The following is a 72,089-nucleotide window of genomic DNA, read 5'->3' as shown; positions in this document are numbered from 1 at the left end:
GAAATTTCAGAAAAATACCTTATACCTCAGTTAATAATGAGACAACTACAAAAGAAAGGCATTTACTAGCATAGTAGAAAACTTGAGGACATTCTAATTTTTTTTTATAAAATAAAAAAAATTAGTACTACAATATTCAATGTGCATATTTGTTGATACTGCTGTTTCTTCTTTGCAGAAAAAAACAAACTAGAACTAAACATAAAACCCAGTAGTAGATCACAGAGAACTAGCTTACAAGTCACTTGTATTTGTTCTTGCACAAAAATTATCATAGTTGACCATCATAATTTAGGCAAGTATGTTTTATAAGATTATCCTTTTGACTTCTATTGTCCTAGTTTGACCATTTTTTGAATGTGGAATGTGAATAATGGGATGTGAATAATTCATAGAATCACAGAACCATAGATTGTCTTGTTTTGGAAGGGACCTTAAAAATCATTTAGTGCAAACCCCTCTTCTATGGGCAGGGATATCTTCCACTAGATCAAGTAAGTGGTGCAGGGCCCCATCCAGCCTGGCCGTAAAGACTTCCAGGAATGGGCCACTCACAGTTTCTCTGAGTAACCTGTTCCAGTGCCTTTCCACACTCACTGTAAAAAATTTCCTCCTTATATCTAACATAAACCTACCCCATTTCAGTACAAAGCCTTCATCACTTCCTCTCACTACATAACCTTGTAAAATGTCCCTCTCCACTTTTTTTATACCTCTTCATTAGGTACTGGAAGGAACTCTAAGGTCTCCCCAGAACCTTCTCTTCTTCAGGCCAAACAGCCCCAATAGTCACAGTTGTCTTTATAGGTGAGGCAACAGCACGAAGTATTTTGACAGGAGTAAGTTGAAAGGAAAAAAAACAATTTCTGAGTAACAATCTCTGATTTCTACACAATTATTCTCTACTGAATTAATAAAAGAACTTTCCTGTGCATAATTGAATTTATTTGTTTGAGGAAGAAGCAATAAGAAATAGTAAGAATTACAGGTTCTGAATATGGTTTTAAGAGAAAATACAGAGATTAAAAAACCCTAATGAATTCTCTGAAGATTCCAGTGTGCACTTTTTTCTTTATTTAATCTTAGCCAAGAAAATTGACAGAAAAAGCAACTTTTGTATAAAATAGACCTCCTTAATAACATTTCAATTATAAATTTTCACTTACAGCACCACAAATAAAATGAATGCACACTGTACATTACACAGAATTGGTTTGCAATTTCTTATTCTCCTTACTACATCATATAAAGAAAAAATCCTCACCATGGGCAAATGATGTAAAGCTTTTAGCACTCAAAAATCAGTGATTTCTTACTGTCGTGGTTTTAAACCAGTAATTAACAAAAAGGGGAAAAAAGGAATTATTTATTTCTTGCTGTGAGATATGGATTAAAATAAGAGCAAACCAGGCATAAAACTTAAAAGGAATAAAGAAGAGTTTATTGACAAACTACAAGAATAAGAACACCAGAATAAACTTTTAGAAAAACCTTTTCATTTCTCACTGCTCACTATTCTTTTGTTTACATGACAACAGAGACAAAAACTGTATAATTTTGATGGTTTAAACAGTTCTAATTCTTTCCATAGTCTTTTCCTCAGTTTCTGTAGAGAAACAGAAGTTCCTTTCTGTTAATTTATGGAGTTTGTCACAAGAAAACTATTTTTGTTATAGTTTCTCGTTTCTCTGATATCAGCTGCTCAGAGCTACTGTTATTAAAGCCCACCCCTCCCATTCTACATCACTGAAAATGTGTTATGGGTCATGAGTTTGAAGATAGCATTTTTAAGGATAAGTTAGTCAAAGGCAAAAAAAGTATTTTTCATCTGCTTCTGTGAGCTTCACTAAGAAACAGTTTTTCTCATTGCCTCTCAAGGCTTCAAATTTCTCAGCACTTCACTATACCACAATTACTTCACTTATTACTTAAATTTACACTTTGAACACCTTATTCCTCTCCATACTCTATTATGAATTAAAGGGGTTTTTCTCAAGACTTCATTGTCCATTTCCATAGTTTTAACAGAAAGATATTTCAGCTTAATTAAAGCATCTCCTTAATTCTCTACCTTTTTTGAAGTCTCTTTTCTTTCTTGCCACTAGTAGTTTATAAAGTCTCTTTTCATGTTGATCACTCTCCTTTTCTCTCTCTGGATGAAAAGATTAATCCGCAAGTCTCATCTGGATAAGAAAGAGTTAAAATTTTGCCCAAGCTTTTGTAGATGGTTCGGTGATCTCTGCTGAACAGGAGCTAGAGCCGTCTGCGCTGGAAAGTTCTTCATAGCTGCTTTTAGAGAGCGTGGTCTCTGTCTTTGCTTGCTGCAGGCTCAGAGTTCCTTTCCTCTTTCACTCAGCAGTTTTCTAGTGAATGTAGTTACAGCAAAACCTCCAGCTGAACCAGAGATCGGGCCGAGCCCGGCCCAGCCCGACCTAGCTCGGGGCAAGCCTCATCTCCCGGCCGGGAGACGAGAGACGCGGCGGGCCCGGCTCGGCCCCCGCCCGGCCCCTGCCCGGCCACATGGCTTGGGCAGGGAACCGGAGGCCAGCCGGAGCTCCGCCACACTTCACAGTCAGGAAAACAAAAGAGCACCACAGACTTCTGGGTGTACACTTTAAGGTGGGGTTCACGAGTTGATTCTACTTTTCAATGGCTAAAACTGCTGTCAATTCTCAGCAATGACCGATAATTGGTCAAGAGAAAAGACTCCCAGGAGACCCCAGCAACTTTAACTTTCTTAAAGGTAAAGGAACTTTATGACACTTACTTCTGGGAGAAAAAATAATTCTGAATTGTTTAATACTCTAGAAAGAATTTGGTTTTACTTTATTATGATAGTACTTTAAAACAAGAAAGGGGGATTGGGAGAGGCATGAACTTGATTCCTTACATGTTTGTCATAATTTAGAAGAGTTGCATGTAAATCCAAAGACTGCATGTAAATCAAAAAATCATGAAGGATTTGGGGTTTTTCTTTCCCTGAGTCCATGGTCTTGGAGGACAAAAAAACAAGTCTGTATTTGTTTGTCCTGTTGTTCATAGACAGGAAGGCAAAGAGCTAAATGGTCAAGACACTTTTATTCAGTCTGCGGCATATGTAGCAAGTAGTTCCTGTCTGTACAAACAAGGAAGAAAGTTCTATTTAAAGCATTAACAGTTCTCATGATCCCAGTTTTCAATCACTTAATTCACATGAGAGACAGACAAATTTTTGTATCCTAATAATAATAATTCTGCAGAATGTCATAAGGATTTTTTAGTTCAGACCCTGCTAACTTTTACATGCACAAACTCATTCAATCAGAAAAAAATTCTTCCTGTCCTAGTGCACAATATGTTCCTGATCATAAATGAGCAATCACTGAAAGCATCAAACAAAATCTTTTCAGGGGGGGATACTTCAGAGTTGCCAGTGAACCATGCTAGTGAGCCACTTTTATATTTTGAAACCTTTGTGACTGCTGCTAGAAAAATCAGAGCTGTAAGGCATCACTGAGTTAAAACATCCATCCTTATGAAAGGAAAGAATGGAGGGAAAATAGGCCTAGCTAGTGTGTACCACAGAAACAGCTTTGCGTGCTTTGAAGTTGGTACATCTCTGACACTTACTAACCCTGGTTCTCAGTAATAATGAGTACCGCAAACATGCCAAGGTTCAGGGGAACACAGAGAATGGAATATTATTCTATTATTCACAACATTATACTCCTAATTTTTCTGTATGTGGAATGGGGGATTAGCCAGCAAAATAGGCTTTTTCTGTCCTATAGCATAAACACACATCTTTCATCAGTGTGGGCCCCAGGGCACTGCCCAAATGTAACACAGCTGTACGTGCCATCCCCTCCCTTAGCAGGATTAATGGCCAACCCTGAACAACTGAAATGTGCAGGCAGTCTTACTGTAGACTGACTGCATTTGTAAACAGTTTGTACACAAGATAAACTACAGGATTCTCAAATTATTTCTGAGAACTTTGTATTGTGCCTCCAAAAGGCTTGGACTTCTTGAACTATTCTGTCCCCTATGCATGTTCTCCAGGCTTTAATTTATTTTTCTTGTCTTTTCAAAATATTTTCTTCCTATGTTCTTCATACCAGTAGTAAAGAGTGAAAGTAAAGGATGATGTCTGAATTAATGCCACTATTGACCATTCTGTAAAAGAAATGTGAAAGAGACCTGCTCAAAGCATAAAACACAAAACCTAGAAGATAATTTAAGTGACAGGCTCCAACTTTTATGGAGACAAATGGTCTCCCTAGCTTTTCGTACAATGAAATGGTCTTCTATTAAAAACAAAGCTACATAATCTTCAGATATTTTTCTAATTGGGCCATGCAGTCCAGACAGTTGCTTTGATTTCCTCCTTTGAGTGTAGGGAATAGGTTGAAAGAGGTGTCAGATTAATTTATGTCTATTACATAATATGATTCATTTGAGGGAAGTTCTGTTTACAATATTTTTTCTCCTAACAGCCAAATTTTTTCTCCATAACCTTAAATGATCAGTACTGAGACAAGTACAATATAATGTCTTCATCAATGACAAAGATAATGGGATCAAGTGCATACTTAGCAATTCGGAAGATGACTCCAAACTGAACGGGTCAGTTGACAAACCTAGGTGATAGGATGCCATCCAGAGGGATCTGGACAAAATCAGGAAGTGGGCTCAAAGGGAATTTCATGTGGTTTAACAACACCAAGTGTAAGGTGCCACACCTGGGACAAGGCAATCCCCAGTATCCAAATAGATGTGGGGTTGAATGGATCAGAACAGAAAATATTTGAGTATTGTAAATGCTACACTACAAAGTCTCACTTGGTTTTTATTTTGTTCTAGAAGTCCTATTCATGAAAAATAAAACCATGTATAAGACTTGATGTCTTTGTATCCTGACTCTCACATTAAGTTAAATAGGCCTCTATTGGTGTAAAAAACACAGGCTGGTGGTGAGAGACTTCTCCAGGGTCAGACTGTTCAGGTCTAAGCAGTTTATTATTTAGGTAGAGGGTGGAAGAGATCCGTTTATGCTGCCAGCCACAGTGTAAATGTGGTCAGGGAGGGAGAGAGAGAGGGGGGGTAGAGAGAGAGGGTCAAGAGGTGGTAAGAGGAGGTAAGAGCAGGGAATAAGAGAGGAAATTAAGAGAGGGGAAGAGAGCAAGTTAAGAGAGCAGAGGAAGTTAAGAGAGGAGCGGGTAAGAGCAGAGCAGAGAAGTTAAGAGATTAAGAGAGGAGCGGGTAAGAGGGTGAAGTTCTTGTTACAATACATTATGTCTTTTTCTATAGTGAATATTTTAATTCCTCATGACCAACCAGTACACACACATTCTATAGAATTTACATATAGCCTATAAGAATGACTACATTACCATACAGAGTTACATTTTAAACTCTAAAAGCTATCTTTCAAATTCTTCTCTTGCTGCTTGATCTTTGGATTCTCTGTCAGCAAAAGGGTATTGTTTAATCAACAGGGACTCTCCTTCAGCTGGTTAAGCTATTGTTTGGTTACATAGTAACTAACACTCAGTATCCTATAGCTCAAAGCTAGTTTTCAATTCTATTTTGATCCTAGGTTTCATATTTTCAGAATCTTTTGCTAAATAATCATATTCATAAGGTTTCCCTGATTCATCTTCTCCAACAGGCCTCAGACTGTTTTGATTTTTTTTTGTAAAGTAATCCCTTTAGATGAGCATTGTTAGCTTCCCAAGACGGACCCCCTGAACATTCTCAAGCAACCTTGGTGTCTTAGTTTAAGGTAGTTTAAACTACATTGCTTGCACTCAAGATCTGGAACAGATAAAGGGATTTATAATAAAGATATTCCTGATATCCTACTTCTGAATCTTTGTAAGCACAAAAACTTCCTTTTTATTTTAAAAAGAGAAAAGAAAACCTATGTTTGAAGACACAAAATATGTTATACACTTGCAGTGTCCTGTAAGCTGCAGTTTCTTATCACAAAAAGATTTACATCCCATGATGTCAAAGATGCATTGCTTTTTACAGATGCTATTGCAGCCAGGGAGAAGGGAATGGTAAATGGTTTTCCACTTCTATAAAAGATAGATAAGTGATTTGCTAAGTACTTTTGTGCAAAGTAATGGATCATATTAATCACATCCACACTCAAGGTAGAAATTTAAGAGGGCTTTCACCTAATATATATCAACTGTACTTTATCATTTAGTGGTAGGACATAAACTAAGTGTGCGTGTGTGTGTATGAATTGACACAGACATATTCACACATGGATTTGGAAGCAAGAGGGTAAAGGAAAGAGAAAGGTAATTAAGGCCTCCTTCCGAGCTTTTTTATTCTATTTTCTAGGAAAATGTTCACCTGCTCATTTCTCTCTGAAAACACTGAATTGTTTTAACGAGAACAGAGTCTTGCAATATTTTAAATACATGTTCAGCATCAAACCTCATTCAGCCTTGGGAATGATATAGGGTTATTATGAAATCCCTCCTTTCAGCACTGTGAAAACTTTCTGTGATTTTTTTTTCCTGTAAACAGAATTTCCAGATTGAAATTAGTTATATTTTGGCAATAATAATATGAAAATGCCATAATGATTTTAAATGGTTTAACCCTAACTGGTTTGTACAAGAGCTTCCTTTGCAGAGGGAAAGGACTTTCTGCAGAATTTGGGAGAGTGGCATACTGTCATTGAACTCTTAATTCTGATGCTGGCAGTTTTCTCAGCTTTTTGGGGAGTGCAGTACAGTCAGGGAGTGCAGAAATTCATCTTAAAAGCAGTAAATAGCTGAGATCAAGACTGGAAGGCAAGAGGAGGGCATGATGGAGACATGCCAGACTCAATGTAAATGGAAAAGTGATTTTTGGCTAATATCTTTATCCAGATGTCTGTGAGAGAGATGGGTCAGATAAGTGAACTGAGGTTTTAAACTACTTTGACAGCTAAAGTTTCGATGTCCCTGCAAGATAGAAATTCTCTTTCTGCTGAAACCTCAAAGTGTTTTACTAGGCCTCAAAGAAACCTGTCTGACAAATCATTTCAGATACTTCCTTCTTAATTAGCTGCAAAGGTGTTTTCGCTGGGTTTTGTTTGGTTAGTATGGTTTTGTTTTTTTATTTGCAACATTGTAGTAATTAGGGAATAGCCTTCCTTATTTCAGTGTTTAAGATGTGGGGTTTAATCATGGTATCGTTGTGAGCCATTTGTATTATTGCTCTCTACCTGATCATTTCACAAGTGAAAAATATTTCTAGGAGGAGAAATGAGAATGGAAGAGGAAAGGAAGGCAGATGAATACTCAGGGATGTTCACCTGAGTATCTGAAAGTAAAGAAGTGTTGTTCTACAGTCACTATAACTTCCAAGGAGATTTAAGAATAGAAAGAGAATTGGGATCTTTGGAGAAACACATAAATATTTCAGCTATGAGACTTCATTTGTTCCACTTTCCTTCTATGAAAAAATAGGTCTCTTCTGTGGTGTTAGAAAAAATGCAACTATTGCCACCAATCGAGCAATCTTTACAGTCATCCTAGGTTAAGGAATACTGCCTCAAACTACTTTTAGAAAGCAAGTTTTGTAGCACCTTGCTGAAATATTCAAGGGAGACTTGACTAGCATAATGCTTTTTCAGGCAGTACATCACATATTTCACATTTCTCACATATTTTGCATCTTCATATTTCTCACATATAGAGAAATACATTTTATACTGAAATACAAAGGATTACTTTGAAAGTGGCTTGATTTAACTTTTGTAAGAAACTAAGCATGAAGCCTGCTGCTACTAGCTTTTCCTATTTTTTGTCTTCTCATCCTCTCAGACCCACAGTGGAGTTCTGTAAATTTATATGGCTATATATTTGTATTGTGCTTTGATGGGTGATTTTTTTCTCTTCCTCCACATCCAGTCACTAGTTTTTGGATTAAAAAAGCACAAATAGATACATAGCAGCTGTGACTCAGAGCTTTGTCTAAGTACAGCTGAAAACTAATGTTCTCAAAACTGCCCCTAAACAGAAACAGAGAAAATAAGATTATGTTTAAAAATACTTTGTTTTAAAATAGCTCTTTTTTTTTGATTCAGGAGACTGGAGTGGGGGAGTATTTCTTTCTTTTCCTTTCTTTTCCTGCCTTCCTTCCTTCCTGCCTGCCTTCCTGACTGCCTGCCTGCCTTCCAGCCTTCCTGCCAGCCATCCTGCCTTCCTGCCTTCCTCCTTTCCTGCCTCCCTGCCTTCCTTCCTCCCTTCCTCCCTTCCTTCCACAGTTCCTTTCTTCTCTATAGAGACAAGACAGCAAAAACCTGTGGAAGATAAGCGAGTGACATTTAAAAATAAGAAATAAATTTGAATTAAGAGGAAAAAATATAAATAGTAGGGAATTAGCCTTCTTAAACAGTTTGATTTACTAAGAAGAGAATATAAAATACATAGGAGTAAATATCAAAAACTGAGCTGAACAAGAGATATCTCATGTGAGCTTGATAGTATGACCCTCTCAGTTGTTAAAGTTCCTCTTAGGAAAAAATATCTTACCTTATTGTAGGGATATAGCCAAGTGAGAACCAACCAAAAGTACAGTATGTAAAAGGATGGTTAATCTGAGTCACCCAGGTAATGGGCAGGGACTTTCTCCAGAGGTGAGCCTGTGGGCTGAATAAAAGAGGCTCCAGGGAGCACAGCGAACAGGCGCATGCAAACAGAGGTGTGGAATGTCTCTGAGGGCGTGGCACGGCAATTTGTGCGGCAGTTCGCACAGGCAGGGTTGCAGGTTTTTCCTGCTAGTAAGGTTAGTTTGGTGTTCGCTGTGTTTTGGTTGGTTGGTTGGTTGGTTGGTAGGTATTTGGAGTTTTTGTTACTAATGTTTTTTACACAATCAAAAACTGTAGTTAGTACAAGTGTGTGTACCAAATGGAACCCTCCAAAAAGGATGTGTCTGTATAGACCCATTCCTGTGCAGAGTGTTTGAGCTTATCAGTTGTTGATATGAAAAATGGGGATGGGACAGCCATGCTATTTAAGATGATTTATTGCTCAAGTAAACCAGATAATATATCAGTCTCAAAGGTGTGAGATTTGGAAAGGAACAAGTCATCCATTGCTTAAGGTAGACACAGGTTTCTCCTACACACAGCAACATATAACATTTTGGTCCAATAGACAGTTAACACAAAACTTGTTTCTACATAATAACCTATCACCTTCGCTTAATTTTGCTACACTAAGTCTGTCTCTTAGCCAATAAACTGGCAGGTCACATACTCATACACACACCTCTATTATAGCTTCTAGATCCCTAGCCTACTCTATAAGTCACATTATTACAGCTCAAACCTCTCACTATTTTACCTAATATATTAATAATTTCTGATATATACCTAATATATTAGGTGTGAAATATATTTCTAATATATACCTAATTTCTTACTTAGTCAAGACATATTCTTACTTACAATTATAGAAAAATAAGTTTATAATTGCATGGGTTGGACTCGATGATCCTAGAGGTCTCTTCCAACCTAGTCATTCTGTTGTTGAATTCTGCTGTTTAAAGTTTGTGATCTCTTTCTATATGCAGAATTTGAAACCTGTATTCCTAATAGTAGTATTTTTGCTTCAAATTACAGATTTACAAACTGTCTTTGACAAAGTTACATGGTCAAAACCAACAGAATTGTGTTTGAATCCATCATACATCATGTCATGCTACTGAATCATCCCTGTACTATCACAGTATTACAGCTATTGTTTTAATTATTATTTATCATATTAACAGGTTCTGTTTACTGAAATAAATCCCTAATATAGTAAAAGTTTAAAAATTGGTCATCTTGAGAGGTTTCCTTTCCACATTTTGTTGTGTTTACTACCTTTGCCTCTGTCATAGGTCAGACACACTAGTTACACCTTCCACTTTGAATATAAATAGTGTCCAATCATAAAATAAATATTATGGATTTCATTCTATTATGGAGTTCCTTATACAGCTACATCTAAAATTAGTCTTGTTCTAAGGCTGGTGGTTTTGCTGGGATTTTTTTTTCTATGTTTTTGGTTGGTTGGTTATGTTTTGCTTTGTTTTCATTTTGTTTTGTTGTTGTTTTTTGGGGGGGTAATCTTTGTGGGTTTTTTTGGGAGGGTAATGGGGTAGCATAGTTTTTGCATAATTTTATCATTATCACTTACTGAAATGAATTGGACTGTACAGTTATTACATAATTCAACAATAAATTTGCAGGCATATCATCCATACAGTCAAATTCTGCTTTTGCAGATACAAATACTTACAAGTGTATTTTGTTCTAGGCACAGAAGCCATCCAAGGGACCAACCAGAGGTTTGAATTAAGCACATACATTTCCCATTCTGTACACATACATATGGAAGTTACTTAGATACAACTTTAGAAACAGATTCAATTTTATACAAAATGTTTTGATTTCAATAACTGTGACTTTATATTCTTAATACATTGTGTTTATTGAGAAAATGCTACCATATGTCATAAAAAGGTTGCAAAAACATTTTTATGTTAAAATGGGGCTTTTCATGTTCATTACTTACTGAAACATTCCATTTTTTGAGTTAAATTTATGCATTGCTCAAAGGAAATAAAGCAAAGATGGTTGAGACGCTGTATATTTAATAAGGATCAAAAAAACCCCATAGGCATGCTATGAAATAACCATAATTTCAGGAGTGGGGCTTTTAGGACTCTTGACCCCAGGTTACCTGAAGAAACTGATGTTTAAAGATTAGATAGCTTTTGGGCTTTTTAAAAATTTTCTACTGTATCGTGTCCTGAGAGTACCTAGTTGATTATGCATACTGATTAATTGCATTGACTAATTTATTTAAATCAAAATGAAGAATTATGTTTTAATACTTCTTTATTGTAAAGATAGCTTGTGGGACAGGTTATCTGTGGTTCTTAGACAAAATCCAAACAAGTGTTCACATTCCTTCTGAGACAAAATGTACCTTTCTAAAACATTTCCCAATTTTTATATATATTTTTAGAAAGAAATGTCTCCTAGTGTTTATGTCTGCTGAGAATCAAGAATAACTTCAGAGCTTCATACTGAACAGATTTTATTTTGCTGCTGCTTGATATCCAAACTAAATTCAGTATAACAAATTGCAAGCATCTTCTTCTCATTATACCTTAGTTTTTCTCACCTGTGAAGAATAGATATTAAAGCCTTTCTACAAGAGGTGTGAAATTACTAGCTGTGATAATAGTGGAAAATCTTAGATCTGAATGCTGTTTATTCAAATCACACTCCTGCAGGTGAAAATAAATCAATAAATTTAACTATTCTGAAAATCTTTAAACAAAGTAATTAAGTATTCAGATAGATGATTTCATCTATACATAGAGTGCACTAAAAGGCCACAAAATAGGAGAAGTCAAAATACTTCACAAATAAAAGTTCAAAACACTGAGAAGATAATTTTTGTTTAAGGAATGCTTGGAGCAAAACTATCTTCTCCCAAAAAATAAGGGAAACTACAAGGCAAGACAGTAAAAAGGGAAGATGTCCAGATAGCTGGAAATATAATAGTGGACTAAAAGAATGGGCTGAAAGAAAGTTTTTTTGTGAAATCAATCCTAGTACTATCTCTAGTAGGAGAAACACTTGTTGATCAGCAAGAGCTGATTTATCTGGAGAAAAAACAAACCTTCAATTGGATTATGCAGCATAATTTCCATGTCTCTTTTGGATCAGCTGGATAGGTTTAACAGAGACATCTCTATTTCTTTAAGTTTTATAAGATTGTCTGTGTCTGATCTCCTCTGCTCCCCTCTGGTGGCATATTAATGATGTTTTTATGTGTTTGGCCTTTTGTTCTAAAGATCTTTAAGTACGTTGGCAAAGAGAGGATTTCTCTGTAGTTTTAGTGGGTGCAGGGAAGGTTTTCTGATCCTAAGGGTGAGATTTACCTTGCCTAAAATGCCTAAAAACCTCTGAAGCTTAATATTTTATCCAAGTCAGTCATTAAGGCTCCTTTTATCATCAGATGTGAGAGATCTACCTGATTTTAGACAAGGTTCCAAAACTGGATAGGTAACTTAGCTTCTGGAGATCTTACTTGTTCATTGACTGAACAGGATTGTGATTAGACAGCATTTTAGAGTAGATGCTTAACTTTCCAGTATTTTAAGTTATGACATTTTGGATTTGGACTGAAATTATGAAGGTCTTTCTGTGGAGCTGTCTGAATAGCTATTTGGGAGCACAAAGGAGCAGACTGAGTGTCACCATCCATACCAACAAGCTAAATGTGTTATGAAATGACCTCTGTGTCTGAAGTCTTCTGATGCAGAAGAGTCTGTACTCACATAAGGGACTAACAAAGGGACTAACACAGAGATTTTACTCCAGAATTAGTGTTCAAAAACTCACCAGCACACATATCTCTAACTCTTCCTATAATCCTGTCATTTGCTGTACAGGAGACATAATCACACCGCATCACTACCAGCACTCAACACAGACACAGTGTTGCAGAGGAATTACAATCAAGTAATGGTTGAACTTGGAAGGAGCCTTTGGAGGTCACCTGGTTGAAATCCTTGCTCAAGAAGGACCATTTGGAGCAGGACCATGCACAGATGGTTTTTGTATATAACTAAAGATGGAAACTCTACATCCTCTCTGGGCAACTTGTGCTGGTGCTCTGTCACCATCACAGTGAAAAAGTGTTTCCTTGTGCTCAGAGAGATCCTCTTGTTTCTGGTTCAAGACCACTGCAAATGGTTCTATCAATGGGCACCACTGAAAAGAGTCTGGATTAGTCTTCTTTGCAACATCCTCTCAGGTGTTTATGAGCATTCATAGAAATTCTTAAGTTCTTCTCTTTAGGTGTGACAAATAAACTACTCAAATGAAAGAAAGCCCAGAGGAGGTGGGAAATGGGGATGATCCCATGAAGATCAGGAAACGTGTGACTGACCACAGCTAACGCAAAGGAGACAACGTTTTCCCAATACAAAGGGGACCAAATGCAGCCTTTCTCTTAGAAAAATAGCTTAACAGTGGAGTAGATCAACAGGTGGTACAAATATTTCTCCCTGAGTTCATTAAAACAGTGTGAATATCTCCCTGAGTTACCGAGACCAGCATGAGAGGAAGAGTATATTCCTTTCTGGTAAAAGAGGACACCCAGAATTGTGGGGATAAGCATGTTCTATGATACAGTAGTGAGAGTCACATTTGTGCTGCGATTGAACTCTGTACTGCAATTGCTAACATTTTCTATGTGTAATTTAAATTTATATCATATTTTCAGAAGCATTAAAGCAGAAATCCTGGGTGGCATCAACATTCTTCAGATAGGTAAACCTTATATTAGACATCATACTCTGCATTTCTGAAATTACTAAAACAGCCTGGTTGGAGGGCTCTGTTACTAGGCTAAACAGTCTCAGGTCTCTTATCCTTTCCTTATGTGACAGGTTGTCTAGTTCCTTAATCTATAGATGTAGAAAACAGTAGTGCAATAATGGAAGCCAGAAGTTTCTCAATCAGATCTATATTTTGATGGTAGACTGCACTGTTATGAATTGATCAGACAGACTGGATGACACTCAATCTGTGCCTGATGCACAGCCTCAGCTGAGGACATTGGCAAATTTTTCATTAGCACTGATGCAGAAGGCTCTTTTATGTGTACCCTGGCATCACTCCCATTTTGAAATCTGGTAACAGAGAAGGGAGAGACAGGCATACATCCACCTGTGACCACTGGGGTCAGAAATACTTCTGTATTAACACCCATAAACAGTAACTCTGCTCTAAATAACCTGTCATTTTTATGTGATTGTGTAAAAGTCTCTTAGTAGACTTTTGTGTTTGTCTTGATAAAGTGTTGCATGTCCTAGATATGGGCTGTTTAGGAAAGGCTTTGGCCTATGAGTTTACACTCATAGAGGTATTTTGTTGATTGGATTACTTTGAATTAGAATTCATGTAACATACCAAAAATATGCTACATTCTTTTTATTTATCTCATTTGATTTCTACATTGTACTAAGTTCTGTTCTATTTTTATATAGTTATTTTCTGTCATTTCATTTCTAATTATGTAATATTAACTTTGCATATTTCTCTAATTTCTTAAGTAAGAAAAGCAACATAATTAAGTTATAGCTCCCTATTATAAACCAATCAATAGACATATCACAGGAGTATTAATACATTTTAATCAGGTAAAATGCTATGACTCTTGAAAGTGCATGTACAACTTATTCTATTCACAGGTATTATGTGTTGTATACACATATAACAAGAAAGAAATTATCTTGGAGAGAATGAAAACCAGAAATTGCTGTAAAACTTCTTAATGCAATGAGTCAGGAAATCTTAATACTAAAATTATATTATATAATATTAATTAATTTAATATTAATATATAGTATTAATATAATATATAAATATATAATAATATATTGTATATTATATATGTATATATTGTATTGTATTATATTAGTTATATTAATATTAAAAATGGAATCAAGACACTGAAAGGCCCCATTTCCATGAGAATCTGGTCATAAAGAAATAAGCATAACTGTTTTAAATGCAATTACTGCATCATTTTCCCACTGATGTTATGAGTTTATCGTTTATGTAAATTAAATATCAACCATTATATATCAACCTTCAAGAAACTTAAGTTTAGAAAACTTAAGGGAAGGACTCAATGTAATTATTAAGAAAATGAGAATAATGTAGGTTCATTGTATTGAAATGGGAGAGCAAGGAGTCTTACAACATTTACTCCATCACTTTGGTACTGCCCTGTATTAGTGCAACTGGACTGAAGTTTCTTTCTTTCCTGTAGATTTTCTTCTCAGCACAAGAATGAGAGCAGCAGCTACTCCGAACTATAAAAAAGGAAGTAAGATTTTTCTCCCATTTTTATTGCAAATTACTGTTTGTGGCCATGGTAACCATACAAAACTCAGATTTTTGAAAATTAGGAAGAATGTTGACTGCAATATGTGGTAGAATAGAGGACTGATAAGTGGAATGAGTGAAAGGATACTCAGAGAGGCCAACAAAGCCAGTTGTTTGAGGAGCATACAGGGGCCAGAAAATTTACACATTGAAGGCCAGAGAAAAGATGCAAATTGATGTTTGGAACTGATTCCTAACTGATTGTAAACAAATGTTAAATGTGAAGAATGCCTCTGTTTTTTGAAAGAATATCAGGACTGTCCCATGAAATAGGGAGTCTGTAGTTTTTTAACCACCTCTAAGTCAATCCATAGCTTTGGGAAGATAATTTGTCTGTTGCAATAGAGAGGAAACAAAATTTCCGGATACCCATCTTCAGCATCAAAGATAAACAGATATATCTGAAACTACTAAACAAGACTTAAGAAAATAAAAGGATTTTCTTTGTGTCATGGGCATACCTCTTTATGTTCTTGTTTTTTGAAAGAGGAGTCTCATTCTTTACATAAGTCTGATGAACCCCTGAACTATGTCAGGTATTTTATGACAATAAACTTATATTCTAAATTATCTTGTAATTATTTCCAGGAGCTCCACAGCCAAATGGAACATTATTGAATCATTTGACAAGAGTAACCTCTGCAGTCCTCTATCTTTGTTTAGTTCTTCAAAAAGAAAAAACAGACACACAGAATCATCTCTGAATTTCTTAAATTCCACGTGCAGTAAAATGATGAATGCAGTACTAAGATTCAGGTTTTTTAGTACTTTGCTGTCTCAAATGCTGATGCCCTAGATATTACTTCTACTTGCATCACTTTATTACATCACTCTTACTGTATGTGAGTATTGATTATTCATCAGAACTAATTTGGTATAACAAAAAACTCTTCTTTGTGGAAAAAGTGTCAGTGTCTCTGAATACATAGGGAGAAAGATTTTTTTGATTTCAAGCTTAAAACTACTTTTTGGAATACCACTTACATGAGAAGGTTATGGTTTGTGTTTTGTTATCTTGTTTTACTTTCCCCTTCTATATACATATATATTCAAAAGCCAGATGCATATCAACCTGAAGGAAAAGAAAGTAATTGTCTTTTTATGTCAAATGTCAAAAAACACAATATATTGGGGTTTGTTTGAGAAGAAATGTAAACCAGATGCCTGAGATGAGCAGATTTAACTTACTTTCCTGGTGCCTGGAAGCAAGCGAGAAGGTAATCATGGCAAAAAAAAAAAACAACTTCATATTTGCAAGCCATTCTATACCTAAAAATAGATGGGGTGGACACATACTTTTTCTTTCTCAGACAACTTAATTAGAAATGAAAACTTTCTCAGAATTATGATATGAAAGGGAAAAGGCACGTGTATTGCATTCTTGAGCTAAGTGTATTTCTTCTGTACATTCCCCTGAATTTTGCAAAAGGTTTCCACTTTCAGATATTTAGTAGCTCATAAATTTGACAGCTCCATATCCGTAGAGTAACATGATATATTGTGCATGTTCAGTTTGTGGTTGACCATTAAATGTAGTGTCAGCACAGCTTAGGGCCGTTCTTACTTATGTTATTTCTACAACTTACATTACAGCTCCACTGATTAGATATTGCAACCCTGAGTAACTTACTGGTCTCTTCCTGAAATAATTATTTTTCCAGAAGTTTCCAACAGAGAGAAGGAATCCAGTCTTCCTTTATTTCTGTTATGAATAAAACCAGCAAATTCATCAGAAATTTTATGTATGAAGGAACACTACAATATCAGAGACAGTACCCATTACCATACTATAGTGCTTGTAAGTGCTCAAAGTTCATCACAAAATGAATATTAAATACTTTGTAATTAAGTGATATCTTTAAGAAAGGCATATAAACCTAATAGGATCTTTTTGGGATTATTTTAATCATTCTTAAGAAAAAAAAATCATAAGAATAAGAATTGACCACTAACCTTGTCTAAATCTGATAGAAAAATGTCCCAAGAGAAATGCTTGATTAATTAGCTTAAAATGAACTTAGCAGAATGTGGAGGCCTTGGAAAAATTTATTGGAAAGAGAAAAGGAAGACAGAAAAAAAAAATGTTCAGCTTGCACTGCCTGGGGCTTCTGTTGTTTCTCTGAGTAATGATGAACGTCATTTATGGGTAAGACCCAAGCTTTCTCAGCAGCCATAGATGTCTCCATACCACAGGCTAGGGGTGAGGTGGGGAAATACTCATTGCTTTCTGTGACAGATTCCTGCTCCTGTAAGATGCATGATAAATGCAGGCAGCTTCTAAGGATGAGACATTCATTCCCGGGTCTGTCTTTCTTCTCCTTTTTAAATCAGGCATACTGGATCCTCACAAGAAGTTCAAGGGATCACTATACTAGATTTTGGAAGAAAGTTTCTCCAGAAGACCTTATTGCAATATGCTGTGTAGCCTTTTTCTGTCTTGTTCTTGACATGCACAGGGCTTATCTAGAAGAATTATATTGTGATGCTGCGATTCTGGCAGATTATATTAGTGATTTAGGAAGGACCTGTTGGGGACATAAAAGCTCTCCACTCTTAAACTGAAAAATCAATACTGGTGCAACTCTACTGGGGTTTTCTGGATGATTTATTCTTACTAATTATCAATGTTTCAGCCTCTATTTCCAGTTGTTTCCATGGTTGAGATTTCACCTAATGTTTCCACATATAGAAAAACATGACTAGTAGGAAATAGCTAAATGTGATGGTTGTCTACTTAGCATGCAAAGGATCTGAACAGCAAAGGTGGAAGAATGAAACATACACATAGAATAAAGACAAACCAAAAATTAATTTAAAAGACAGAAAATTAATATTTAACATTTCTCTAGTTTTAACCCTGGCTCACTGTGACTATGTTCGTATAGATGAACACCACTCACTACCAATCCATCTAACCTGATTTACAGGATATTAACTGGACATATCTTGTCAAAAGCCATAGACAAAATGAAAACCAAATCAATATTTCTTAAAATTAATGGCAGCAGAATTCAAAATGTTTAAAGAACAGTCATGCAGCTAAGTACTTTCTGATTCAATTTACTGAATATTACATCAAAAATTATGTGCATTTCCAAAATTGTGTTGAAAGGCTACAAAGTAAAATAATGTTTTTGTAGGGGTGTTTCTTTTAGGTGCTTTGGGTTTTGTTTTGGTTTTTTTGTTTGTGTTTTTGTTTGTTTTGTTTTGGTGGTGGTGGTGGGTTTTTTGGGTTTTGGTTTTTTTTTTCCCTTTTCAGTCCAGGGATTGAAATCAAATAATTGGTGGAGGGTTTTTTATTTAATTAATGTTACAATATGCAGTTCCTGGAACAAAAATGTTCACATTGAAATACTTTAATGTAATAATAAAGATAGAAGCCTAGAAGTACCTATAATTTAATATTGTATTACATTTTTAAAAGACATCCATATGTACTTTTCTTTTAAATGTCAGTCTCTTTGACAAATAAACAGATTATTCACAGTCTTCTGGGAAAAAAAACCAACAAAGACAGAGGTGTCTTCCATTCTTTCTTGAAGAGTGGCTCAGTTGCATTTCTGAGTTATGGTTATAATTGCACAAAGAACTGTGTGCTGAAGAGAAAAACTGCTAAGTTCACACAGTCTAAATCCATCAGGCAAATTTGATTTAAGGGTAGTAGTTCATTGGCCCTGATGAGGTGCAACCATGAGTTCTGAGGGAGCTGGCTGAAGTAATTGTGAAGCAACTCTCAATTGTTTTTGAAGGCTCTTGGAGAGGTGCATGAGGACTAGAAAAAAAGGAAATGTCACTTCAAGAAAGGCAAAAAGGAGGTTCCAGGGAACTACAAGCCAATCAGCTTCATCTGTTTCCTGGATAGGTGTTTGAGCAGCTAATCCTGGATTTCATTTCTAGACACATGAAGGACAAGCAGGTAATGAGTAGTCATCAAACCTGGTATGTTTTACCAGGGGGAAGTTATGATTGGCCAGTTTAATCACAGGATCATAGAATTATAGAACTATAGAATCATTTTGATTGGGAAAGGGTCATTGAGTCCAACTGTTAACCTAACACTACCAAGCTAACCACAGAATCATTTCCCTAAGCATCACATCTAGACATCTTTTAAATATCTCCAAGGACACTGGCTCCCCACTTCACTGGGTAGCCTGTTCCAATGCTTGATAACCCTCTCAGTGAGGAAATTTTCCTTCTCTTCAATGCACACCTCCTGGAGTACAGATTGAGTCTGTTTCCTCTTTATCTATACTTTGTTACTTGTGAAAAGAGACCAACCCCCACCTCACTGAAACTTACTTTAAGTAAGTAATTGTAGAGAGTGATAAGACCTCCCTGAGTATACTTTTTTGTGCGCTAAGCAACTTCAGTTCCCACAGGTGCTCCTCATAAAATTTGTGCTCCAGACCCTTTACCAGCTCTGTTGCTCTGGCCATAGTTCAACACCTTAATCTTCTTGTACTGTGTTCAAAGCTGAACACGGGGTTTAAAGTGTGACCTTACCAGTGCTGAGTACAGGGTCACTGTCCTATTCCTGATGGCTGCACTAATTTTAATACAAACCAGGATGTCATTGTCCTTCTTGGCCACCTGAGCACATGCTGGCTCACACTCAGCAAGCACCATTTTCCTCTCAGTAGTATTTCAACCACTTTTCCCCAAACATATATTGTTGCTTGGGGCTGTTGTGACCCAAGTACAGGATACTTGATAACCTTCTATGAAAAAATTACCTGCCTTATAGGTGAGGGCAAAGAAGTGGATACTGTTTACTTGGAATTCAGTCAGGCCTGTGACCCTGTCTAAAATCCACTTTGAGAAGATTACAAAATATGGGCAGGATGAACAGTGAGGTTAATTGAAAACTATCTAAACAGCTAGGGCCTGAGGGTGGTGATCAGTGGCTCAAAGTCTAGTTTGAGACCATTCCTGGGAAACCTCAGTACAAAAGAGTCATGGACATACTGGAAAGAATCCAACAAAGGGCTATCAGGATCATTAGGTGACCTGAAACATCTCACATATGAGGACAAGAAGAGAGAGATGGTACTGTTCACCCTGAAGAAGAGAAGACTTAGTAGGGTGGATCTCATCAATGTATATAAATATCTTAGGTAAATACGTTCGGGAATGGTGCATGGAAGACAGACCTAGACTCTTCTCAGTGGTGCCCAACGGCAACAGGCACAAACTGAAGCACAAAAGTTCCTTCTGAGCATAAAAAGCACTTCTTCACTTTGACAGTGGTAAAACACCAGCACAGGTTGCCCAGAGAATTGGAATCTCAATCTTCAGAGTTATTCAAATGGTATTTGAATATGGATCTGGGCAATCTGCTCTAGATGGCTCTGCTTGAGCAAGGGGTTCAATCCACTGACCTCCAGAGTTTACTTCCAAATTTTGTCATGATGTGGTCCTGTGGTGCTGTGAAAGTAGTTTCTTGCATTATTAGCAGCACATAATTGACCAGCAGTCTGCACACAAGAATTTCAAGATTAGTATCTGCAATATAACAGGTACCAAATGCTACAGAACACTCAAATATCATTGGCAACCCTGTGAAAGTTTCTGAACATTTATTGTAGATAATTCCCAAAAGCTCTAATCCCATAGGCATGCTCAGAGCTCTGTGCACTTACACATAAACACACTCACAGCAGCTGTGGGAGCAGGCTCTTCCACCTTGGTAGTTCCCTTGGAACTGTTTGATCCTGCTGATGGTTGTCTTCCTTTTCAGCATTGTCAGCTTTGAGGCATACACCACCATATATAGACACTTCTGGTCTCCAATTAAATGCAAAGGTAAGATCCTGTTCCTGTCCTACCATCTGCTGGTACTAAGACTATACATGCAAGATTGGAACATGACAATTACTGACAATGTTCATCCCTTATTCCATCAGTGTAGTAGCCTGTCACAGTTTGCACAGCCCCAGTGAAGTAACTCTTCATACATTTGTATATTCCACAAATAAATGACTGCTTTTGTTTTTTTTAATCAAAAATGAGAACTTTAACAGAACATATAAAGTGTCTATACTAAACAGGATGATAGCTGGAATCAGTAGTAGCAGGAGCAGTAGAGACAGCAGCAGTAGTTTTCAGCTGCCTGAGACTTATGTAGGCGAGGTCCAGGGTAATAAGATTCCCCTGTAATTTCTGAAATGCCTGTAAGAAGAAAGAAGACAAATTCTCAAGGCCAAGGCAGAAGCAGCTTTGATCATCTCTCTTCCTAATGAGGTTTTTAATGAAACACCCTATGAAAAAAGTGTGCCCAGAAAAACCCTCACCCCTACTTATACTTCAAGAACAAGCTTGTTCTCTTGTTGCCATTGGCTGATTTGTATAAAGCAATGTAAAGCAATGGTTAAGCCTCACCATGTACCTGTCACAGCTCCAGCTAGCCTGTAGCTGCCAAATAAATTTGGCTATATCAGACTCCCAAACTCAACCAGCTTAGAAGTAAAACAGTCCCTGGATGAGGCAGGGATGGGTTAGAATCAAACCTGAGCAGGGACCTCAGTCAGTTACGTTCAATCCAGAAGGCAGACGTATCACTGGTCAAGGAGCTGGGGTGGTGTTAAGACCAGACCAATCAGTTGTCTGAGCCCAGAAGTTTCCAACCCCCTATATAAGGGGACTTCCATAATAAACCATTGCCGTTGTCACATGGATCTCTGAGAGTTCATTTTGTTCCTGTCTCCAACCAACGACCCCACCTAACCTGTACCTTTGATCAATAAGCTCAAAAAGAATCTGAAAGCAGTCTATAGTGTCAGCATGTAATTTTTAACCCACTGAAAACCCATCAAGGCCAAATTCCTATGGCTTGGGATTCAATCTAGTAGGACTGCTAGAGGTAAAAGTTATTTTTCTGGGCTGAAAGTCTTAACCATAAAGTGCCACAATCTTCAGCTGCAGCTTTACTGACTCCTATCTTGGAAGCCAAGAGCTTTGTGTCCTTTGTCCAAAGGACACTGTGGCCAACAAAATTAGTCATCTCCAAGAGAGATACACAGAGCCAGAGTGTTGGGCAGGGGACTGTGACTTGACACAGGCAGGCAGTTGGAACAACCACAAAACCACAGGTGAAATATAAAGAGAAAATTTGTTTCACTACCTCGCTAACCAGAGGATCCTAGAGGTAACACATAAATGGCAATGCAGGCACCACCCTGCTGTTTGCACAAATTCATCAAAGGCCCACATGTGTAGTTTACCACCATACTGTGATTTCCTCTGAGTCTTTGTATGACCTCTGAGATTTGATCTTCTCTCTCCTAAGACAGGGAGCTCAAGCATGTCCATGAGAATGCCTCTAAGTCTCTCCAAACATCCATGTTATCTCTACACAATGATTTTACTTCTCAAAACAGACAGAGGATAAACAGCAGTAGGCATACTATATGACGTTTTCCACACTGTTATTCTCCAGGCCTTGGCATTCTCAGCTGCAAGGTCACTTGAACAAATCTATCATCATCCTCACAACTCTTCTTTTTTTAACCCTTTCCTGCCAACAGGGACCAAGCAACTATTCAGATGTGAGAACTGCTGAGTGCTTTCAATGTTACTGTTCTTGAATAAGTGAACCTGCCTGGACTGAGAATGCAGGCAAAACTTCCCTAGGAGCCCTTTTTCCCACCCTCACAGAACAGCTCTTATTTCCACAGAAGGGTGAATTATATCTTATATCACAGAAGGGTGGATTATTTTTTAAAGCCATTATTTAAAATATGAAGACAATCTGCCTGGGTATCTACAGAATAGACATGGATAATAAGAGGAGGTTACTTACATAGCTGCTACAAGCTATGACTGCAGGCCTACTCTGAAGGTGAAGAGTCTCTCTGGTCTCTGCTACTGTCAACATAGTGAAAATGAAGTGTTGAATAGAAGCAAACTCTGACTCCCCCCAGGCTCTCCTTTCACCATCTGAGATTTATATAAAATCCCTGGATGAGTAATTCCATGACTGCGCATTTAGGGGGTTTTATGGCACCCCTCACTCCCTAGATCTACTGAAACATCTCTGATTCTTCAAAGGATGTTGCAAAGGAAGGGGAGGCTGAGAAGTTACTCTAAGCTCTGAAAGCATGTGTCTATATGTGGTTTTAAACTGCCAGTTTTTAAAACAAGTTTAGTACTAAATCACTATCCCCTTGACATCAATTTTCTGGGGGCAAAAACAGAATCAGCAGATGTGCCAGTTAGTGACATACTTTTATCCAAAGTCTTCAAGTTCTTGCATTAGAACTATGTACTTCTCACCCATGCATATTCTGGAGAAAACAGATTTGTATGGGAAATATTCTTAAGCGTCTCTAAAACCTGGAGACACAGTAGTAAAGCCTGTATGCCACTCATGCTTTGACTTCCTCCCCAGCAGATATCAGATATACCAAAAAAAGCCTGACAAAATATAGAGAATCAGAGAATCCTAGTGTTGTTTAAGTTGGAAAAGAACTTTGAGTTCACCCAGTCCAACTGTTAACTCAGCACTGCCAAGTTCACCACTAAACAATGTCCCTCAGTGCCCCATGTACACAATACATCCAGGGATGGTGACTCATCAACTTCCTCAGGCTTGACAGCCCTTTTGGTGAGGAAATTTTTTGAAATAGCTAATATAGATGGGTATTAATCTATTTCTTGATCTCTCCCAAAGACACACAGACTTATATTCCAGAGTCTGCATCACTTCCAATACTATTTCATTACACAACCCCCAAATGGAATTATGTAATCACAGATATGAATTTAATTTTAAAAGCTAAATGAAAGGTTGCACTGCAGTAGACTGCAATTAGGAAAAATATACATGCCACTAGTAGAAAGATAATAGTGTTTGGTGAGAAGCATTAGGCTAATCTGACTAAACTTAACTTTATTGGTCTTAGGAAGTAACATAAATAATTTAGTCCTTCTCAGTAAAATAATAGTGATTAACCAAACACTTGATGGCTTTCTGATCTATTGTTCACAGAAGCAAGTAAAAAGAGAAGTAAAATTAATTTCTTTAAGTATCCCTATCCAAAGATATGTTTGAAAAATACCTAAGAAAGTAATCATATAAATTCTGGCAAATATTGGGTAAGACTGATACTTTCCTTGCAGTTTAGATAAATATTTGCCACTTTATTACACTTATGTCTGACAGTGGTACTGCACTGTAACAATGATGGATGATAGCTATCTATTTATATATCCACTGGGAAATATAGACTTACCAAATTGTAGTCCTGGGACAGGGAAAGGAATAAAAATGAAAATTCAAGAACTTTATCAAATGTCAGACTCAAAATTATACATTCCAGAGCCTTTTTTTTTCACAACTCTACATTGACATGGGACAAATAGAAAATGTATGAACAAACTTGAAACACATATAATTTAGCAATATCTGGTTTTGTAATGGATCAAATCAATTGTTCTGAAAGTTTTCCCTTAGAGAAAATAGGCTGAACACAACAGACTGTGAGAAGTGCCATGGCAGTGTGAGAACTTCATGTTCAAAGCATCACTGTAATGTTAAAACTTGGAATACAAAACCAAAACAAAAATAATTCTTCCTCCTCCCCTTTCATGCCCTTTCATGACCCTTTCCGGTCATTCAAAGAGTCATTGAAACATCAACAAGTACAGAAGGCAAGACAAAGCTGCTGGCATGCATATTGCTCAGAAGTGCATGAAACAGGAAGAAAAAGTTGGGAAAACTCTAGACAACATATATGTCCCAGCACATGAAATAGGAAGTCAGGAAAATTCTGATCAACCTATACATCTCATTGGTATGTTGAATTGTTTATATATATAATAAAAAAGAAATCTTGGATATTCTTTGTGGCAAATTACATTCCCAAAATTCTTGTATGCTAATTGGAAATGTTTTTAATTAGTAGAAATTACTTATATTTTTATTAAATTTGCAAGTATCCAGCATCACGACCACAACTGTTAACAGGAAAAGAAAGATAATTGTAAAATGAGACTCCCAGGGAGTCCAGGGGAACAAAGGGTCCAATATGAAGACTGGACACAACTCATCAGGAAGTCTGCTGTCTCCTAGGAGCATGGATAAGGGACACTGGAAAACTCTCAAGTCTGCCAAGGCCTTCTGATTACTATCCTTTATTGTTCCAACTGGCAACGACAAGACAACAAAGACAAGTCCAGGGGCAATCAAAAGAGACTTCAGGGTCATGTAATGATTGGTAGAGGGATCAGGAGCACAAGTAGTGATTTTCTTTATTTTTCTAGGAGCAAGGAATAATATTGATAGGAATAGGCAGTCAGTGCACAGCTCTTAGGTGGATGTTAGTGGAAAAATTTTAGGTTTGTTGACCATGGAAGTATCTATTTAGCACCTGATCGACTGACATCTGAAAGGGTGCACCTGTGTCAAAAGGATAAAAAGAGTTCTAGCACAGAAGCTAGCAGGGCTCATTGACAGAGCTGTAAACTAGCTTGGAAGGGGGGAAGGGACAAAACCAGGCTTTCCCGTGATGAGTGGTGTGCCTAAATTTGAGGAAACAAGAACTGATGGGATCCCTCAATCTGTTTCACAAAGTGTTGGCTATGTTGACTGCAAAGTATCACACCTGAAATGCTTCTACACCAATTTGTGCAGCTTGGGGAGGAGGAGCTCGAGGCTTCCTTCTGGTCCCAGAGATATAACATCATTGGCATAAGTGAAACCTGCTGGGATGAGTCCTGTGGCTGGAGTTCCCTGTTGGATGGTTGCAGGCTCTTCAGGAGGGATAGGCAGGGCAGAACAGGCAGAAGGGCAGCATTGTGTGTAATAGAAGGGGTAGAATGTATGAAGCTCAAAGTTGGCACTGGCACTGTTGAGAGCACCTGGATAAGAATGAAGGGAGAAATAATACAGATGTGATTGTGGGAGTCTAGTATAGACCTCCTGGCCAGAACACTGATGCTAACAAAATATTCTTTAAGGAATCAAAGCACACTTTGAAGACAGTGTTTTTGGGAATCCAGAGAAGACCCAGGAAGTTGGAAAACATTGTCCTGATTTTCAAAAAGGACAAGGAGGAGGACCCCAGAAGGGGTGTTAGGCCTGTTAGTTTCACTACAGCGGCTGGTAAAGTTATGGAGAAGATTATTCTGGGAGGTACTGAAAAATGCCTGAAAGACAATGCAGTAATTGGCCACAGCCAGCACAGCTTCATGAAAGTCCTGCTTATCAAACCTGATTTCCTTTTATGGCAAGGTAACCCACTTCAAGGAAGGCCAGTTGATGTAATAATTTTGGATTTCAATACTGTCTCCCACAGGATGCATCTAGACAAAATGTCCAGCTCACCGCTGGATAAACACATCATGTGATGGGTAGGTGACTGGCTCACAGGTCAGGTGAAAGGATTACAGTGAATGGGGTGACATCAGACTGGTGACCTGTCACTGCTGGGGTTCAGCAGGGCTCCATCTTAGGCCCTGTGCTCTTCAACAGCTTCATAAATTACATGGATGCAGGACTGGAATGGATGCTAAGCAAGTTCCCAGATGATGAAAGCAGAGAGGAGCTGTTGACTCGTTTGAGCGCCCTGGCAGAGAGACCCTGCAGGAAGACCCTGCAGAGAGACCTGAACAAATTAGAAGGCTAGGCAATCTGAAGTTTATGAACCATATGACCATATGAAGCTTAACAAGGAAAAATTGTCGGATTTTGCGCCTGGGATGGAATAACCCTGGATGTATGGACAGAGCACCCTGGATGTATGCTGGAGAGCAGTGTGGCAGAAAGTGACCTAGGCTTCCTGGACCATGAGTCAGCAGTGCACCAGCAGCCAGGAGAGCCAGGAATATCCTGGGGGGCATCAGGCACAGAATCACCAACCAAGGAAGGGGATCGTCCTGATCTGCTCTGCACCAGGGCAGCCTCACCTCCAGTCCTGGTGGCAGTTTTAAGTGCCACAGTATAAAAAAGACATTAAACTATTAGAGAATGTGCAAAGAGGGCAACAAAGATGATGAAAAGTGTCGTGGTTTTAAGGAAGTAACTAAAAAATTACTAGAAAACTTACTTATTTCTTGCTGTGAGATATGGATTAGAACAAGAGCAAAACAGGCTTAAAACTTAAAAGGAATAAAGAAAGTTTATTAACAAAACTACAAGAATAAGAACACTAGAAGAAACTTCCAGAAAACCCTTTTATCCCCCACTACCCACCATTCCCTTGTTCACATGACAACATAGAGACAAAAAACTTTGGAACTTTGGTGTTTAAAACAGTCCCAATTCTTGCTAGAGTCTTTTCATCAGCCTTTGTAGAGAAACAGTAGTCTTCTCCTGTTAATCTATGGAGTTTCTCACAAGAAAACTATTTCTGTTATAGTTTTCTATTTCTCTGATGCCAGCTGCCTGGAAATCTGTCATCAGTTCACTCCTCCCATTTCACATCACTCTGAGGGTCAATGAGTTCAGGGATGTCATTTTAAGGATGAGTTATTCAAAGGCAAAAGTTCTCTTCATCTGTCTCTGTGAGCTTCTCTGGAAAACAGTCTTCTCATTGCCCTCAAGGCCTCAAATCTTCGCTTCACTCTGTTCCAGCACGTCACTGTATCACAATTACTCTACCTTTTGCTCAAAATCCACACTTTGAACATGCCATTCCTCCCCATATACTCTGTCATGAATTAAAGAAGTCTTTTCAAAACACTATTGTTCATCTCCATAGCTTTAACAGAAAAATATTTCAGCTTATAAAGAGCTTATAAAGCATCTCCTTATTCTCTCTTCCCCATCTAAAACTTAACTCTTTTCTTCACTGTCTTTGATGGTTTTATGATGTCTTCTTCATGTTGATTGTCTCTCTCTCTGTCTCTCTGGGAAAAAGGAGTAATCTGTACATTTTATCCAGGTAATAAAAGAATTAAAGTCTTGGAAAGCTGCAGATGTTCATAGTGTCAAGTTTCAGTCCAGCAGCAGTAACTACTAACTAAGCCAGGCCGGCCGGCTCCGTTTCTCTTCCTCCCTGCCTCCCCGCCCCCCCCCCCCCCCCCCCCCCCCCCCCCATCCTCTGCGGCCTTGTCCGGCCTGGAGAGTTGGGGAGGAGGCCGAGACAGAGCCTTGTTACCTTTTCAGAAGCCGGAAACCACAAAAGAGCAAGAGACCCCCGGCTTTACATCTTAAAATGGTGTTCACATGTTGATCTCACTTTTCAATCGTCAAAACTGCTGTCAATTCTAAGAAATGACCGATAATTGGTCAGGAGAAAAGACTCCCATCAGCCACCAGCAGCTTCAACTTCCTTAGCTCCCAAAGCTATCTTAAAGGTAAAGTCACTGCATGACAGGAGCTTTGAGAGGAAGCCCTATGAGGAGCAGCTGAGGAGGTCACTTGGTCTGTTGTGCTTGAAGAAGAGGAGACTGAGGGGAGACCTCATTGCAGTTACAACTTCCTTATGAGGAGAGAGGAGGGGCAGGCCCTGATCTCTGTGGTGACCAGTGACAGGACCTGAGGGAATGGCCTGAAGTTGTGTCAGAGGAGATTTAGCTGGGTATTAGAAAAAGGTTCTTCACCCAGCAGGTGGTTGGGCACTGGAACAGGCTCCCAAGAGGTCACAGTACCAGCCTGAGAGAATTCAAGAAGCATTTGGACAATGTTCACAGTCACATGGTGTGACTCTTGAGGATAGTGCTTTGCATGGCCAAGAGCTGGACTTCAGTGATCCTTGTGAGTCCCTTCCCACTCAGCTTATTCTGTGATTTTACAAGTTTGTTAAGTAAGCAAAATAGAGGGGTTTTTATATTTCCAAATTATGATAATGATGAATAAATGTTATAGCAGTAGAAGGATATAGAAAAACATGGGGTTTGATACAGTGCATAATGTCTCGTTTTCTCTTTTTCCTAACAGCACTGAAATTATGGTACAAATTAATACTAAATGTTCCAAACATCATCTTTTTTGCTTCAGCTTTGAGTCCACAGGTTCTTAGAGAATGTCACTACAAATCATACATGAAGTTTGAGAGTTTTGAACTATTCTAATTCCATTTAAAACTTTTTTTATAGTTTCCTTTCCTAAAACCATTTTTGGTCTTATAAATGACTATTTTTCTTCTAATTATTGCCAGAGAATCTCCTTAAATTCTTTGTTTTAATGTGTAAATTATTCATTAGTGGTTTCTTTTCCACTTATGCAGGATTTAAAAAAAAACACTTTTATGCATATGAACTTTTATAATTGGCTGTCACCTTAAGTGAGAAATTAAAATTTTTAACATTAATGTTCTTTAGGGAAAATTGTTCTGAAGAGAATATGTTTTAGTCCTGTGTCATCTTCTGACTTATAATGGCAATTTTAAGTCTTGTGTAATCGTTTTGACCTAAAATTAGAAAAAATATGTTAATGTTTCCATTGACTAGACAGTATATCAGTTCTTGCAATGTCATTATACATATCTATATATACATAAATCACAGTAATTCTTCTTTCCACTCTCTAATCATGTCTGGCTGGGGGTTTAAGATTAACATTATAATTTATAAAATGTGTGTCTATATACATATATACATACATACATATATATATATATATATATATGTAGCTTTGTACACAGACATGAAATGCACTATCCACAATGGGAAAGTCTAGAATCCTTCTAGATGTACTCACATACAGACCTATGGGTAAAATAAAGAGGAAGAAGTAGAGAAAGAAGATATTAATATACTAAAAATGTGTTTCTTGACATATCTGTGTCTTGACTTGTCTCAAAGAATTGGTTTAGGATAAAGCTTTTTTGGACTGTTTTATTACCAAAGAAACCAAGACTACTCATTCCCATTACAGCTTAACCTAGAACCATATGTGTGACTTGTTTGCCTTTTTTCTATTTTTTATGTCCCTGTGTCTGCTAAATATGTTGATGGATATGTTGTGTACCATTAAAAATCATTGTCAACCTGTTTTTAGACATATTCTGGCTGGTTATACTATTTTTTTTTCTTTTTTATTTAAGATTTTTTTTGCTTTTTAAGCTCTTTAAAGAGGAACGATGAAGTATTTGGAATTCAACCCTGTTTGAATTCTCTCTTAAGTACCAACATAATAGTAATAACAGCACCATAATATTCATTATGTTATTACTCATTAGGAGAGGGCTGGAAAATGTGTATGTTTTTTTCTCTAACTTTTGAGAAGTTAGTCTAAAAGGAGAAAGGAATATTTTGGTGTGAAAAATGATCTCACAATGAGAAAATTTTCAATTATGCTGAAGATTTGTGGATATATTTATTTATTTTGTTAAATGACTGTCCTCAGACAGATTGTGTAAGAAAAACACATAAAACAATGTTAAAATACACTCAAATACTATTTATTTTTTCAGTCAGGTTTTACTTGCACAATCTATAACTGCTGGAATGTAATAAAAGTTGTTTCCCACCAAGCTCCCTAGAACACAAATCCTTGCAAAAACAATCATTCCCAAAGATGTTACAACTTATTCTTTGTACAAAAGATTATTTTTGTTGTGTTTATCAGAAGATCATTTAAAAGGCATAAATTGATACAGCATGTTCAAGATCTGAAATTAAGTCTGCAGACAGACCCCCTGTGAGGACTGTAAATGACTTCCAGATAGCTCTGCTTAACAGCTCTGTTACCAGTGGGGTCCCAGAAAAGTTAGACTAAAACTTATTATTCTTTTTGTGTTGTTCGGTAAGGAAGCATAAAGTAAGTTTTACTAGATACTGTTTGCTTATTCTTCTAAGATAACTTACTGGAGATTGAGAAAAAATTACAACTTCAAATGTGAGCCTGATTCTTCTTATTTGCACAAGAAAGAGGCTTTTGGTCTGTCCCAACCTGCAATGCACAGTCTGAGCCATGAAATGGGTTATGAAGTGGTCACCAACAGTGAGTCAACAGCCTGCATTCCAGGCTTTAGGGATGTGACTTGTTGATTAGCAGAATTTGGACACTTCCAAGGAAAGAATAATTACTTTAAATTCTTTTTCACTTTGATTTTTCCTCATGTTCTAGCTGTTTTTCTCCAATGTGTAAAAAAGAAACATTTTTTTCCATTCTCTGAGATTTTTCCCCAAATCATAAATTTCCTTCTTATTAAAGCTCCTGCACCAGACAGTAGAGCTAGATTATAGAGAAAAGCTTATAGGGTGAACACTTTATGTGGTAAAACCCAAATATTTTTTTTAACAAATTCAGCAGTAGAGAGGCTCTCCATTTATCTGCTAAAGTGGGTCCTGTCATAGAAGCAGATTGCGATCTTCTGTTTATCCTGCATGTTCATGTATGAAGGCAGTACACTGTGACAGCTACTCAGAACAGGAGTGAGTTGTTTTCCTCTGGTGAAGACTGGAGTGCAGGAAATACTCTGACACTACTGCATATCACAGAATCACAGAATCATTAGGGTTGGCAGGGGACCTCATCTAATGGACTTCAGAGATCATCTAATCCAACCTCCATGCCAAGGTAAATAAATTCTTCCTCATGTTGAGGTAGAACTACTTGTGTTTTAGTTTATGATCGTTGCTCCTCATCCTGTCACTGCACACCGCTGAGCGGTCTTGTACCATTCTCTTAACACTCACTTTCAAGGTATTTATTTGCATTAATAAAATCTCTTCTATCTCCTCTCTAGACCAAACAGGCCCAGCTCCCTCAGTCTCCTCATATGAGAGATGATCCAGATCCCCCACCATATTTGTGACCCTCTGCTGGTAAGTCTTTTACTGAGGAGCCCAGAACTGGACACAGTATTTCAGATGTGGCCTTATTCAGTCCAAGCAGAGAGGCAAGCTCAACTCCCTCCACCTGCTGACCAGCTGCTTCCTGTGCAGCCCAAGGTACTGTTGGCCCTCCTGGCCACAAGGGCACTGCTGGCTCATGGTCAGCTTGCAGCCCACCAAGACTCCCGGGTCTTTCTCTGCAAAGCTGTTTTCCAGTAGGTTGAACCCCAACTTGTGCTGATGCTTGGGGATATTTCTCCTCAGGTGCAGGACCCTGCACTGGCCCTTGTTAAACCTCATTGGGTTTCTCTCTGCCCAACAATTCAGCCTATCTAGGTCCTGCTCTGTGGCAGCACAGCCTTCAAGTGTATCAGCCACTCTCCTGAGTTTTGTACCATCGGCAAACATGCTCAGGGTACATTCTATCGCTTTGTCCAGGTCATCGATAAACAACTTGAATAAGACTGGAACCAGTATTGATTCCTGGGAAACACCACTGACTGCACATCTCCAACTGGATTTTGCTTTGCTGATCATGATACTCTGAGCTCTGCCATTCAGCCAGTTCTTGATCCACCTCACTCTCCTTTCATCTAATTGCATTTCCTGAGCTTACCTATGAGGATATTATGGGTGACAGAGCCAAAAGCCTTGCTGAAGTTGAGGGAGACAATATACTGAGCTCTGTAATACAGATATAGCATGAAATTTTACAGAAAGCACAAAGAATAACCAATAATTTCAGAATGGTTTTGTTTTCTCCTAAGGGTTTCAGTAAAATATCCTACTCTTTGTAGCGGTGGTTTGTGAGACAGCAGAAATATGGCTGAGATTGAGAATTTCGAATTGAAATGTCAAAGCAGAAAAGGTACCTCTATGCATTAGATTAAACACTATCGCATCCCTCTCCAGAACATTTTTACTGATTATAGCTTCTTTCCCCTCTCATATGATGACTCTTTAAAAATTTGACAACTGACTTTTTTTTTTTTTTTTCAGTAAAGGGAGTCCAGCTGCATCATTCAAGGTAAAAGTCTTCATTAGGTAACAAGAGTTTTGTCAGGTAACAAAAGGTGGGCACCAACACATCTAAGAGCAAACTCTGATTATAGCCTGATGTTCTTAAAATAATTCCAAACTCTGACTTAGTGCATAATAAGGAAATGGGTAAGACCAGTAACATAACAAAGCATGTTCAGCATGCACGTTATATTTGCACACAATTCACGGGGAACAATTGGTTTTGGATGGTGACCCAGCTCAGTGGAGGATGAATTTTTCAAACGTATTTTTTTATTTAACTCTTATAATGACACTTAAAAATGCAGTTGTGCAGTACTTCAGCAAAAAATAATTGATAAATATTCTGAAGCACTTTCAGATCTTTCATTACAAGTGGTGGTCAACTGTAGAATAACCCTGTTAATTCTTCTAATAGCATGATGTGTAAAAGATCACAGCTTTTCACATCTACAGAGGAATGGACACTTTGTGGGACACTGCAGCCAAACTGTGCTTTCAAATTTTGTTATACCTAGGTGCTTAGCTAGCTTATCTATGATTTCCTTAGTAGTTTTGATAATACAGTGCATAATTTGTATTTTCACTTAGTATATTTCTTCCTTACAGAGTTAGAAACATGATAAATCCAGAATTTCTCTTTCCAGCAATGCTAGATTTCTGTGACCCTGAGAAAGAGAACTTTGTTTTGGCTCATCCACTTGTGTAATAAGTATAATAAATATTGCATGTATTCAGAAGAAATTCAGGAGAACTAAATTGAAAAAAAATAGATTTTATTATCATTTTAAACTTTTGAAATTTTAAATTGTCAATATTCTTTTTCTTCTTATGAACTTACAGCTGCCATGAGTAACATGGCACCTGATACAGAAACATGGCTATAATGAATAATAACCAGCATGCATATATATTGCTTCTATGATAAATTCAGCTTTTAATGTTGAATTCTGAAACTGACAATTTGAACCACCACAAAGATTAGGTAGCTTTGCATCTCCTTCTGGATTATATTTCTCGTATGGTAGCCAATGAGGATTGCAAACTGGGAACATGGAAATAAAATGCAATACACATTATTTTAATAACATAAATAGCATACATTTAAACAGTCTTAATTCCACATACATATGTAATAACTGTAATTTCATGTGAATGTACCCTGCAATAGAAAACATTTTTGTGAAGTACTTAGTAAATTATGTATATTATTGAGGATATTCAATTTTTTCTGTCAATCTTCAGAACTACAAAAAAAATTGAAGCAAATTATTTCTTGTAAATCATTTGTTCAGATGATTTTCAGGCTTTCTAAAAATGTAAGTTCTGATATTTTATAAGAAAACATATTTTTTAAAATACATTTTTTATCTTTTTGTTTTACATGGCATAGAAGGACTTCAAGCATATTGCAATCCAAGCTATAAATAAGAATGTGGAGATAAAATTACAAATGGATAAGTGGGCAAGTACCACTTCAGACTCATCCTATATACATAACCGAAAAGTTGCAGGGTTTTTCCTAAAATCAGGTTAATGATGGATATTGAAGTGTACTTGCAACCTTTTAAACTTCCTGCAGTTATGCTAAAGTTCCTAGGTATATATATCTCTTGTTTATTCCTTTTCAGTGGTTAAATGGACTTTTTGTTTGGCTCTAGAGTACCAACAGAGTACAGCCACATTTTCTGAAAAGAATTTAGAGATTCTCTGTGCTTTTCTTTCTAAGTTCTTGAACAAGCAAGAACTTCTTAACTCTTGGACAGCACCTAAACCTCACTGCAGGTGCAGCTGCAGCATGTCTCCAGTCGCCAGCTCTGAGATCTGTGCTCTTTTCAGAGTTACCTACCAATATCTCTTCCCTGAAAGAAAAAGTTTGCATAAGGACAGTGTGTAACTGTGTATTATCTCAATGTGGAGATGTGGCATCTGGCTTGGGGACAGAGAAGCAGACCATTTATGCCTCAAAGAATATGCAGAATTTGAGAAGCAGGGGATAAAACTTTCACTTTGAAGAACCAGACGAAACAATGGGGAAGAGAAAAGTATAAGGACTGCTATTGCCATCAGTATTCATAATGTATGCTATACATAATTTATACATTTTTAGATTACCCAGTATATAGCTCTACATTTGTAACATATTAGCCAGTACACAGGAACAACAAATATCATGTTTCTTTGAAAATTTGCAGACTATTCAAATTCTTTTGGTAATTGATTGGTTCTGATCTTTATTCAATTAAAGGCAGAAGAGTACCAAGAAAAGGACACACAATTATATATATAACTTAATTTAAATAAAATAAGAAGATTAAAATAAAATAAAGATCCTGTATTAAAAAAGACAGCTCGTCAGCTGACTTTTATTTTTTTGAGGGAGGACATTTCTGTATAGAAAGGTATTTTTGTAAAACTGATGAGGTACATCATAGAGACAGAATTAATCCATCCTTGTAATGAATGTGGACAGCTTCTGTATCTCTCTTTGATTTTTACTTTTATCTAAAATTTAAAAATAATTATAAAATGAGGCTCTGAAAATTCTTTATAGCTATTACTTTCATATCCCTGTTGTATTTAGAATGAAGCTGCCTGATTAGAGCATGTTCCCTTTGTAAACCATCTGTGTTTACTTCATGGAAGTGCACAAGAGACAGATTTTAAAATTTCATAACTTACAGGGTAATTTTAATTAATGTTGTTGTAATTTGGAGCAGTCATGCAGTATTGGTAATGTGATTATAATTATTATTCCTTTATTTATTTGCCACTGAAATGCTGACAACATATATCTCTTACCAAATGCACATGGCAAGTGATTACATCCTGTCCCAAAAGGCAGGTTTTCACTTGAACTCATGCCATCTTTACTCACCCTGCACAGCACATTTATGCAAAAAGAGTCACCTTGTTATGAAGTGATGCCTCATGGCAAGGATGCAGATGATGTTGAAAACCTGTGGCAGCTAAGAAGCATGCTTGGTGAATTAAAAATTGAAGAGTCCTAACTCCTGCTGTTCCTGCTGTTGTTTTTTTGTCTGCTTTGAGAATGTCTCCCTCAAAATGAGCTGCTCTCTGTCCATTTCCCTCCATCTTTCTCTAGTGCTCCTGATAGCAGTGCAAGCAGCCTGGGAGCTCTGTGTGGCAGTGAGCACCATGCATACCACCTCCTCTGTGTGGCAGGGACTGAAAACAGTAACTGGCATGACAGGAGTGGGAGGGCAGCCCCTCTACCTGGCTGCAGCTCCCAAAGTTCTCACCAAGAGGGATATTTGCCCCAAAGCCAACCATTCTCTGAAGAAGTTATCAATGAGGAAGTTGACAATCAGCTGATGGCAATGTGCAGCAACATGTGGGACCACCACCCCACAGTGTGTGGGTATAGGGGCTTTCCCACCACCATGTTGGTGGGTTCTGAGCAGCTGCAGGGGCATATGCTAGGCTGGAGAGGCCTCAGAAGCAGGGTAAATGGGGAAATCCATCCTCTCTGGAGAAGGGACTGGGGCCTGTGAGCCATACATTCAGTAAGGCTGTGTGTGAGCTGAGGGAATGCAGACCTCTGAGTGCATCTGTTGCATCAGAGCCTGGGTGGATTACTCATAGAAGAATACTTAAAAAGTGTGTTTGCTTTTTGTAAGAGTCTTATGGTTTGGTTTATCCATAGAATTGCTGAAAATTATCTTTAAATGATTGTTCACTGACTGCTTGCTAATTATGTGCAATTCATAGATGCAGAAATCAAGTTTTGATGTTGACAGGAGTCAAAGCATGTAAGCTGAATATTTTTTCCTGAAGTTCATGGCATCTTAGTGAACAACTTGTCATTTTTGTGACCCCTTTCTTTCTCTTCTTCACCAAGCCCTGCCTGTTTTATTGAAGTTATGCTAAAACTTTTTTTGACTCTCTTTTTAAAGTAATATGAATTGAATGTAACAACAAAAGGGCTTTCTGTGCAACTTGCAAATACAAGTCCCTTCTGAGAAAGCATGCACAGCTCTGCAAGTGGATGTCAATTTCCACATCTTCTAGAGACAGCTAGGATATTCTAAGATGGCAGCAGAATCTCCCACCATGTACCCTGTTCCTTCAAATGCTTACTTTCTATTTTCAAAATGGAGCTCCATATTCCCTGAGATGATGCAAATGAGAGAAACATGGAGAAAGGAGCATATGAGATGAAATTTGGAAAAAGCTTTTAATATTTAAGAGTCACATTCTTGTGTGACCTGATTATATAGTCACAGAAATACCTTATTGTCAGACACCTGCCTAAAAAGAAGGCAAAAAAACCCAAATAATTTCTTCTTATGGGTGAGACAGGTACACGGCCACATGTGCAATTTTGTGTGCAACTTGGTAAAATTAGTCCTCAGGTACATGTTGTGAGTAGTTCTGCAAAAAAGAACATCCATACTTGCTCCAAATACACATTCATCTAAAAAGAAATCCTTTTCAATTTTGGTGTGTGAAAACTTCTCATTAACTGTCTTTCCAATGGTACTCCTAGGATAACATTGCTTCTGGGTCAATCTTTTCCAGTTAAAACACAGTCCATAATATGTATGCATAGACTCCAGTTCTCAGATCCCCAGACCTTGACAAAAACAAGGCTGTAGATTTTTCAGTAAGGTATATGTCTGTTACAAATTTCTGCTGCCAGACCATGGCAGTTCCAGGAAATCATGCGTAGCTTTAAATACTGAGTTGTTTCTTTTACTTATCCATTTCTATCATGAATCATATGTGCTGAAATTCCCAGGGGAAAAAACGTAGGAAATGTCAGCTACATTGTCTGAAGTCCTCCACAAGGTATAAAGTATCTGAGGCAGGTTTTAATGACAAATTTTTTCAATATTGCTATGGCACATAAGAAAAACCCCTGGAATATACACATCTAACACATAAGCCCTGTGTTTTTCCTGGGATAATTTATCTCTATTTCTGAGAGTACTTTTACATTAGCAAAAGATTGGTCTTGTTAATGTGAACCACAACTGAGAATGTTACATGACACTTTATCACCAAATGATGTATTAACTGGAGACTATAACCTGAAAATAATGAACACAGGAGTATAACTCCACTACCATATCATAAACTCTGGAAACTATTTCACTTTTCTCTTCAAGAATTGAGTGGCTTGTGAATTTAATTTCCATGCACTGGTTAGGCCCACATTTCATTTAAACTTCCTCACATGTTTACCTTGATTGACTGACTGCTGTGTTTTAATACCAAGATAAACTATTTAATCCACTTAAATATATCCATTAGATTCTGCTTCTAAGTGGCACTACGGACAATTACACCTCCTAGTAAGACAGGTACTCAATGTTGTCACTGCAGCACAAAATAGTCTGTGTGGCTCATGATTGGAGGCAGATTCAAAAAGATTTTTAATCACATTGTAGTTCTTTAATGTTCATATTAATTTTTTTTCCATTATCTAAGATCTGAGACTAATCAGTTTCAATAAACTCACTGATACACTGAAGAAGCTTAGAATCACATATCATTTCTCCTTCTTTCTGTACTTGTTTGGATTTCTGATAAGGTTTTTTGTGTTAATATATTCTTTTTTGCAAGGTCCTTTATACTTTTTCTCAGTGCTGTTACCCAACAAAACAATCTTTAATTTTCAAAGCATATCTAGCATTTTTAGTGGTTTCTAGTGGTTTACTCTTCTTCTGCCTTCTTTTATAGAAGGCTTTGGACCTCTTCAGCATGAAAGAGTTCAATGGTGAAAAGTCTCTAGATGCCTAGTGATGAAATAGCAGCTTTGTGATCTTAGACAAAATTTTCTCCTGCTCAACTGCAATATTGCAGACATCTCACACTGAGAAAATTATTACTTATGACTAGAAATAATATGATTCTTGGTATCCAGATGTACTTCATGAAGGGAAGTAATTCATTACTAAAAAGAAATTATTACTTCTGCTTCACCCCAAGGGTCTACTCCTTCTTAGCCCATCTAAGAAAAATTATGTTTCCTAATGATAGTGACATAAGGGATGTCTGATCCTTTTCATTTTTAGAGGCTTTAAATGTTATTTTAGCAGCTTTGAATACACTGGGTTTTTCTTTCCTCTTTTGAATTGGGCAGGTAATTCTGGCTTGCTAGAAAATTGGAATGCAGTAAGATATCCTAACAATATTTTTCCTGGGTTCTTTTCTGGTTTTGTTTTGGTTTTGGTTTTTTTTAAATGCTGAATTACATAAACTTCTCATTTTCTTACTTCTGAAAATACAGCACTGCTGATACATATTCTTTTAAAAATTGAAGCCTCATAGTAAAAGGCTGTTGGAAACCAGTGCAGGCATAATACAGAACACAGGAACATTACTGCAAGGTATGCACTGTTGTGGGGTTTCTTTTTTCAAATATATGAGAAAGGAAACAATGGTAATCAGATAGGTTGAAGTATGTTTTAGTGTAGGTAACAGATAATGAAGCTTTGCATTGGCTTTTCCATAGCATATTATTCCTTCTGGGGGATTGATGTGTGATTATAATTACACTCTATGAGAAATAGTTTCACGCTTGCAATCTAGTTTGCTTTGTGTTTGTCATTTTGCAGCTATAATTTTCAGAGGCTGTGTGTTTCCTGTGACTGTTGCACTTAGAATAAATTACATAGGTGGAAGAGAGATGCACTGTCAGTGCTCCATGAAGAGTAATTTGCCTGGTATGGGTTCATAAGGCATTATCTTACAATGTTATAATTAATCAAGTACGTTTCAGCAAGTTAGTGTCAGCTGCAGAGCAAAGACTTCTGTCACATCATGACTTGCTAGTTCTCATTAGCTGTATAATAACCTTTAAAATATCAGGGGCAGACTGACATTACTTACCAACACAGGTTCTACCCCTGTGTGCACATGCTCAGCTGAGAAGACCTAGTCACCTCCATAAATAGGTACTTTGTAGTATTAAGAGAAGATTCATAATCTGGCCCCTTAATCCTTAGCTTTTTGTCCTGAAAAACATGGTTGTTCATGAATTGCAAATTTTATTTCTTTTGTTTCTGAATATTTAAATACTAATTGGTGCAGAACAACAAATTACTGAATGAAGTAATTGTAAGAAATATACCTGTTTTTTCCAAAAAAAAGTGGTTTCGTGGCTCACCCTCATTTTTAACAACTGCACAGTGTAAAATAATATGTACACAAGTCTGACTTCGGCTCAGTATACAACAGATTACATATGTCCTGGGGTACACTACTCCACAGCAAACTTGGAGAGGTATTGACAGCAGACACAAAGTGGTGAAAATTAACCACTCCACACAATAAATTCCCCCTTAAGTGAATAGTAAGGGCAAATAGATTCTGCATCTGCATCTGAAAGAGATGCACAGGATGAAAAAAACCTGCATTAGAAAAATCATTGCCAGTGCTTCCTTCTTTTCTTGAGGAGACAGAAGTAGCAATCATGCTGGAAGCTTTGAGCATCACAGCTTAGTCTTTGCTCTGTCTTTGATTTTGGACGCTTTCATTTTCTCATGCACAAATAAAAGCACCTTGAGGTGATCTAAGAGGCATATTAAGGCCTCTTTATGTTCAAGAAATTGTTCAAGATTCTGAAAACATTGTCTTCTGAGGAATATTAAATTGGATCTCAAGAGCAGAGATGTATGAAATCAGAAGATATTTTCAAAAACATTTGTCAGTAATTTTGTCTGGTTGCCAGTCAATCATTAGAAGAACGTCTCATTTTTGATTTCCAGGTGCTCCCTAAAGGGACAAAGGAAAAAAATAAAAATAAGAGCAGTGTATGTTGTAAAGAGGAAAATGAGAATATTAAATCACAGTGAGGTATGTGTGCCTAGTATTTCTTTTCTAATTGTCTTACATGCATCTGTGATAGCTCTTTCATTTTAATGAGCTTCATGTTTCCTGTTGGATCATACCTACAGTCATTGAGAGGATATTTCCAGTGCAGTATATGGTCACTTCTAAGGGGTATGAAGAGTGGCACTCAGAGCACCTGTGGGGTAGGACCAGAGAATCACCACGACAGAAGAAAGGCTCTGCTACTTCACCTGAGGAAAGATGAGCTGTAACTGCCTTTCCACACCCACTTCAGACTCATTCTTATGCTCTATGGATGAATGTGTATCAGAGTGCCTGGGAGCTTCCCTCTTTGTCTCTGAGGAGGTGATGTTGCAGCTCAGTTACACCAGGACAACTATGGGAGCTTGGATATTGACTATGACTTGGCATATTTTAATAAGATTTTCACATAAATATTTCAATTTGCAGATCAACTCAACCTTTCTAGCAACAAGAATATCAGAAGAGTTTACACACACACACACAAAATAAAAAAGCAGCTAACATCACAGTGAAATTCATAAATATTGTTCTAAAACTATTCTCAGAAATGCCTTTTTGTAGATAGAAGTAACCCAGGTCTATCCTGAAAATCTAAACACCACAGGTCAACTAAAAGGAACTCAAATTTAATTAGTTTATTATACTCTTTTAAGACTGTTGTCTATATCATAGTTTTCAATGTTTGCGGTGTTGATCCTGCAGTTTTATTAGCCCTCAACACCACTGGATGGTGAAGAGGTAAAGCAAGAACTGAGTGGAAGAGGAAAATGGGTTTGAGGGAGCAGTGTTAGTATTCCTAAAGCATGGCAATCAAATAGCCAAGATACAGCCCTCCAGAGATCACAACTTTCATATATTTATTTTCTTCAAGTTTATATGTTGGAAATTGAGGAAGAAATTAATTAAGTACAGGGGTAAGGCATGTTAGCAAAAAGGGCATAGGTTATCACTTACAGAAAGTATCTAGAACATTTTCAACCACTTTTTCTCATCTGTTTTTAAGAGAATGTATTTAAATTTCTATGTTACAATGTTAAATTTAGAGTCTGGAGAGCATGAGTACACATTAATGGCTACTTTTTCTCTTCTCTTACTTATCAATTATCAAACTTCTCTTACTTATCTTTCTCTTACTTCTCTTACAAATCAATGCTTTTCTGACAGGATTTTTTTTCCATTACTCCAAAGCAAAGGTGTGATTCTTATACATGTTAAAAAATTAATGCAAACATTTTCACTTTCATGACATAACATCTGTATTCTTCTTTGTTTTAGGAACGATTTGCTTGTTTCTCTTTTCTTCTCTCTTTTAAATTAACCTTGATAACATGGTTTTTCACTTGCCCAAGAACTAAATTCAGAAAAGCTTCTGTAATATAATGTCATTATAAATTCAAGAGTATATTTAATAAATAGAATTGTTCATTTTTTCATCATAAAATACATACAGAAGGAAAGAGAAGAGAATTACAAAGTAGCAGGTGAAGAACTGTGTTTTCTGTCAAGTTATGAAGGTAATGTGATTTCATTCATAAGCAAGACCTAAAAACTTAAAAATCTCTGCAATTAATGAGCTAATGGAAGGTAGGCCTCCCATTGCATATAAACAAGTCACTGCGATATAACCAGTGATGTGAAGTTATCTTTGAATTGTGAAGAATTTTTAATCTTTCAATGCATAGAGGATTTGTTCTGTATATGAACATACATATAGGTACACATGAAAAATGACTTGTGGTACCTAAATTTTTTAATCAGTTTTTTCATCCAGAGTTTTTAATTCCTGATGTCAAAACTAAAAACTACAGCAATCAGAGGAATTTTATCACTGATCCTGTGATTCTGTGATCAACTCTTTTGAATGTCTTAATCCTTTTGCAAAGTTTTATGACTGTGGAGTTTGGATTTTTTTTCCATGAATAAGATATAGGTGATGAGTACATGCTCATCTCACAGCCATTGATGATTAACAGACTTGTACTCAATTTCAGAAGTCTGATATATTCAGTGTTGTGCTCACCTCAAAATCTATGGACTTCTTAGAATGTAGCACAGGTAGAAATTGCTCACTTTTTGTACAATAATATTATGTGACATGTGATATGATTACTGATGCACTTCAAATTCTGTTCTGAAGTTTTCAAGTACATTGATGGTTTCTATGTTACTTCAGTGTAGGTATTAGTAAAAGGATTCTGAAAATTCTCAGTAGAATCAAACCAAATATACAAAAAAAATTATATAATTTGCTGCGTTTGTAGAAAACTTTGTGTCACTGGTTTAGCCATGAAATGAAACTGAAATCTCGTATCACTGTACAATAAAGACTATATACTTTTCTTGCAAAATACTCTCAGGATGAGCCTTAGATTTTCACATACTCTGATGAAACAGTCTGCACCATCTCTCACCTGTCTATAAACGTTGTATTTGCTCAAACTGAGCTGTAGTGGTCAGTGTCCTGTATCACAATGTTCAGTCTTCTCCTTTGATTTATTTCACCCACAGACAGTATCTAGGAAGAACTTTCCTCTGTAGAAGACTGATGATCACTTTTAGCCCCTTACCCTTCTGCAGAGATTTTCTTTCCTTGATATTTTTTCCATTCCTATTGCATCAGAAAAATAGGGGATTTTTTTTTTTTCCTTTTTGTCCTTTTTTGTTTTTGTCCTTACTCCATAAACACTGGACTTTGAAATGGGCTTTTCAGATTCTAATGCTATGGGAGCTCCTTATCTGTAAATTAAGGCTAAAATTAATTTTATTCACAATAGAATATGTTGCAGAAAACTGGAAGTTTTAACTGAGATTACGTTAACTCAGAGACTGAGAAGTGTCAACCAATTACAAAGGAATATCTTTTCAGTGTAAAGTACCGTAGCTTTGGGCTGAATATTGCTTGCATCCCTAAACTGTAAATCTTATGTTTATATAAGATCCATCAGAAAGTCTAAATCCCTTTACTGATTCAGAACTATCCACAATATAACAATATTCACACTGAGAGAATACCATAAAAACATACTTGCTGCATGCTCTAACAGGCTGGTGACTTTAAGAGATAGTAGCAGAAATTAATGGTTTAAAAGAATGTCTAAATATATCTTGATGTTGCAGAAGCAGCTTTTTGGTATTTAGATTATAATGAAATAAAACATGGTATCCTTAATGGTGCCATTTTTTCCAATGTCTTTCTGACTGTAAATTTGCAGGCAAAGAGGATATATACGGTTAAATTCTCAGGGTAGGTAGAAAGAAGCTGATGTGCCCGTACTAATGACACACACAAACTCTAGATTCACATTTATGTGATTAAACCATACCTGTGCTTTCTACCTACGTTTTGCATAACATGGCCAATCTTAAATATTCCTTGTCACTTTCACTGTAGACAAAACAACTTCATAGCAAATTTGAATCAACTAGAGATAGTTACAGATACAAGGAGGATAGTATAGAGCTAAAGCAAAAGACTGAGAAAATCTTTTCCCAGTAGATTTAAATACAAATGTAGATTTAAATACAATTACATCAGAACTCAACTCAGTGAATATCCCACCTGCCATTGTTGATCAAGGTCATTGTTCTTGCATATTAGATAGAGATTATTAGGAGAGCTATTTCAAAATCGGTCTGTCTTGTTAAAATATTAAAAGCTGAAGATAAAATTCCACTAACTGGAAGTCAAAAGTGAAATAGTTTTAGAGAAATGTAAGTATTTAATATTCTAAGAACATATAAGTAAAATAGAGCGGCAAGAACACAACACAGAGAACAAAACACACAATAGATTATCCATTTAACTTCTACTTAGATCTGATATATCTCAACCATTTTGTTTTAAAACCATGAATTAAAGTAGAGAAAAATAAATTGCTGTATTTATTCTGTTGCCATTATCTGCAAATCAATATCTTGCCACTGCAAAGTAGTGAAAACATCAAATTCCCTTGATTCCTCCATGACCAGAAAGCAGTCCTGGCTTACATCAGTGTTTGCTCCTGAACCTAACCAAACCTGAGGTTGAACTCAGCACCAAGAAGGAATTTTCTCTATCATATTGTCAAAATAGGAAGCTGTACAATCTGCCTCTTGTGAGACTTTAAATCCTTAAAAAACACGCCTATGTGTCCAAGACAGATTTGTATGTTTCCAAATATTGATTTATCCACAAGAACAACTTTCAAGATCTATGTCATATCAAAAAATGGATGACTGTTTTGAGATCTTCTAATTGTTTCTGTCAGCTCTGTGGCATTTATGAGCCTCTATGTTACTGCATCTGAAGAAGGGACAGTACACTGGAAACAATATTTGACTGACTTCTGATCCTGGCTTTTTATAGGGCCTGAAGAGATGGAAAGCTGTTGGACTGGAACTAGTAATGCTAATGTTTTCCTGTAAGTGTTTTTACCAAGGTAGAAGGATCAATGCAGCCATTCAAATAATCTTACGAGCATCACATAAGCTTTGCATGCTATTCTAGATGGGGAGAAAGACACTCATGAGTGGTAGAACAGGCTCCATCTGTTTTAGCTCAAAACATAGATTCTCAGTCAAGTAGTGAATTTCATTTTAATGGTGGAAAGATATTTCCTCCAAACAAATTAGTGGATGACAAAATGGTTATGAAAAACATCTCTTCTGGAAAGTGTAGGATGTCATATGAGTAATAAAAAATCCCAATCTGATCTGCTACAGCATTAGGCATATTATCATCACAAAGAGTGTAGTTATTCTTAGTGTGGTGGAAACTAATCTCTTCAAGCAGATTTATGGGGCTTCAGCAAATTTGTGTAAGGCATAATTTCCTGGAGAAGAATAACTAAAAATGTAATTGTTTTGCTAATTTTTTTTCCAATAGTCCACTTCAGTTTTGGTATTTCTGATTTTCTGCTCAATAATAAAATACCGTTTAACGACTGCAGGAGAAATATAAAGCATTGTTTTGGGTAAACACAAAATAAACTCTTTTCCTTTTCTAAAATTCATTTGAACTAGCTATCTTCATTTCATATTCCAGTGAAATATTTCTTATGTGACTTGTGGGATATTTACACATTGGCTGTTGCAACATTATTTAATATTGACTACATTTGAGTGAATAATTTACAAAGAATATAGTACTCCTCCGAGGTAGTTTCTTGCCCTTCTGCAACATGTCCATATCCCTGTTGTTCAGATGTATTTTTCATCTGAATACATTTTAATATATCCATATACAATTGAGCACCTTCACTTTGAATTAGTCATTGAAAGCTGACCTGCAGATACTCTTGAAGACTTTAAGAGACCAGTCTTAAAGTTTTGATGTGTTCATTACGTGGTCTTGGGAGCACTTACCTGCTAGCTGATCAATAACTTTGTCTCCTATTTTTCCACTAATCCAGCTTCAGAAAACTCAGCTTTCTAATTAAATGTAGAATAACCTTTTCTCATTTTTGCCATTTGTTTATTATTAATTCAATGGGCCAAGACTTTGTGAAGCATTCAAAGGACCAAATTCAAGTACTTAGATTCATAGACTTAACCTGCCTTTTCATGAGATGGGCCAACCCATCTCATGGGAAAACCCCAGTAGGTGTTTAAAATATATTCCTAGATTTAAAATATACAAATTGAGCCACTGATTTAGAGTAAGAACATCTCTGTTTTTCCTGTTTCTCATGATGGAGTTAAAACAATTTTCTCTCAAAAGCACCTGTTTCTTCCATCAGATTTAATACAACCCTAGACTTCCATTCTATGCACTAAAAAAGCCAAAATATTGGGGTAAGCCAAGATAACTGATGAAATTGGACATCGCTCAATAGCTGGAAATTCAGAAGTATCAGAAAAAGAATATGATAAAAAAAAAAAAATCAGTGTTCAGAGAAATACTCTGTATTCTCAACACTAATCTTCTTGTTTTCCTAGTTTAAATCATTTTGGTAAAAGATGAAGGAATTTTATAAAAAACGTTCCTTGCTTAAATAGTGTTTTTTAGCCAGAAACAAAACCCTGGGACAAAGTCAAGCCAGCATTCACTGTGAGTGCAAAATTGTTCATCTCAGTTCTCTTTGCCATTAAAACAGAATAGACTTGCAGCCATCTATGGGAGGAAAGGGATACATTTTTTCATAGATAGAAGTCCTCTTTTCATAGACTCAGAGAGCACTCTATAAAAGAAGTGAAGCTACCAGAGGTCAAGCAAAGTGTGATATAAACAACTACTGCTTTCAATTTTCTAAATTATGCTTCCATAGTGCTAACAGAAAATTTTCTTGACTTACAGTGTTTTATTGCATCTGTCAGTCCTTCGTTTGAGTAGTAAGACACTGCAACCATATTCTTTAAAGGTATAAAAAATATTTAGACTATTTAAATCTTAAAAAAAAAAAATAATCTCTAAATATGTGCTTTAATAGTGCTAGTCTTTGACTCCACCAGCCTTCAATATGCATTTATTTTGCAAGTTCCACTTGGTGTTTAACAAGCTGCATTCTTATTCATACCTTTGGACTGAGAGTGTATGATTTAGACACCATAAATTCTTTCTGCACTTCCCTGATGAGTCAGTCGGCTTATTTTCTGCCAAGTGACCATTTGCTTTAAGCACAAACAAAATGGAGTAGTTCTTTAATGAAATAAATGTTGACAAAAACAAAACAACCCCAAAATACCAAAGAAACTCAAACAAACAAAAACCCAAAAACCAAACCAAACAAATAAAACCACAAAAAAACCCCAAACCAAACTAAAACAAAAAAAATTCCTCAAAAAAATCCAAAAACAAACAAATAAACAAACAAAAAAAATTAAATAATTTGCTTACTAGATGAAGACTGACACTTTCTCAAGGCTTATTTAAAGAAGGAATTAGCCTCCATTACTTCAAAAAAGACAAGCCCCAGTTATACTGGTTTCTAAGAAACTTCCCCTCTCAAAGTGAACCCAGAGACAGAGAATGGCCCTTCCTTCCAGAGACAATTGTGTCAAAGGTCTCACTCAATGTCATCCCTTCCAGTTTTGACTATTCAAACTTGTAGCATCTTTAGGCAACATCTTTTACTCAAGTGAAATCTCCAAAAGGGAATTCAGTACCTCCAAATGATCAAAACAGCACACTGCAGGGCAGGCTTTGGGTCCCTTCTTAGCACGTCACCTGGATTTTATTGAGTTTGGCAGTAAAATTTTTGGAAGCATGGAAGGAAACAGATCTTTCATCCAGTCAAATTCCATTGCAAAACTTATTCCTGTTGGTTATTTAGTTATGAAATAGCTATTAATGGCCACAGCGTCTTGTCTCATATTTTAAAATATTAGGAAAGGCCTTCAAGACATATTACATTTATCATAGTAAACAAATAATACAAATTTGAAAGATGCAATAAGAAACTTACAGAAATGGCAACCTTTTGCCCTGCATCTCGTGTTAACCAATGTTTTGTTTCCCACAGTTTTAGGATTCTGCTTTATTTAATTTACTCTAAATATTAAATAACTCATACATTTTCTTATATTTATTCAGAAATACCAATAGTATTTCTGTTTTGAACCAGACTTGAATATTTTTATTTCCACTGAAGATAGTAATGACTATCTTATGTTTTCATATGAAGCTTTGTTTCAATTAAACCACCTGAGATGTGAAAAGAATTGTGGAATTTAGTACGTACAATTTCACTAAAGGCAAAAATCTTTTTTGCTCTGTCTCAAATATATGAGGAAAAAAAATTGAGGTGCCTATCTGAAGAAGCAAAGGCTGCAGTATAATCTGAGGAAGTCCTTCCTTTTAAATCTGTGGTAGCTTTTCAATATTTTTTCAACTCTAATAGACGTTTTCAGCTTTACTGTTTATTTATAATGACAAAGATAGTTAAAAAAATGATAAGAAGATATAATTTTTGAATTTATAGCCATTGAAAACTAGCATACACTGTATATGGTTTAGGAAATCATTTGATATTTATGAAGTCCCAGTTTTCTATGAATATAGAAAGTCAATAATTATTGCTGTCACTATTTGCTATTTCTATGCAATTTGCTTTAATTTAAAGTAATTTGAGGGTTTTGTTTGCATTTAGAAAGTGATAGATGTTTACTAGCTATTACTCTGGTTTTATGATATTGGATATTTTATTAAAAATCTGTATGAATTTATCATTTTATATATTTTAAATATTTTTAAAAATGCCTGATTAAACTGATAGTATCTTCTTCTCAATTTTCTCATCTCACCTATATTTATACTATTTTACATTGAATTATATTAGACTGTATTTTTTCCTGTTCTTAGTTATTTCTTAAGAAAGAGCACAATTGGAAATCACTACTGAGACAACCTGCTCTTTGATTTTCTAGCTATAAGGGTCTTCCAAATATTTAGTTGGGTGGATGTCGCTCTATTAAGGAACGGCCGGAAAGAGACGACACAGACTCTCATGGAGTCAGAACAGGAGAATTCCTTAGTTTATTGCTTCAGCCTTGTTTTATAGGCTGGTTCGTGGAAAATACAGAAAGGAAACTCTTATTGGTTAGTAAACTGCTACATCACCATCATTGGTCAGTGGTGAACAACACCCTCTGGCTTTCTCTTGCAAAGACAAGAGACAGGAAAACAGCACCTGGCAGTTGTTTTGTCTCTAAGAATTGTTTTGATTCCTCCTTAAAACTTCCCAGGCTACTTTCTCGGCTGGACTTGAGAAAGTTATGGGGCCTGCAGTTTCTGCAGGCTCCCTGCAGCCTGTTCCAAAGCTAGCATCCACAGGTGGATTATTCATTCACAGAATGATTCTATACCTGCTTTCTTCCAAGCCTTAATTGTGGAATCTAACAGGGCTTCTCAGCTTTGGGGTCTACAACCATATTGTCTTATCCCCACAGAAGGATGAGGTTTGGGCTGACATTCCAAAGTTAGGCCTACACTCTGGGATGCACTTCAGCTTTTCTTTTTCAACTGGCGAATGATGGGCAATTTTTTTCACAATTTTCCTTCTTAACTGAGTAAGTCAACTGCATTTTTTAAAATTATGTATAAGTAACTTCCTCAGAAAGCTGTGGAAAAGCTATGAGTCATTTTATTTTGGAGCAACACTTCTTAGAAAGACAAGTACCTTCGTGCCACAGCAGGAAGGATAAACCTGAATTCTAACTTTAAAACTTAGACATGAAGGGCAAGATGTTCACACAATTAATGAGGTGTGCTTCATTGATGGCTTTGATATAAGAAGGCTTATAAAACTGTCAAAAATTATTCAAAGAGTATTTTTTACAACAAATTTACTAAACCACACATCATGTATTAGGTTTAGTAGGCATTCTACACCTCAGTTATCAAAGGAACTATATATAAACTTAAAATAAAGCACTCGTGCCATATAGGAAACTGATTTGACTCCAAAATAAACTTATGAAAGAGAAGATATAAAATAATTGGAAATATAATTTTGTAAGGGAGAAATGAAATATAGAGCTGATTCATTGACAAGACATATATGTTCATGAAGGTGTTTACTGCCATTTTATAATTACATATGTAAAAAATGTGTGGTAATAAACTTATAACTAAATCATACTAAAATTCTAGCAAACCAGTTAAGAAGCTAACTGAAATAATGCAAACCAAAATTCCAACAATTTCTTAATCTATTTGAAAAGTTGAGTAGGTAAATGAGGGCAGGAGATAGATCAGTTTGCCAGCTCTAGTTTCTGTTCTGACACTGAGATCTAATGTCATCTTGAGCAGTTCTCTGAGGCTGAAATGACAAAAAAAAAATCAATAAATCCACCTCTCCAAACAGCCACAGATTGATTCAGTCAAATATTCAGGCAGGTCATCCAGTAATTCTACTCCTACTTGATTAGTTTATGAACAGGAATTAGGAAATATCTGCATGCCACTGTAATACAGACATCAGTTATGTTTCCTGAAACATTATTTGATCAAAAATTCAGGGACATCTTAGAAAACTGTTGTGGTTTTAAAGCAGTAACTAAAAAATTACTAGAAAACTTACCTATTTCTTGCTGTGACATGAATTAGAACAAGAGCAAAACAGGCTTAAAACTTAAAAGGAATAAAGAAAGTTTATTAACAAAACTACAAGAATAAGAAAACCAGAATAACACCTCCAGAAAACCCCTTTCTCTCCCACTACCCAACCATTCCTTTGTTTACATGACAACATAGAGACAAAAAACTTTGGAACTCTGGTGTTTAAAACAGTCCCAATTCCTGCTACAGTCTTTTCATCAGTCTTTGTAGAGAAACAGAAGTCTTCTTCTGCTAATCTCTGGAGTTTCTCACAAGAAAAACTATTTGTTATAGCTTTCTATTTCTCTGATGCCAGCTGCCCGGAAATTCTGCCATCAGTTGTCTCCTGCCATTTCACATAACTCTGAGGTGTGTATGGGGCAATGAGTCTAGGGTTGTCATTTTTAAGGATGAGTTATTCAAACGCAAAAGTTCTCTTCATCTGTCTCTGTGAGCTTCCCTGGAAAACAGAAGTTTTCTCTTTGCCTCTCAAGGCCCCAAATCTTCAACTATTACTTCTCCCCACTCTGTTCCAGCACCTCACTGTATCACTCCACCCTTTGCTTAAAATCCACACTTTGAACTCTCCATTCCTCCCAATATACTCTGTCATTAATTAAAGGAGCTTTATTTCAGAACACTACTGTCCATCTCCATAGCTTTAACAGAAAAATATTTCTCTCTTCCCCATCTAAAACTTAATTCTTTTCTTCACTTTGATAGTTTTATGATGTCTACTTCATGTTATCTCTGTCTCTCTCTTCCTTCTCTCTCTGTGGGAAAAAGGAGTAATCTGTACGTTTTATCCAGGTAGTAAAAGAGTTAAAGTCTTGGAAAAGCTGCAGATGTTCATGGTGTCAGGTTTCAGTTCAGCAGCAGAAACTGCAAACCAATCCAGGCCGGCCGGCTCCGTTTATCCCCCCCACCCCCCCCCCCCCCCGCCCTCTGTGGCCTTGTTCGGCCTGGAGGGGGGGAGGAGGCCGAGACAGAGCCTTGTTACCTTGTCAGAAGCCGGAAACCAAAGAGAACAAGAGAACTCTGGCTTTACATCTTAAAGTGGTGTTCACAAGTTGATCTCACTTTTCAATGGTTAAAACTGCCGCCAATTCTCAGAAATGACCGATAATTGGTCACAAGAAAAGACTCCCATCAGCCACCAGCAGCTTCAACTTCCCCCCAGCTCCTGAAGCTATCTTAAAGGTAAAGTCACCTCAGGACAACAACATATTTACTTTGCTACGGGTACCTTCTCTTTTTATAAAGAGAATATATCCTCTTTTTATTCTCTTTTTATTAAGATTTTAATTTTTATAAAAATTGAGTAATTTACTTTTTTTTGCTGTCTTAAAGTATAGCCTGTAAAAACTATTTTAAAAATTGAGTCATCATTAAATTTTTATATCAAAAATAGTGTCACTTCTCCATTTCAATCCACTAGATGAATTCTCATCCTAAAATGTATACAGCTTCTAGATATCAGCAAGCAACCTAAAAGAAACATTAGAAAGTAATTATAGCAATCTGAAACAATTGCATGCTGTGTGTATTTTAAAACTGGAATAAATAAGCATTCACACTACCTTTCCACAAAACTCAAGAGTAAATAAGAAACAGTATGTTTAAAAAACCTAAAAATTAATTATGTATCAATGTATGAATGTCTTGAATGTATGTAGATGCTGAAAAAGAAAAAACAAGTTTCTGATCTCTGTTACTAATGTCCCTGCCTGTATTCATATATGTGTTTTTTTTAGTGGGGAAGGAAAATGTGGAAAATAAATATATAGGTATTTTTTAGTGGGGAAGGAAAATGTGGAAAATAAATATATAGGTATTATTCCTATAATGCTACATAGAGGAAACAATCAAAATTATATTTTCTCTTCCATATTCACCACATAAATTTGTATTTGTGCTCTTGTGTCTACCCTAAGAAGACAGATAAAAAATTCAGGTATACAGTGATTTTGTAATGAGTTCCTATTGAAAAAAAAAAAGTATTACAAAAAGATCTAAATTTTGAGAAAGATATATCTATAAAAATTGACCAAAATAAAGTGAAAATTTAGAGGGAGCCCCTTGTAAATAGTCCTATTTTTAAATATTTCCACAGCTCCCAGCATAGAGAACGGAATCTTTTATCCTTCTCTTTTCCAAAAATGTATGATACCAACAAGAGACATATTTCATTATCTATTCTGAGACAGTTTTGGACTCTGCAATATGTGTTGGATATTAAAAGAAATTTCTAAACGGGGCGGGGAGGGGGGAAGCTTATAAAGGGATGTGATCAAAACCTCTTTAACACTTCAAGTTGTGTTTTCTGAGTGGTGTAAAGAACTGAATGGTGTGAAGAACATAGTGAAATCAATGAAAAATTTTCTATGATCTTCCTTCAAACTGTTGAGTTCATTCACTGAATCAGGGTTAGTAATCCTGCAAAGGACAAGGCCATCTTCACAGGAAATCCAGGTGCCTCAGCCTATTCTATTGCATATTGATTGGACAGTCACAACTAAAAGCTATTGGACAATGGCTAAGTGTCTCGATGGATACTGCTGGCAAGTGCCGACCCTCAAGGGTCTGTATTGATAACAGTGCTCTGTAATGTCTTCATCAGAAACATAAAAAAGTGATTGAGTGCATACTCAGCAAGTTTGCAGACAACACCAAGCGGAGAAGTGCAGCTGACACTCCTGAAGGACAGGACAAACTTAATTAGTGGGGCCATGATGCAAGGTGCTGCACCTGCATCAGGGCAACCTGCATTATCAATACAGACTCTGGAATGAAGGGATTCAGAGCAGCCTTGCTGAGAAGGCCCTGGGGCAGACAGTGGATGAGAGGCTGTATGTGACTCTACAATGTGCACTTGCAACTCGGGAGGGGAGGGGAGGCGAGGCGAGGCGAGGCGAGGCGAGGCGAGGCGAGGCGAGGCGAGGCGAGGATTTCCAGTACTTGACGGGCCTACAAGAAAAAGTCATGTTGTATAGGACTAGGGGTAGTGGTTTTAAACTGAGTGGGCATCTAATTAAGTTAGATATAAGAAAGACCTTTTTTATGATCAGGATAGGGAAACAGTGGAACAGGTTGCTCAGAGAGATGGTGGATATCCCAACGCTGGAAACATTCAAGGTCAAGTTGAATGGGATTCTGAGCAACCTGTTCTATTTGAAGATGTCCCTGTTCATTGCCAGAGGGTTGGACTGAATAACCTTCAAGACGTCTCTTCCAAATCAAACTATTTCATGACTCCATGAATCTGTATAAGAGGTGTATCTTCTCAATGAAAAGAAAATATTTCCAGTGGTATAATTTTCATCTACATATTATTTACTTACAAACTTACTATTTCTGCTGAGCATTATTTGCTTCTCTCTTTATCTTTAAAAGCATGAAAGTATTATAAAATCAAATTTATACATTTCTCAGATTCATGTCCCTAGTTTATGGGTGTGTAATAGAGCAGGGGAGAATTCCAAAACCTTTCTACTGGCAGACTTTGATACTGATTTTTGTAATGGAGGAAACTCAACTTGAAACACTGGGAGTCAGTTCTGATAATTAACAGTTTGAGTTTTAATTTTAGTATAGAAAACTTTCTAAATCTGTTGGAGCTTATATGAAGATTACTGGGTTTGGAAAATGGATCACATATTATAAAAAACCTTCAGACATTTTGAATTTCTTTATTTTCCTTTGTATTCTTGTCAATGTAATAGTTTACAATTCTGTTGGATCAAGAAAATACCAAAACTAGAATTTCAAAAACTGCTCTGATAATTCAATCCTTTTGGGAACAGCAAACTTTGAAAAGGTTTGCTTTATGTTTTTATGATTTTCTAGAGATTATTCAGTCAGGTCTCATAATTTCTCCTATCTATTTTGGTAACTAAGAGACAATTGATAATATTATGAGGTCTTGATCTGGCAAAACACCTAAATTCATGATTAAATGTAAATAGTTCAGTTGAAAACATTATTGCTTTCTAGAAGAATAAGTTGCATTATTAAAAGGAAATACACATTGTAAACTAGCTAGGGAGACAACTCAGCAAATTTTTACTTCAGAAAGACATTAGTCCCTTTCATAAAGTCATATAAATCTCTCTAGAAAATGCTGCTTGGCTCTATTTCTATGTCGTGGTTTTAAAGCAGTAACTAAAAAAATTACTTATTTCTTGCTGTGAGATATGGATTAGAACAAGAGCAAAACAGGCTTAAAACTTAAAAGGAATAAAGAAAGTTTATTAACAAAATTACAAGAATAAAAACACCAGAATAAACTTCCAGAATACTCTTTTATCTCCCACTACCTGACTATTCCTTTGTACACATGACAACATAGAGACAGAAAAATTTTAGAACTTTGGTGGTTAAAACAGTTCTTGCTAGAGTCTTTTCATCAGCCTTTGTAGAGAAACAGAAGTCTTTTTCTGCTAATCTATGGAGTTTTTCATGAGAAAACTACTTCTGTTATAGCTTTCTATTTCTCTGATGCCAGCTACCTGGAAATCTGTCATCAGATGTCTCCTCCCATTTCATATAACTCTGAGGTGTGTATGGGCCATGAGTCTAGGGATGGCATTTTAAGGATGAGTTATTCAAAGGCAAAAGTCCTCTTCATCTGTTTCTGTGAGCTTCCCTGGAAACAGTTTTCTTATTGCCCTCAAGGCCTCAAATCTTCGCTTCATTCTGTTCCAGCACTTGACTGTATCACAATTAATTTCTCTTTTGCTCAAAATCCACACTTTGAACACTCCATTCCTCCCAATATACTCTGTCATGAATTAAAGGAGTCTTTTCAAATTACTATTGTCCATCTCCATAGCTTTAACAGAAAAATATTTCAGCTTATAAAGCATCTCCTTATTCTCTCTTCCCCATCTAAAACTTAACTCTTTTCTTCACTATTGTTGGTGGTTTTATGATGTCTTCTTCATGTTGATTGTCTCTCTCTCTGTCTCTCTGAGAAAAAGGAGTAATCTGTATGTTTTATCTAGGTAGTAAAAAAATTAAAGCCTTAGAAAAGCTGCAAGAGTTCATGGTGTCAGGTTTCAGTCCAGCAGCAGAAACTGAAAACCAAGCCAGGCCAGCCGGCTCCGTTTCTCTTCCCCCGCCTCCGCCCTCTGCGGCCTTGTCTGGCCTGGAGGGGTGGGGGGGAGGAGGCCAAGACAGAGCCTTGTTACCTTTCCAAAAGCTGGAAACACAAAGAGCACAAGAGAGCTTTGACTGTACATCTTAAGGGGGTGTTCACAAGTTGACTTCACTTTTCAATGGTCAAAACTGCTGTCAATTCTTAGAAATGACCAATAATTGCTCAGGAGGAAAGACTCCCATCAGCCACCATCACCTTCAACTTCCTTAGCTCCCAAAACCACCTTAAAGGTAAAGCCACCCCATGACATTCTACAATTACTTTTGCCTTTCTCTTCACAAAGCCAGACATAGAATGATTTCATGTATATTTGCATGAACATCTCAACAGAGAAAACCAGAGTCCATCTGAGGACAATGCTGTCTATTACCTGCTTTGGACAAATTCGCAAAGATCAAAGATCTAAACTCAAGAGAAAGTGATTCATCTTTATTTTTAATGCCCAACTTTCCCAGGAAATTCCAGCATAAAAAAGGCCTCATATTGTCAGAGAGAAGGAAAGAAATGGGCATGGATAAAGGATAAAGAATGTTTCCCTCTGTCAGAGTTTTCTTTCACCACCTGCTGATTTGACTAATGACAGTTGCATAATTATCATTTCACATGTGTTTGGTAATGTACTTTGTTTGGACTGCCAGTTGTCTTGATGGAGTAGACTCAATGGTGTTATTAAAGACCATAAGCTCCCTATGTGGAACATTCATGCCTTCATTTTTAAGGTATTTTGTAGGTTTTTTTATTTTCCCTCTGAAATTTCAACTACTTTAAACCATAAATACACCAATAGTATCAAGCTTTTCTTGAGTGCAGAAGTACCTTTTTGCACATATGAATTCAAGTGTTCAAGAAAGCATAATTGTTAGATTGACATTCAAATTATTTTACCAGGGATTTTTAAAGAAAGAGATAATAAGAACCAACGTACGTCACCATGGCTCTAACCCAAAGCTCATTGAATAGATACAATTATGCCTTGATCTATCAACAAAGATACTATCTGTACTGATAAGGCACTCTCCATCAATTAAGATTTATTTCTGAACACAACATTTTAATATTAAAGCATAAATGCACTCTTAGTGATGTCTGAATAATTCCTTTGTGTAATTTTATAATGTTTTCACTCTCCCATGAGGAAAAATTTCCCATATTTTTAATCTTTCCAGAAGGTTAACCTGAAGTCACATTTAAATTCTTCACTCATTGTCCCATCAATATTCTTACCAGAGGATCTTAGAAATACAGTTTTAACATTGAGCTATCTACTTAGAGTTCCTCAGGAAGCATTTTGACAGCGTAACAAAAAATCTCTAACATGCTTTCACCTTTCTGTGTTCCAACCTACATTAGCGGATTAGAAAAAAATTTGCTAAAACCTTCCAAGGAAATAGAAGAGCGTATTTGTCATGAACACATAATTCAAAACTAATTCTGGTTTTTAGAAAGACAAAAAAAATTGTTGGGTTTTTGGACTAACACAGTGTTAGCAAATTAGAATCAAATTAGGAAAAAAATCATAAAGTAAAAGGTCATTTAAAAGTTGTTTTCTTCAGTATCCAATAAGTAATATAAGATACAGATACATAATAGGGTATCAGTATTATTCAGCATCTATGAAATACAGATGAGTTTATTAAAGATGCTGTTACTGTTGTCTAACAACTGAGGATCTTTATACAAGCTCAGGTACTGAACAAATCTAATCAGATTGGTTCTGAACATTTTGTCTAAAGTAACTTTAAAAATTCTTTTAAAATATTAAGTTTAAATTTTGCAAAATGTTTGTCTGTAGTATATTGAAAACATTCTTATCCATATTAAAATTAATGCAGAAGGGATATGTAGACGTATTCAGAGGTTAGTTTTTGATCATAATTTTCTCCTCTCTGTAGATTCTCACCCTCATCACGATAATGCAATTGCTTTCCAGTAGAACTTTAAGCACTCTGATAACATCTGTCATATGTAGCTCATGATCCCTCTCATCCTCTCCCTAGGGAGTGTGTTTAGAGCACTGAGGCATTTTGCTAGAGTTTGATTTGGAGGAATTTATTTTTCACACATTTTTCACACCTACTACTTAGGTGTGTAGACAGTCTGACAGATAGTCTTTATTTCATGAAATGATGTGTATTTAGTAGTTTACAAGATAAATATGAAATATGCTTTATTAAGCATTTTTATCTATTTTAGGGTAGTTGAACTGTAGCTGTTACAGAAGTCAATTGCTCAGCAATTCAGCAATAAAAGAAATGGCTGCAAGTCTATAAGAAGGCTGCATGTTTCTTAGCACCTTTGGCATTTTTACAAAGCAGAAGAGTGATTATAATATAATTCCAGTCCTTTGACACTTCATTCACTATAGTTCAAGTTGATTAGCTTTTCTGCCTGGGTTACTGGTTTCCCTCCAACTTTTATGATATTACTAGTGATGCCATCTGTTCCAGGTATTTTTCCTCTTAAAGGTTTCACAACTTTCTCTATCTTCTTTTTGAGGGCATAAGATAAGATCTTTTTCTTCATGTTTCTTTATGTCATAGGAGGTGGTGAAACTTGTCATGTTTGTCTCTATGCATTCTTGTAGAGCTGCTGGTAAAGCTCATCTGCTCTCTGCAGGATGCTATCTCTCCCTCTGTAATTACTCTTTCATCACTGTCTGAGAGGGACATCTGGTGTCAATTATCTGTTTTCTTCTCATCTTGCTACAGCTGTTTCTTTTAAGAGTATTTTAAATCTTTTCTATGCTGCATCATATATTTGAATTCTTTGTGATCTTCCATTTTCAAGGTCATGTAGAACTTGTAGTTGCAAGCAATCATTCTTTCTCTCTTTCAATTCCATTTCTTTCATCGTGAGTGTCCTATAAGCATTTGCACTACTAAACTGAGCATGATGAACCACCATCCAAAGGTACAGTTATAATGAGATTTCTTTTTCAAAGAAATTCCTTGACAACACTTTTCCCCCAGTACAGTATGATACTTAATTTCATTATTTTCTTGATGTTTTTCTAGTTTCATTGACTTTAGTAGCAGTGCTTATATAATGTAGAAGATAACAAGGTTGAAGGCTTGAGTCTGAAATCTTCAGGTAAAATACACTGAGAGTGTACATGGAACCAGGTTCTAGCAGATTGTCCCTCAGACATCCATTAGCAGAACTGGTACTAGGAGACCAGATACCTGTCCTCTATAGCAGGTCACAATGTACCCTTCATGTTCTGGGTAGGGTGCTAATCCTCTGCCAAATAATGCTGATGTATTTTATCCAAGTCCAGAACTCTCTTACACAAAGTTGCCAGGAAATTCAGACAAAGCTGGTGAGAGAAAAAGCCAAAGTGAAAGCATTTTTAAGATCTCATTAAAACAGGGGTTTGGATCTTGAATAAAAGTCTTCTATCTTCAGTGGGTCAGAAATTCACAAAGAAGAGATAGTAGGCATTCAGCTGTTCCAAGCTACATGTGTGGTTTCAGGACAATTATTATTTCAAAATAAAAAGCAATCCAAGCCTCTCCCTTAGACAGATTATTATCTCCCTTTTGTCTTTTCTATCCAAATGAGGAAGCGTAATATTATTGCTTTGGTTTGGTGGTTTTTTTGGTGGTTTTTTTTACTTCTTCTTCTGACTTACATAGTGCCAAGGACATAGGCTGCTCACATTTCCTATATTTGGTTGAAGTACTATATAATTGCACTGCTGAATATGCCAGGGCAAAGAAAAAATATTTATTTATTTATTTATTTATTTATTTATTTATTTATTTATTTATTTATTTATTTATTTCAGGTAAAGACCATTTGCAGTCTTTTGTGGACCTCGAGGAGAAGGATTAATTGCTGAGGATGTACAGAGTCTCTGGTCATGACAAGCAATGCTGTGGTGACCAGTGAGAAGCTTGAATAAACATACATATTTTCCCCAATCAGCCTTATGTTGGGAGAAGTAAAGATGCTTAGACATCTCAAACCTATTAGTTTTTGTTTTGTGGTTTACAGTGTTATTTTAACTGAAGTTTGGTTCTTATTTGCAGAGTCCTATTTGCATTTTAGATCCAGGAAACAGACTTTCAAGATGCACTGATTTTGACTGGGGTAGACATAATTCTTTTTCATAGTAGCTGGTATAGAGGCATGTTCTGGAAACAGAGTTGGTAACAGAGAGATGTTCTTTTTACAGATGGGCAGTATTTACAGTGACTTGAGGCCTTTTCTGCCTCTGACACCACAGCAGCAGAGAAAAAGCTGTGTGTGCTCTGTGTGCACAAGTAGTTGGGAGGGAACACAGAACACTCCAACTGACCTAAGGAATGTTCCATATCATATGACATTGTCTTCAGCAAATAAAAGGGGAAGAGAGAGAAAGATGTTTAGGGTGATGGCATGTGACTCTATTACACATAATGGACCCCTGAGTTCCTAGGGATGGCAGAAAATTTTCCTGCCTGTGGGAAGTGGTGAATGAATTCCTTGTTTCACTCTGCTTGCATGTGCAGCTTTTGCTTTCTCCATTAAAAGGGGTCTTTGTCTCAACCCCCAAATTTTTTCACTTTTACTCTTCTGATTCTCTCTCCCATTCCACTGGTGGGGGAGTGAGCGAGCAGCTACATGGGGCTGGGTTGTCACATGGAGTTAAACTAGAACATAAGAGAAATTGATTAATTCTCAAAAAGTTGGGTGTCCCTACGTGAGAACCCAAAACTCTGACCACGAGATGGTTTCACCTTCACGATAGAGAAACTGAAAAGATCTGGATTTAACTGAGACTTTTATTAACATATGTTAATCGTAATTTTATTCTGTTAATGTTGAAATCAAGAGGATTATTTTGAAAAATTGATTTATGAAACATTTAAAATTTCAAGAAATGGCCTCTTTCAGGGGATAAGGAAATTCTTTTTTGCATTTCAGAATTATTATAACACTTGGCTCATGTATATTTTGAAATATACTTCTCAACAAACACTCTAGTTTTCTTTCATTGTTTTTGTGTACTTGAACACTTGTACATGAAGTCATGCACTAAGAAGTCAATTTGCTCCAAATTTCAGATGTCTACTGCTTTATGTGACACAGGATTCAGTGAAATCCGTTCTCTCTCTTATACAGCAACATGAGTACTAAAATTTTCTGCCTCATATTTTACTGGCAATCAATGTTCCCATGTCTCTAAATCTCTAGTAATAGAAGAAGAGCAGTTTCAAGATAATCTGAGAAATCTGTACGCACATAAATCCATGGGACTTGACAAGATGAATCCCAGGGTCTCAGGAAAATTGACAGATGTAGTCATTAAGCTATTCTATCACATTTGAAAAGTCGTGGCAGCCAGGTGAAGTCCCTGGTGACTGGGAGAAAAGAGAATATTACAACCACTATCAAAAAAGGTAATAAGAAAGATCCTGGGAACTACCAGATTCATTTATGTGCCTGGCAAGATTATCCTGGAAGTTATGATAAAGCACATAGAACACGGGGACAAGGGACTAGAATAAACTCACATGGCTTTACCAAGGCCAAATTCTGTCTGACTAATCTAACAGTGGCCATCCAAGATGGAGTGACTGCATCAGGGAATAAGTGAAGAGGTTCAGTTATCATCTACCTAATCTTCTGTAAGATCTTTGATATGGATCCCCATGACATTTTGACCTCTAAGTAGGAGACACATGGATTAGATGGATGGACTCTTAGATGGATAAGGAATTGGCTGGAATGGCCACATTCAAAGAGTTACAGTCAGTTTCTCAATGTGCAAATGGAAATCAAGTAGTATCCTTCAAAGGTCTATATTGGAATGAATATTATATAAAATCTTCATCAATGGCATTTTTAGTAAATTTCAAAGCATCCTTAGCAAGTTTGCAAATGATACTATGTTAGGCTGCTGCACCTGAGTCAAGGCCATCCCCAATATCAGCTCAGATCAGGGGTTGGGAACACACTGGTAGAGATTGATAACTTTGTTATAGTCACAAATTCATACTAACTTCATACCAAAACCTGTTTTTTGACAAAAGCTTTGGTAATTCTTTAAGCAGTGGAAAATACTCATTTGTGAAAGAGGCTTCACAGGTTTTGGTTTTGTTTTTATTGGTCAGTGCACACCCAACCATTCTTTGTGCCGAGTGGGGTCTTTGAATCACAAACAAAACACAGAAAAAGCTGAACTCCCTCCTCTTATTAGGGGATACACCTTAAGCTTGAAGTAGTCTCCTCTCCAGGCCCAAGCTACATCTAATCAAATATTAAGATACGTTAATCTTAATAAACATATTTACCTTCTGTTGTCTCAGCCTCCTCTAGAGCTGTGGGTCACAGTGACCATCTTCATTTCACAAATGTGTAATTTGGACACAGAAAGAGGTGAACACATTTATAAAAAAAACCAAAAAAAACAAACAGAAACAGAACTGGAAAGCCTGGTATCTTGAAACCTAAGTGAATGCTTGCCAAAATCCAGTTTTCTGAGTGACTTTTGTAGATTCATGCCCATAGCAATAATTGTGATAGAAAATATAACATATAAACAATAGGCATGAAATTAAAGTTAGAAAGGGTGTTCAGTTGTTCTAAGAAAGACAAATGAAATTTCCCTATTACATAATGTGGATGTCAGGATGTATATCTTGTGAGTTTTATGGAAATAAAACAGGTAAAAACATAGAAGAGATACAAAAATAAGCTCTTTCCATCATTTCTAAACAATTTACACTGTAATAGATAGAGCCTTTTAAAATCTAAATCATCCAAATCCAAGATCCTTTTTAGCTGTTGTGCACAGTAACCTCAGGCAACTAGGATGTTATAAAACTTAATTTCTATTTGAAGAGCTAAACTGGAGTCTTCTATGTCACCTCCCAGTTCAGCTGCTTTAAAAATGAGGGTATTATGTAAAAGTTGGGAAAGGTCTGCGGAAACACTGAAGCTCTACAAAGACAGACCTAAATTTCCCATTACAGAGTGAACTCTAGAAGTACATGAAAAGAAATCTACAAAGACCAAATACTTCTCACCCTTTTGGCAGAAGTTGTCATTAGGAGTAGTGAGTGGGTCACAGCTAGCAAATCAGGCCAGCTAACTTGGGTCAGCAATACTTCTATTCAAAGGTTAATTAATTTCTCAGATAAATGTTTTAGAAAGATTTTATCATGCCACTTGCCATACAGATGTGAGATTGGTGAAGACAAAATCTCTGAAGTAATTTTATAGCATTTCAAAAATCTGAAAAATACATAATTAAGCTAGTGTTCACTGCATGAAAGAGTTGTTTTTATGGAACATAACTTGCTTTGAGACTTTCCTTCCCATCCCAGCCACCATTCCCAGCCTGGTCTGACTGCTGGAGAATGACACATGTACAACTGAGCTGTGGAAAGAAAAGAAGAAAGGGCTGGGAGTATGATGGCTGAAAAAATGGCTTGTGTACAGAAAGTGCAAAAGCATGGAATTGCTGGGACAGCTCTTTCTTGAGACATAATTGAGGTGATAACTGAAATGATGCAGAGCAACCATTTGATGAGTAGGCCAGTTGTTCTTTTTAAAGCTAAGATTTTTAGAGAATGAATTGAAAATAGTAGGCAAGGTCAGGACAAAGGTCTATGTCTTTGTAGCCCATTTGGACACAGTATTTAGAACAATTCTATTGGAAAGGATGGGCTCCTTCTGTTGTGTTGGGAGCAAAGTTTTGAGAAGAGAATGAGGAAAAGGGGAGAATACAATGGGAAAAGGGAGCTACGATACCCCAACCAACATTTGATTTGTCTAAAGCAGATAAATAAAGCAGCCTAGAACAAGGAAATAAACTGTGTTTTATATCTGTTTTCTAGTGTGTCAGCCAGGTGTTGGGACACTGACATTCATCCCTGCCCTTTCTGCTCTCATTGTCTATTCAGGGATGGTAGGAGCAGCTCCATATTTAAGGAGAGGAAAAGTGCTAGACAAGAAAATGGGAGGTCACTTATCTATACAGCTTTCTTCTGTTACAAGGTCTGTGTAATTTATAAGTCACATAAAACCTTCACAAAGGCTCCTAGAATGTTAAAAGTTTTTTTTTTGGTCAGGAATGTAACTTTAGTTATGTAAGTTAATAAACACTTCTCAATCTGTCTGCTTTTGACTGAATAGAGTCAGTAAGATTTCACAGTAGCAAATTTCACCATGTTCAAAGGCATTGAAAAGTATGTTAGACCAGCTCTTTAATGTTGCAGTACTGCTCTGTTTTCCTACCTGTGGTGCAAATCCTCATAACACAGACGTAGCTTACAGTACCAGCATTTTTGGGATGTGATACAGAGTTAGGCAATTTGATTAGATCAAAATTGTTCCAACCTGGTTATCATCCTTAATAAGAATTATTGAGCAGATACAGATAATAACTTGCTATACCACACTACAAGATTTGCAGCTTTTTGTTTCCTTTGAGTAAAGTTTCAGCATTTTTTCTATGGAAACTTTATTTACAGATTGCCAAGTTGGAAAATATAGGTGATTTACACATATTAGAAGCATGAGAAATGTTATTAGAGTACCTACTAAATGGGAATTTTTTTTTTCCATGTGTAGTTGCTTTCATGTATTAGTTTTTCTTCAGGTTACAGTTACATGCAATTATGCCCCTTCTTAAGAGAAGCCTTTTTTTCATCCCATTATATAGTGAGGTGATACTTCTTTTACAATGCTCTATCACCACTGCTCACCAAGTAGCAGAAAGTCTCTATGATGTGAAGTTACTGCTTCATGTCACTCTGAATTATCTCACAGTGGGTGATAGACGTATGCACATGAACAGAAACCTCACAGAGGAAAATCTTTTCATTGCACCTCAACGGCCTCCCAGCCCCAATCAGTCTACAAAGTAAAATTACCGTTTGATTATGAACTTAGCTCTCTACAGGACAAGGCATGTTGCAGCACTGTCACATAGTGGTTTAACTGCGTTGTTTTCAGAAGTACTTTCACTTTCAATATGTATTACAGGAATGGGTTTTTTTGGCCTGCAGTACAAATGACATTCTTTACTTTTAATTAGCCATCACCTGCAAATAAATCCAATTTTGAGAGGTGAATGTTATCTATTTTCAAAGGAGTCTCTCTAATCCAGTTCAAACAATTAATCCTTGATATTAAATAAACTCTATTGATCAACTTCATAAATGTTCTTTTGTATAGTTTTTTTTTATTAAATTAGATCTTTGGAGTAAATGAGATGGCATCCAAACACTTTTCAATCTGTTGATCTAATTCTTCACTTGTCATCCTCTCTTTGTCATCCACTTTTATATTCAGATAAATTATTGGTTTGTGCTTTCCTAAATATCATATAAATGAGCATAGATTAAGTAAGATATTTGATATACGTTTTTTGAAAAGCCTTTTAAAAAAGCAGACCTGTAGGCATGAGAGAAAGAAGGGGGAAAATGTATTCAGAATAAATTGAAAGCTGGTATCTTGGTTTATTTCATAAAAAGATCTTTTATAAGTTGTTCCTTTTCAAATTATCAGAGGTAGTAATGCAGCTATTTTCAGGTTTCTGAATTTCTATTTCTTCATAACAATAACAAAATTTTTTGATCACATAGAGCGATAATCATCTCTAATACCCTTCCCCCAACTCCAAAGGAGGTAAATTTTTGGCCAAAATTAGTAACTTAGACTCCTTTAGAAATCAATGAAGTGATAACAGAAGCCCTGCGTCTGATTCATCCCACTTTGCTTGGAAAACCATCTTTTGGAAGGATGAATTTCTTTAAGGAGGACACCTTTCTCATTCCGTGTAGAATCCCAGAATATGAGAGGCTAATTTGTATGTCTCAAACACCCATAGCCAGATGACTGTGGAGTCAACCAAAGACTGTTTTAAATAACAGACAAGTATTGTTAGTAATAAGAAAGGACTGTTAATATTAACATGAGAAAGAACAAGGCTGGAGAAGGAGGGGGTCATACAGAGAGAGGGCAGCACTATTCTGAGACAAATATAGTTCTAGTCCACAGAAGGACAACAGAAAAAAGACAGTAGAAGTGTAGGAATGAAGCCAAGAAGTAGGAGCAGACTTTAGGGGAATATCAAAACCAGCCAAGAATCCCAAAACACTCTTACTTTTTTCCAGAATGGTCTGAAAGAACAGACTTCACATGATAACTAGCTTTCATAGAAAGCAAGAAAACCTATCTTCCAGGCAGAGAAATCTACTCATGAAAATGTACCCCACTGAGCCTGGGTGGTTGGCCCCAGGATCCTGCTCATCCCATCAGTGGGACTGATGCAGCTGGATCCATACTGAAGTCAGGATTAACATCCAATCAGCTGGATTGACACTGAGGCCAGGACTGGGGATCTCTTTTTCTCTCTCTTTTTCTCTCTCTTTTTCTCTCTCTTTTTCTCTCCTTCTTTCTCTCTTTCTCTCTCCCTCTTTAGTTCATCTTTTCCTTTATGTCTTCCCTTTCACCATACCCTTTTATCCAAAACCCACTGCTGTGTGTTTATATATGTGGCAGGGACAAACACCAATTTCCATGCCAAGTGTTCAATTTACTAAAAATCTTTCTGATTGTTTTTGGACCCTCTGACTTTTATCCTTCATTTCAGGCACAAGTATTTATGAGTCTTAGGTGTTTCCTTCTCCTTAAGGATGGGGCATCACACTCCACATAATTGATCTTTGAATTCATTTGGCTAAAGGTAGGCGGAATGAATTTTGCCTACAGTCACTGAAAATAAAGGTTATGGTATCCTTAGATTTGCTGTGCAACACCTGGGTGTAACACACAGCCTAGTTTTATGTGACACAGCTATGTGACCTTCATTTAGCCTTTCTAAAGAGAAGTATTGACTTGCAAGAGTCTCACAGAATCATAGAATAGGTCAGGTTGGAAGGGACCAATGGGTCATCTGGTCCAACCTCCCTGCCTAATGATTCTGGTCATCCCAGAACAGAGGAGTGTGTCCATGCAGTTCTTGAATATCTCCAGGGAGGGAGACTCCATAACATCTCTGGGCAACCTATTCCAGTGCTCAGTCAGCTGCACAGGAATGAAGTTGTTCCTCATATTCAGGTGGAACTTCCTGTGCATCAGTTTCTGGCCGTTACCTCTTGTCCTATTGCTGGGTACCACTGAGAAGAGCCTGGATCCATCCTCTTGCCACCCACCCTTCAGCTATTAGGGGGATGTTTGTAGATGAAAGCCATGCAAGATGAGAAATGTAAAAGCAAAGATGGGCATGAAACAGTTGAGATAGTGATAGTTGTGCTCTAAAAGGCTTGTGATATGGAGAAAAAAACATTGGCATGGAAATTCATTAAAAATGAGAAACAAAAGAAACAGAGCCAAAAGTCTTGATTAAACAAGATTAGGTCCAGCTCCAAAAATATCCCAAAGAGAGTCAGATGGCACCATCCTCCTGAGATTTCCAAGCACAAAGGCAATTTCATACTGCAAGAGTTCCAACTTGTGTGCTCGTGAAAAAAATCTGTCTCAAAAAAATTGAACAGGCAACCACTGGAGAAGCAAGACTGGCTTCCCATGTGAGTACAATTTTACAACACTGATTTGCAAATAGCTATGTCCTATGAAAAAATGGAAGCTTGGAGGTTAAATTAAAGTACTACCTTGTCCAGCAGGACACTTAAGGATCAGTCAGGAGACTTGGTATCTTTTCTCCTTAATTTTGTTCTTAACAGATTTACAAAATTTATCTCAGCATGGAAATGACTGAGCAGAAAAGGAACATTAGGAGAAGAAAACATACATTCAGGAAAAAGTTTGAAGAAGCATAGAACAGCTGAGAACTGTTGTCAGCATCCATGGCTGCTGGAAGGTGCCCACAGATCTGTTAAGAATTGCACAGCTGATCTCCTAAGAGAAATGAGTAGAAGAGAGAGACAGAGCTAGTCCCACAGTCTGAGGGATCCTCAGGGGCATTTGAATTTTTTTCAATGCCTCTGCCACAGTCCTGGCTGCATGCAAATTATTTACCTTTCCAGTGCTGTTTATCTTCTCATACTTTGCCTTTTTCTTGCCTTCATAGCCCAAAAGGTGTTTAGATGTAAGGTTTGTACCCCACTGTGTTTTGGCAGTGCATAGCACAGTGCTGCTTCAATACAATAAGTGACTGACATATTAATTTTTACATAGCATAACATCCTACTGTAAACTTACATAAAGTTCTGGTTGACTCTGGAAAGTTCTAAGTCCAATAGAAATTAAAAAGAAAATTCCTGCCAGTTTCCTAAGAGACATAAAATAGCTATGGATTTTAGACATACAACAGTGATCTACCCAGTCTTTTCCTTATTAAGAACATTTAAGCCTGAATCTGATTATTTATTTTTATTTTCATCTTTACTGGTTGTTTTATATATTCTCTTTTGTGTGTAAGCTCTCAAAAATCTCAAGTCTTTGAGTAGCTTTACTACTGGAATATTAATGCAGGAATGCAAGAATACATTCAACTGACTAAACAGAAAGAAATCAATTTATTATTGAGTTTTGACATCTGAAAACAGACTGAATAGAGAGAGAATGAAAAGATGCTACAGGGTTTTGATTAATCTCGATAGTTCATTATGTGTGCGTGTGGGTTTGGAGGGGCCTTTTTTGGGTGGGGGTGGTTTTGGGGTTTTGTTAGTTTGTTTTTAATAATAGTCCTACTGGAATTCCTGCAAGAAAATCCAAACGAGTATTTGGTTTACAGCCAGAAGATGTAATAGTCCTGATTAAATTTTTACATCACTTTTATGCTAGTAGAATTCCAAATTACTTAAACAGAGTTAGTTACTGCATGCAGTGGAAAGCAGACTCAAGTTCAAGATATATTCTATTGCTTGACTAAAGATTGCATTAGCAATGAAAATTATTAAAAAGAACTTCTGTGCAGTGCGTTACCCATACAGTCCATCCCCATGTATATATCTTAAGTGACCATTTTAAATCTTCTTCAAGTCTTGCTGTAGCTATTTCCTACCACACACACTTTTAATAAAAATATTAAATGCTTTCTGAGCTGCAGCTTATTTTTGCTGCACTATTGTATTCCATTGAGAGCAGATTTTCCTTTGACATTTTTCTTTCTTAATGCGGAATATCACCTAATACAAATGTATGGCCTGATGCTGTTTCACACAAATGGATAAAAATATTGTAAGGAAACTCAAGACATCCACAAGGAACTGCAACACATGACATCACATCTTTGGAATTCTTAACCACTGGTTAGATTCCAGGTGAAATACCCTAGTTATCACAAATAGTACTAAACAGTTAAATGTGGGTGACTGAAAATCCAAAGTGAATTGTATTCTTAATGAAAATTTTATCAGCCTTGGGAGCCTCATTATCAATTTTTCTATGGTCAAAATATAGTCACTTCTCATTACTTTGAACAAGACAGCACAGAACTGCATTCACTTAAGTGAATTTTTACTCATTTTATACCCGTGTAATCATGAACAGAAGATGTTGAAGTCAGAGGGAATTAATTGTAACACAACCTCAGTTGATTCACACATGAGAAAAGAATTTTTAACCAAGAGAAAGCAGAGCTCATACTAGAATTGCAGGCCCTTGGTGGATCTTGGAGCCAGGGAAAAAAAAATATACATAAATCTATTTTTTGTCTTCTTAAATAGCACTACAATTCTGAGCACAGAAGCAAACTAGTATATTAGATATATCACTTGTTTCCTCCACCAAAATAAATCTATAGCAACTTGGGTTCAACAAAGTTTCTCACATGCATAACACCATAGAAACCAGAAGGGAGCTGGGGCCTTTCAAATATGTAATTAGCATCAGGAAATTAATAAATTTAGAAATGTTGCTTGTATACGAATTGTGATATCACAGTGGTTCAGGAAAACCATCTGATCTTTTTGATGATATTTGAAATTTGACACCTGTAAAGGATTGCAAAGGCATAATAAATGGATTTGCCATACAATATTTAATTCCCTCAGAAGTTTACATTGAAAATCTGGGATAATGGAACCTTGGAAAGCCCATGAAACTAAAATATAATCCAAATTAAGACCACTTGGGATTTCTGAACCCATCAGTCAGAAGCTATCTTTCTTTTTAGCTGGACACCAGCATCCTAGTTACCTATCCAGAAATTCCAACCCAGGGAATGTATATAGGCCATACTTTTGAATGTTAGCTCTGTTGCACTTCAATTTGTCAAAGTCCTTTCTATTTACCCTGATCATTCCTGCCAAATAAGTATTTTATAGTGCTTGTGGAAATAAACTGTTTTTGAGAAGGTCACTTTTTGAAAGTATAACTTTTACCTCTTTAACAGTGAACTTTTTGCCAGAAGATTCCAGATCCCAAAAGTATGGGCTACAAGATTTTAATCACAGTCAATCTGTCAATTTTTTTCTCATGAAATTAGGACCATTTAAATTTTAATAAACTCTTACTTGCACAAACAGTACTGGAAAGCTGTTCTAAAACCTCACTGTTGACATGATTGGAAGCTTATTTCTGATTTGGTGTGTACTTGTTTACAGCTTTTTTATCTTCCTTGTGTCATTCACCCTTTGTTTTTCTTCTTTCCCATTTTGGAATGGAGACCTGTCCTCTTAATATAATATCAGCTGCTATACACAGATATATATTTTAATATAAAGGTTTATATTTAATATTATATATTTCTATATCTATATTTTTATTTGTGTTTAAATTATTTATAATTCTTTTATTATATTTAACTTCTGATCTTAAAATTTATAACAAAATAATATTGGTATTACTCAGTAAATATATGTCCTTCCACAAAAAATCAAATTATATGAGACAACTTTATAGCTTTCAAAGCACCTATTCTTACTGTATACAGATTTCTTTCTCTATGATAATGATACCTTAAAAGTCAGAGAAGGAAGCACTCCTATTTTTGTACAAGACCATCAATGAAAGCTTTAAAACATACTGCATCATGTGTAATACCAGTACTGGTCACCCGCAGCCAAACCTTTATCTATTTTATAATTCATGAAAAAATTGAGATTTCACTGCTCTGATTTATATAATCTACTCAATGTCCCAGCTCAGGTGGTGTGACTGCCAGAGTGGCTACTGGATGATCGACACGGAAGTTTCTTTAACACTCTGTGAGGGACTGACATGTTGATGGTAAATGACAAAAACAATTGGCCATTTGCAGAGATAGCCTGGGCTGGGGGCAGGTTAAAACCTCCCGGCCAAAGGGGAGGAGGAGAGGTTTTGGGTATGTGATGGCAAAATCTCTGATCTGCATAAGGCAGGGGGAGTGAACGCCCACCGCCAGAGACTACAAGCTGCGTTTAGAAACAGATAGGTGGGTCTTGAAAGCACAGTGATTTTTTTCATGACGATACTTCCTTACACAGCTGGCTCAGTTGTGAAACTCCACTCTGGGCAGATGCTGAGACATCCACATGGAGGCCTGAGGGTGTTACTCCCTTCTGAGGGGGTATAACTGCTTCAACTAGGCTGATGTGAGAGGCAGATGTCATTAAAACATGTAATAAACCATCCAAAACCAACCCTGAGTTTTGGGGCCTTCCACAGGAGGACTCTGCATGACTCTACAGTGTTGCGAGTGTAAAACTTCACCCTGGGGGAGTTACCTGCGTGTTCCCATTTTAACCTAAGTGTATATTAACTGAACTATGTGTTTTCTGGGCTTTTCCCCACTCCCAAGAGATCAAGGCTATGACCACCACTTTGACCAAAGGACATCTGAATTGCAAAAAGCAAGTCTTGTTACAAGATCCACAGATGGTGTTATCTTTCTACTCTTACCCTTTGTTCTTTCTTCTCCTTATACATTTTTTTCAGTGTTATTATTTATGCCTTTACATTGCTATATTACATATATATTTATATATATAATAATAATAATAACCAAAACACCAATCATTCAGGTTCATTTCACTCTAACCTGTCTCCAATGGATCTATTAACAAGAACCTGAGTTACCCTCACCCTCAGGGGCAGGTCATAATATACTCTTGTCCCCTTTCTGGTTATTAGATAACTTGGATGTTAGATGTTTGGTATGGCATCTGATATTATGATGTAATGCTGGAACTATGAACTTTATGACATAATGTTTGAATTAACACTTAAAAATGAATCACTGAATGCTGAGATACAACATTTTCTCCTTAATCTTAGTACTCATTTTGAAAAATCAATTTAAAAGCTAATGAAGAGGTTGAGGGATGACATTTAAACACATATTATATTTAAACCTTGAATCAAATGCATGTTGAATCAGTGATCTTATTTAATAACATTTTTATCCTTTTTGTTCCTGTTTAATGTTGATATTTAACCTAAAATTTTGTAGATCAATGGTTCTTAACTTCAAACTTTAAGATAATAAATAACAA

The sequence above is a fragment of the Poecile atricapillus genome, chromosome 2 (genome assembly GCF_030490865.1).
Source record: "Poecile atricapillus isolate bPoeAtr1 chromosome 2, bPoeAtr1.hap1, whole genome shotgun sequence".
Taxonomy (NCBI): Eukaryota; Metazoa; Chordata; class Aves; order Passeriformes; family Paridae; genus Poecile; species Poecile atricapillus.
The sequence above is the reverse complement of the archived record's forward strand: the minus strand, read 5'-3'. Positions refer to the sequence as shown.